Source organism: Triticum aestivum, chromosome 1A (assembly GCF_018294505.1).
Source record: "Triticum aestivum cultivar Chinese Spring chromosome 1A, IWGSC CS RefSeq v2.1, whole genome shotgun sequence".
In the NCBI taxonomy this organism is placed as follows: Eukaryota; Viridiplantae; Streptophyta; class Magnoliopsida; order Poales; family Poaceae; genus Triticum; species Triticum aestivum.
Genome location: NC_057794.1, coordinates 94,789,226 through 94,861,076, shown reverse-complemented (window position 1 = coordinate 94,861,076; position 71,851 = coordinate 94,789,226). Strand labels below are relative to the sequence as shown.

The following is a 71,851-nucleotide window of genomic DNA, read 5'->3' as shown; positions in this document are numbered from 1 at the left end:
CGTACGTTCGGTAATTGATCGGTCGGATCGTGAAGACGTACGACTACATCAACCGCATTGTGCAAACGCTTCCTCTTTCGGTCTACGAGGGTACGTGGACAACACTCTCCCCTCTTGTTGCTATGCATCACCATGATCCTGTGTGTGCGTATGAATTTTTTTGAAATTACTACATTCCCAACAGTGGCATCCGAGCCTGGTTTTATGCGTAGATGTTATATGCACGAGTAGAACACAACTAAGTTGTGGGCGATACAAGTCATACTGCTTACCAGCATGTCATACTTTGGTTCGGCGGTATTGTTGGCTGAAGCGGCCTGGATCGACAATACGCGTACGCTTACGCGAGACTGGTTCTACCGACGTGCTTTGCACATAGGTGGCTGGCGGGTGTCAGTTTCTCCAACTTTAGTTGAACTGAGTGTGGCTACGCCCGGTCCTTGAGAAGGTTAAAACAGCACTAACTTGACGAACTATCGTTGTGGTTTTGATGCGTAGGTAAGAACTGTTCTTTCTTAGCCCATAGCAGCCACGTAAAACTTGCAACAACAAAGTAGAGGACGTCTAACTTGTTTTTGCAGGGCATGTTGTGATGTGATATGGTCAAGACATGATGCTATATTTTATTGTATGAGATGATCCTGTTTTGTAACCGAGTTATCGGCAACTGGCAGGAGCCATATGGTTGTCGCTTTATTGTATGCAATGCAATCGCCCTGTAATTGCTTTACTTTATCACTATGCGGTAGCGATAGTCGTAGAAGCAATAGTTGGCGAGACGACAACGATGCTATGATGGAGATCAAGGTGTCGCGCTGGTGACAATGGTGATCATGACGATGCTTCGAAGATGAAGATCATAAGCACAAGATGATGATGTCCATATCATATCACTTATATTGATTGCATGTGATGATTATCTTTTATGCATCTTATCTTGCTTTGATTGACGGTAGCATTATAAGATGATCTCTCACTAAATTATCAAGGTATAAGTGTTCTCCCTGAGTATGCACCGTTGCGAAAGTTCTTCGTGCTGAGACACCATGTGATGATCGGGTGTGATAGGCTCTACGTTCAAATACAACTGGTGCAAAACATTTGCACACGCGGAATACTCAGGTTAAACTTGACGAGCCTAGCATATGCAGATATGGCCTCGGAACACTGAGACTGAAAGGTCAAGCGTGAATCATATAGTAGATATGATCAACATAGTGATGTTCACCATTGAAACTACTCCATCTCACGTGATAATCGGACATGGTTTGGTTGATTTGGATCTCGTGATCACTTAGAGGATTAGAGAGATGTCTATCTAAGTGGGAGTTCTTAAGTAATATGATTAATTGAACTTAAATGTATCATGAACTTAATACCTGATAGTATTTTTCTTGTCTATGTTGATTGTAGATAGATGGCCCGTGCTGTTGTTCCGTTAAATTTTAATGTGTTCCTTGAGAAAGCAAAGTTGAAAGATGATGGTAGCAATTACACGGACTGGGTCCGTAACTTGAGGATTATCCCCATTGCTGCACAGAAGAATTACGTCCTGGAAGCACCGCTGGGTGCCAGGCCTGCTGCAGATGCTGCTGATAATGTTAAGAACGTCTGGCAGAGTAAGCTGATGACTACTCGATAGTTCAGTGTGCCATGCTTTACGGCTTAGAACCGGGACTTCAATGACATTTTGAACGTCATGGAGCATATGAGATGTTCCAGTAGTTGAAGTTAATATTTCAAGCAAATGCACGGATTGAGATATATGAAGTCTCCAATAAGTTCTATAGCTGCAAGATGGAGGAGAATAGTTCTGTCAGTGAACATATACTCAAACTGTCTGGGTATCATAATCACTTGACTCAACTGGGAGTTAATCTTCCTGTTGATAGTGTCATTGACAAAGTTCTTCAATCACTGCCACCAAGCTATAAAAGCTTCGTGATGAACTATAATATGCAAGGGATGAATAAGACAATTCCCGAGCTCTTCGCGATGCTAAAGGCTGCGGGGGTAGAAATCAAAAAGGAGCATCAAGTGTTGATGGTCAACAAGACCACTAGTTTCAAGAAAAAGGGTAAAGGGAAGAAGAAGGGGAACTTCAAGAAGAACGGCAAAAAAGTTGATGCTCAAGAGAAGAAACCCAAGTCTAGACCTAAGCCTGAAACTGGGTGCTTCTACTGCAAACAGACTGGTCACTGGAAGCGGAACTGCCCCAAGCATTTGGCGGATAAGAAGGATGGCAAGGTGAACAAAGGTATATGTGATATACATGTTATTGATGTGTACCTTACTAATGCTCGCAGTAGCACCTGGGTATTTGATACTGGTTCTGTTGCTAATATTTGCAAATCAAAACAGGGACTACGGATTAAGTGAAGATTGGCTAAGGACGAGGTGACGATGCGTGTGGGAAATGGTTCCAAAGTCGATGTGATGCGGTCGGCATGCTACCTCTACATCTACCTTCGGGTTTAGTTTTAGACCTGAATAATTGTTATTTGGTGCCAGCATTGAGCATGAACATTATATCTGGATCTTGTTTGATGCGAGACGGTTATTCATTTAAATCAGAAAATAATGGTTGTTCTATTTATATGAGTAATATCTTTTATGGTCATGCACCCTTGAAGAGTGGTCTATTCTTATTGAATCTCGATAGTAGTGATACACATATTCATAATATTGAAGCCAAAAGATGCAGAATTGATAATGATAGTGCAACTTATTTGTGGCACTGCCGTTTAGGTCATATTGGTGTAAAGCACATGAAGAAACTCCATACTGATGGACTTTTGGAACCACTTGATTATGAATCACTTGGTACTTGTGAAGCGTGCCTCATGGGCAAGATGACTAAAACGCCGTTCTCCGGAACTATGGAGCGAGCAACATATTTGTTGGAAATGATACATACAGATGTATGTGGTCCGATGAATGTTGAGGCTCGCGGCGGGTATCGTTATTTTCTCACCTTCACAGATGATTTAAGCAGATATGGGTATATCTACTTAATGAAACATAAGTCTGAAACATTTGAAAAGTTCAAAGAATTTTAGAGTGAAGTTGAAAATCATCGTAACAAGAAAATAAAGTTTCTACGATCTGATCGTGGAGGAGAATATTTGAGTTACGAGTTTGGTCTTCATTTGAAACAATGTGGAATAGTTTCGCAACTCACGCCACCCGGAACACCACAGCGTAATGGTGTGTCCGAATGTCGTAATCGTACTTTACTAGATATGGTGTGATCTATGATGTCTGTTACTGATTTACCGCTATCATTTTGGGGTTATGCTTTAGAGACGGCTCCATTCATGTTAAATAGGGCACCATCGAAATCCGTTGAGACGACGCCTTATGAACTGTTGTTTGGCAAGAAACCAAAGTTGTCATTTCTTAAAGTTTGGGGCTGCGATGCTTATGTGAAAAAACTTCAAACTGATAAGCTCGAACCCAAATCGGAGAAATGTGTCTTCATAGGATACCCAAAGGAAACTGTTGGGTACACCTTCTATCACAGATCTGGAGGCAAAACTTTTGTTGCTAAATTTGGATCCTTTCTAGAGAAGGAGTTTCTCTTGAAAGAAGTGAGTGGGAGGAAAGTAGAACTTGATGAGGTAACCGTACCTACTCCCTTATTGGAAAGTAGTTCATCACAGAAACCGGATCCTGTGACACCTACACCAATTAGTGAGGAAGTTAATGATGACGATCATGAAACTTCAGATCAAGTTGTTACTGAACCTCGTATATCAACCAGAGTGAGATCCGCACCAGAGTGGTACAGTAATCTTGTTCCGAAGGTTATGTTGCTAGACCATGACGAACCTACGAACTATGAAGAAGCGATGGTGAGCCCAGATTCTGCAAAATGGCTTGAGGCCATGAAATCTGAGATGGGATCCATGTATGAGAACAAAGTGTGGACTTTGGTTGACTTGCTCGATGATCGGCAAGCCATTGAAAATAAATGGATCTTCAAGATGAAGACTGACGCTGACGGTAATGTTACTATCTATAAAGCTCGACTTGTTGCAAAAGTTTTTCGACAAGTTCAAGGGATTGACTACGATGAGACTTTTTCACCCGTAGCGATGCTTAAGTCTGTCTGAATCATGTTAGCAATTGCTGCATTTTATAATTATGAAATTTGGCAAATGGATGTCAAAACTGCATTCCTGAATGGATTTCTGGAAGAAGAGTTGTATATGATGCAACCAAAAGGTTTTGTCGATCCAAAGGGAGATAAAAAGTGTGCAAGCTCTAGCGATCCATTTATGGACTAGTGCAAGCCTCTCGGAGTTGGAATAAACATTTTGATAGTGTGATCAAAGCATGTGGTTTTATACAGACTTTTGGAGAAACTGTATTTACAAGAAAGTGAGTGGGAGCTATGTAACATTTCTGATATTATATGTGGATGACATATTGCTGATTGGAAATGATATAGAATTTCTGGATATCATAAAGGGATACTTGAATAAGAGTTTTTCAACGAAGGACCTCGGTGAAGATGCTTATATATTGGGCATCAAGATCTATAGAGATAGATCAAGACGCTTAATTGGACTTTCACGAAGCACATACCTTGACAAAGTTTTTTGAAGAAGTTCAAAATGGATCAAGCAAAGAAAGGGTTCTTGCCTGTGTTACAAGACATGAAGTTGAGTAAGACTCAATGCCCGACCACTGCAGAAGACAGAGAGAAGATGAAAGATGTTCCCTATCTATCATGTATGAAATGCTGTGTACCAGACCTGATGTGTGCCTTGCTATAAGTTTAGCAGGGAGGTACCAAAGTAATCCAGGAGTGGATCACTGGATAGTGGTCAAAAACATCCTAAAATACCTAAAAAGGACTAAGGAAATGTTTCTCGTTTATGGAGGTGACAAAGAGCTAGTCGTAAATGGTTACGTCGATGCAAGCTTTGACACGGATCCGGGCGATTCTAAATCACAAACCGGATACGTGTTTACATTGAAGGGTGGAGCTGTCAGTTGGTGCAGTTCTAAACAAAGCGTTGTGGCGGGATCTACGTGTGAAGCGGAGTACATAGCTGCTTCAGAAGCAGCAAATGAAGGAGTCTGGATGAAGGAGTTCATATCCGATCTAGGTGTCATACCTAGTGCATCGGGTCCAATGAAAATCTTTTGTGACAATACTGGTGCAATTGCCTTGGCAAAGGAATCCAGATTTCACAAGAGAACCAAGCACATCAAGAGACGCTTCAACTCCATCCGGGATCAAGTCCAGGTGGGAGACATAGAGATTTGCAAGATACATACGGATCTGAATGTTGCAGACCCGTGGACTAAGCCTCTTCCACGATCAAAACATGATCAACACCAAGGCTCCAAGGGTGTTAGAATCATTATTGTGTGAGGGAGTCTTGGATTAGGGGGTCTTCGGACAGCCATACTATATCCTTTGGCCGGACTGTTGGACTATGAAGATACAAGATTGAAGACCTTGTCTCGTGTCCGGATGGGACTCTACTTGGCGTGGAAGGCAAGCTAGGCAGTACGGATATGGATATCTCCTCCTTTGTAACCGACCTTCTGTAAACCTAACCCTCTCCGGTGTCTATATAAACCGGAGGGTTTTAGTCCGTAGGACGATATACAATCATACCATAGGCTAGCTTCTAGGGTTTAGCCTCTCTGATCTCGTGGTAGATCTACTCTTGTACTACCCATATCATCAATATTAATCAAGCAGGACGTAGGGTTTTACCTCCATCAAGAGGGCCCGAACCTGGGTAAAACATCATGTTCTCTGCCTCCTGTTACCATCCGCCTTAGACGCACAGTTCGGGACCCCCTACCCGAGATCCGCCGGTTTTGACACCGACATTGGTGCTTTCATTGAGAGTTCCTCTGTGTTGTCACCGTTAGGCTTGATGGCTCCTGCAATCATCGATAGCGATGCAGTCCAGGGTGAGACTTTTCTCCCCGGACAGATCTTTGTGTTCGGTGGCTTCGCACTGCGGGCCAACTCGCGTGGCCATCTGGAGCAGATCGGAAGTTACGCCCCTGGCCACCAGGTCGGATTTGGAAGCTTAAACTACACGGCCGATATCCGCGGAGACTTGATCTTCGATGGATTCGAGCCTCTGCCTTGTGCGTCACGCGGTCACGATGAGTATGATTTAGCTCTACCATCAGACAGTGTTCAGGAGATCGCACCGGCAGCCGCTCCGACCCTCAATTCGGAGCCAGTTGCGCCTTCCACGGACGAGTGGATGGACCCTGCCACGGAAGCCTTATCCTCATCGGCGATCGAGCCTGACATTGACCTTACCCTACACGTCAGCCGCATTGTCAAACTGCCGGATCCTTCTACGGCCATGGACTCCGAACCGCCTGCGCTCGTTCCTAGCGAATCTGATTGGGCGCCGATCATGGAGTTTACCTCCGCGGATATTTTTCAGCACTCGCCCTTTGGTGACATACTGAACTCATTAAGGTCTCTCTCCTTGTCAGGAGGATCCTGGCCGAACTATGTCCGGCAGGATTGGGATGCGGACGACGAAGAAATTCGCGGCCCACGCACCACCCACTTAGTAGCCACTGTCGATGACTTAACCGACATGCTCGACTTCGAATCTTAAGACATCGACGGTATGGACGACGATGCGGGAGACGAAGAGGAACCACTGCCCACAAGGCACTGGACAGCCACCTCATCATACGATATATACATAGTGGACACACCCAAAGAAGGCAATGGCGACGAGACAGCGGAGGATGACCCCTCCAAGTAGCAACCCAAGCGCCAATGTCAGCGGCGCCGCTCTAAGTCCCGCCAAAGCAAATGTGGTGATACCGGCACAAGAGATAATAACACTCCGGATAGTGCAGAAGACAACAACAATCCCCTCCAGCAATATTTAGAGCAGGAAGATGGAGGAGCCAGCCCTCCTGAGAGAGCGGCAGATGGAGAGGCGGAGGATGATAATTACATGCCCCCCTCCAAAGACGAGGCAAGCCTCGGCGATGACGAATTCGCCGTGCTAGAGGATCCCGTCGAACAAGAGCGCTTCAAGCGCCGGCTTATGGCCACGGCGAATAGCCTTAAGAAAAAGCAGCAGCAGCTTCAAGCTGATCAAGATCTGCTAGCTGACAGATGGACTGAAGTCCTCGCGGCCAAGGAATATAAACTCGAACGCCCCTCCAAGAGTTACCCAAAATGCAGGTTGTTACCCTGACTGGAGGAAGAAGCGTATGATGCGGCTGATCGGCCACCTCGTGGCCATGATAGAGAGGCATTCCAGCCAAAAACTCAGCCCGCACCCCGACATCATTCAAATAAAAAGGCATGGGGAAATATGCCAGACCTGCGAGACGTATTGGAGGACAAATAAAATCATGCAAGGTCGATCTACGGATCACGAGGGCACGCCACTATGCGAGACGATAAACGTCATGCCGGATACAGTAAAAGTAAATCCGGCCGGGCCGAACACAGTGGGCAAGACCCATTCGAGCTGCGTCACGATATAGCCCAATACAGAGGCACCGCACACCCCTTATGCTTCACAGACGAAGTCATGGATCATCAAATCCTAGAGGGTTTCAAACCCGTAAATATAGAATCATACGACAGCACAACAGATCCTGCGGTATGGATCGAGGATTTTCTCCTCCACATCCACATGGCCCGCGGTGACGACTTACACGCCATCAAATACCTCCCACTAAAGCTCAAAGGACCAGCGCGTCATTGGCTTAACAGCTTGCCAGCAGAGTCCATTAGCTGTTGGGAAGATCTGGAGGCTGCATTCCTCGACAACTTTCAGGGCACTTATGTGCGACCACCAGATGCCGATGACTTGAGACACATAATTCAACAGCCAGAAGAATCGGCCAGGCAATTCTAGACTCGGTTCCTAACAAAGAAAAATCAAATCGTCGACTGTCCAGAAGCTTTCAAACACAACATCCGCGACAAGTGGCTAGCCCGGCACCTTGGTCAGGAAAAGCCAAAATCTATGGCAGTCCTCACGACACTCATGACCCGCTTTTGTGCGGGAGAAGACAGTTGGCTGGCTCGCAGTAATAACATATCAAAGAACCGTGGTACTTTGGATACCAAGGACGGCAATGGCAGGTCACGTCAAAGTAAACATAAGCGCCGCATTAACAGCGACAATACCGAGGATATGGCAGTCAATGCCGGATTCAAAGGCTCTAAACCCGGTCAGCGGAAAAAGCCATTTAAAAGAAGCACTCCAGGCCCGTCCAGTTTGGATCGCATACTCGATCCCTCGTGTCAAATACACGGCACCCCCGACAAGCCAGCCAACCACACCAATAGGGATTGTTGGGTATTCAAGCAGGTCGGCAAGTTAATTGCTGAAAACAAAGATAAGGGGCCACATAGCGATGATGAGGAAGAGCCTCGGCAGCCGAACACCGGAGGACAAAAGAGGTTCCCCCCACAAGTGCGGATGGTGAACATGATATACGCAACCCACATCCCCAAGAGGGAGCGGAAGCGTGCGCTCAGGGACGTATATGCGTTGGAGCCAGTCGCCCCAAAGTTCAACCCATGGTCCTCCTGTCCGATCACCTTCGATCGCAGGGACCACCCCACTAGCATCCATCATGGCAGATTTGCCGCACTAGTCCTAGACCCAATCATTGACGGATTTCACCTCACTCGAGTCTTTATGGATGGAGGCAGCAGCCTGAACTTGCTTTATCAGGACACAGTGTGCAAAATGGGTATAGACCCCTCAAGGATCAAACCCACAAAAACGACCTTTAAAGGCGTCATTCCAGGGGTAGAGGCCCATTGCCCAGGCTCAATTACACTGGAAGTGGTCTTCGGATCCCCGGATAACTTCCGAAGCGAAGAATTAATCTTTGATATAGTCCCGTTCCGCAGTGGCTATCATGCACTACTCGGGCGAACCGCATTTGCGGGATTCAATGTGATATCGCATTATGCATACCTCAAGCTCAAGATGTCAGGACCTCGGGGGGTCATCACAGTTAATGGAAACACAGAGTGCTCTCTCCGCACGGAGGAGCACACTGCGGCCCTCGCAGCAGAAGCGCAAAGCAGCCTCTCAAGGCAATCCACCATTTCGGCGTTTCAAGACCCGGACACCTTCAAGCGCGCTCGGAGTAATCGGCAACTAGACCGCCTGGCACAACCTGAGCTCGCGTAGCAATGCGGCGCCCACCCCAGTCCCAGCCAAACGGCGAAATCCGTGCCATGCGTACATATTTACGCATTAAAAATACCATGGGCACAAGCGGGGAGGGGGGCACAACTATGGCACGCCCCAATACGTGGCTTAAACCGCACTAGGGGCTTCCCGCTTTGTTATTTTTTCAGGACTTTAATCTCTGGAAACCCTGTCCGGCAGCATGATTGCCGAACACATGATGCAGCAACCAAGGAGGCAGAAAGCTATGTCACACCATGGAACTCCCAGGTGGATTACGATAACGAGTGAAATATTTGCTTTGATACTATTCCTCAGCTTGCCCTTGAAAGGGACATAGTCCTACTTTTTGCTTATCACACTATTTGTATCATTCTGCTTTAACGCACCTTTTTGAATAAACAATGCATAGCATTACGACTACTATTGCATTCTTCTTTTTTATATACATGTGTTCATTAATGACGCCTTGTAACCCTACACTTTGGTACGGCCAATACACCAGGGGCTTAAGTACCCCACAATATGGTGTGATAAGTCCGAACACTTTCACAAGTGCGGCACCCCGAACTTATAGCATTATATGCATCAGCTCTGAATCATGTCTTTGGTCAAATGTTGGGTTTGCCCGGCTCCTATGTTTTGGTACCTTACGTTCCACTCTATCGGCTAAGGTAGCACTAGGAGAACTACTGCGATTGTTCCCCAGTTCTGCTGAGCTAAGCACCTCAGTAGAGAAAGCTAAAATTGACTGTCATGATAAGGCGAGAGACTGGTCGCTGTTCGGCGAGGTTTCGAGTCCCTAAAGACTTATGCCGCTTAGAGCGAGGAGCCGGCCCTATCCGGCTTAAAGGCGTTTATCGCGCCCCGAATTCGGCCTTCCGAATACCAAGGGCTTCGCCGAAATTTAAAATTATAGAATTCTATGGCTAAGTGAGAGTGATAAAGCATTATTAGTCTGGTTGCCTTGTTCGCCGTGCTGAGCACCTCCCTCGAAGGACCCAAAAATGGGAACAAAAGTGCTCAGGTTTATCCCGAACACCCAAGCACTCGCGGCATGGGGGCAGAAGCCGAGGACTAGCCATCTCTCAGATTGGATAAACAGCCAAACAGAAGGTAATATTTTAAATTCAAACAAGCGTTGCATAGTGCATATGAAACAAGTTTTCATCATATAGGATCACACGAGCAAGTCTACTCAAATATTACATCCTTTGAACATTCTTCTGCTACAAGACGGGCACCCTTCAGGACACCCTCATAATAAATTTTGGGGGTGCGATGCTCCTTGCCCTGCGGCGGTCCTTCCTTGATCAGCTTCACGACGTCTAGCTTGGCCCATTGCACCTTCACACGGGCGAAAGCCCGGCGTGCACCTTCGATGCAGACGGGCCGCTTGACGACTTCCAGCCGTGGGCAGGCGTCTACAAGATGCCTCACTAAGCCGAAGTAGCTGTTCGGAAGGGCGTCGCCAGGCCACAGCCGGACTATAAAGCCCTTCATGGCCTGTTCGGCCGCCTTGTGTAGCTCGACCAGCTGCTTTAGCTGGTCGCTCATAGGCACCGGGTGTTCGGTCCCAGTATACTGAGACCAGAATAGCTTCTCCGTTGAGCTTCCCTCCTCGGCCTGGTAATACTGTGCGGCATCCGACACGCTGCGGGGCAAATTTGCGAATGCTCCTGGAGAGCTCCGGATTCGGGTAAGTAATAGGTAATTTACTTTCACATGCTTGCTTTGCATACAGAATGCCTTACCCGCCGCTATTTTCTTCATCACGTCAATCTCCTGAAGGGCCTTTTGGGATTCGGCCTTGGCACTCTTTGCGCTCTCGAGGGCCGCGGCAAGCTCAGACTCTCGCGTCTTCGAGTCAAGCTCCAACGCCTCGTGCTTCGTCACAAGAGCCTAGAGCTCTTGCTGCACCTTGCCCACCCGAGCCTCTTGCCTTTCCTGCTCGGTGCGCTCCTTGGCCGCTTTATCTTCGGCCTCGGATAGCGCTTGCTTTAGGGTCGCCACTTCGGTCATGGCCCCTGGCAAATTCATGATGATCCTGTCATTTTGCAATCACATTCTTTTTATACATATCCATAGACTAGGTACTACTTACCTTTGTTCTCCTCGAGCTGCCTCTTGGCAAGGCCGAGCTCGTCCTTGGGCCCTTTAAGGTCCTACTTCAGTGCGGTGACCTCCGCAGTCAGTGCGGCAGATGCCAGCAGCGAAGCCTGCATACGCATAATTGACATACTTATATTAGACTCCTGCGATATTGTTTGATCCTCTGCTCGGTTTTTCTTTGTGAACACCGAACAGAGCATCAGGGGCTACTGTCTATGCGGTAATATTTTTCCTATATTTTAAAACACTTACCTCAAAGCCTGTTAGAAGGCTAGCACAGGCTTCAGTCAATCCGCTTTTTGCGGACTGAACCTTCTGGACCACCGCACTCATAATAGTGTGGTGCTCCTCGTCAATGGAAGCACTGCGAAGCGCTCCCAGCAGATTGTCCGGTGCCTCTAGATGGACAGAGGTCACCGGCGCAGGCATCTTGCCCCTCTTGGAAGGAGGCCGCCTGCCCGAGTCCGGAACCACTGGAGGTTCCGGCGTGGTGTTCGGCTGAGGGCCGAACTCGAAGCCCTCAAGGGCCTTGTTCCCTCTGCTCCCGGAGATCGGAAGGTCTCCTTGAGGCGCCTCCGGGACTATCTCCCCTCGACCCGGTGCCTCTTGAGACAATACCTCGGCGTCGTCCGCAGGGCAAGGGGAGGTGGCGGTCGGAAGTGGATCACTATCCATATCCGGCGAGCCCAGGGAGCCGTCCGACGACACATCGATGCGGGCTCGTGGCGGCCTGCATAATCATATTCGGCGTTAGGGGAAGCAGTGCGACAAAGGAATACTATGAGTTACTCTGGTATCCGAATGCTTACGACTTCGCCAGGGGCTTGGCCCTGAGCAGCCAGTCGTCTTCGCCTTCGGCGGTGGTGGTGGAACTGTCCGAAAGGAGAGTCCTTCCCTTCTTGGACCCTTCGGCCTCCCCAGTTGGGGCGGCCTTCCATTTCTTGTCTCTCCCATCTGAAGGGGGAGCATCTTCTTCTTCCTCCTCCTCTTCGGGGAAGGAGTGTGTCGCGGAGTTATCGGACAATGAGTCCGATGACGCCTGGCGTCGGGAACTCTTTCGGGTTCCCTTGGCCTTCTTGGTCTTCTCCGGCACCTTGTAAGGAGTCGGAGTCAACATCTTCGTCAGGAGAGCATCTGCTGGGCCTTCGGGCAAAGGAGTCGGATAGTCGATCTGTCCGGCCATCTCCTGCCAGTCCTGTCAAAGGTACGGGAGCTTAGATCCCGCATAGAGTCAAACTATGAAAAAACAAGTATCCTGTGAGAGGTAAAACAGCTTACCGTGCTGGCTTGGCGCTTCGCACGGAATCCGCGATCCTCGGTAGTGGGAGGGGGAACCTCAGCACCTTTGAATAGCACCTTCTAGGCATCCTCATGAGTTGTGTCGAAGAGCCTGTTTAAAGTTCGATGCTGGGCCGGGTCAAACTCCCACAAGTTGAAAGCCCGTTGTTGGCACGGAAGGATCCGGCGGATGAGCATGACCTGGACTACGTTGATGAGTTTGAGCTTCTTGTTCACCATGTTTTGAATACATGTTTGGAGTCTGGTCAGCTCTCCCGAACTACCCCAGGACAGGCCCTTCTCTTGCCAGGAGGTGAGCCGTGTGGGGATGCCAGATCGGAACTCAGGGGCCGCTGCCCATTTAGGGTCACGTGGCTCGGTGATGTAGAACCACCCCGATTGCCACCCCTTTACAGTCTCCATGAAGGAGCCCTCGAGCCATGTGACGTTGGGCATCTTGCCCACCATGGCGCCTCCGCACTCCGTCTGGCGGCCGCTCACTACCTTCGGCTTGACATTGAAGGTCTTCAGCCATAAGCCGAAGTGGGGCTTGATGTGGAGGAAGGCCTCGCACACGATGATAAATGCCGAGATGTTGAGGATGAAGTTCGGGGCCTGATCGTGGAAATCCAGGCCGTAGTAGAACATGAGCCCTCGGATGAATGGGTGGAGAGGGAATCCCAGTCCGCGGAGGAAATGGGTAAGGAACACTACCCTCTCATGGGGCCTGGGGGTGGGGATGAGCTGCCCCTCATTTGGGAGCCGGTGCGCGATGTCGTCAGGCAGGTATCCGGCTCTCCTCAACTTCTTGGTGTGTCCCTTCGTGACGGAGGAGACCATCCACCTGCCTCCCGCTCTGGACATGGCTGGAGAAGGTTGAGGTGGGAAATGCAGACTTGGGCGCTGGAGCTCGAGTGTGTGAAAATGGATGAGCACAGGAGGAAGAAGGCGTGGATGGGAAGTTGAATCCTTATCCCTTTATATGGGCGGACGAAACTATGCGTCCCCACTAGCCTGGTAAAACTCACTTATCCCCCAAGCGCCGTAATCGATGGCGCGGTTGGGTTACCCACGCCCGTATTGATGAGAATCCCGTGATAAGGGGACACGATCTCTGCTTTGACAAGATGTGTCAAAAAACTGCCTCGCGTTATGTGCGGGGCTAGTTAAAGGAAACGGTTCGAATAATCACCGGGCCATGACATAATGTCATGTTGCCAAAACAAGTCAGCAAAATTAGATTTGTGGAAATATTATTCTCTCTACGGTGGTATGTGGAACTTATTTTGCAGGGTCGGACACTATCCTTGTATTCAAATTCTTCCGTGATGTGTTCGGAGGAGGAACCCGCCTTGCAATGCCGAAGACAATACTGCGCGCCGGACTCATCGTCATTGAAGCCTAGTTCAGGGGCTACTGAGGGAGTCCTGGATTAGTGGGTCTCCGGACAGCCAGACTATATCCTTTGGCCGGACTGTTGGACTATGAAGATACAAGATTGAAGACCTCGTCTTGTGTCCGGATGGGACTCTACTTGGCGTGGAAGGCAAGCTAGGCAGTACGGATATGGATATCTCCTCCTTTGTAACTGACCTTGTGTAACCCTAACTCTCTCCGGTGTTTATATAAACCAGAGGGTTTTAGTCTGTAGGACGATATACAATCATACCATAGGCTAGCTTCTAGGGTTTAGCCTCTCTGATCTCGTGGTAGATCTACTCTTGTACTACCCATATCATCAATATTAATCAAGCAGGACGTAGGGTTTTACCTCCATCAAGAGGGCCTGAACCTGGGTAAAACATTGTGTTCCCTGCCTCCTGTTACCATCCGCCTTAGACGCACAGTTCGGGACCCCCTACCCAAGATCCGCCGGTTTTGACACCGACACTGTGTAATCAAGATTATTGACTCTAGTGCAAGTGGGAGACTGAAGGAAATATGCCCTAGAGGCAATAATAAAGTTATTATTTATTTCCTTATATCATGATAAATGTTTATTATTCATGCTAGAATTGTATTAACCGGAAACATGATACATGTGTGAATGCATAGACAAACAGAGTGTCACTATTATGCCTCTACTTGACTAGCTCGTTGATCAAAGATGTTTATGTTTCCTAGCCATAGACAAAGAGTTGTCATTTTATTAATGAGACCACATCATTAGGAGAATGATGTGATTGACTTTACCCATTCCATTAGCTTAGCACTTGATCGTTTAGTTTGTTGCTATTGCTTTCTTCATGACTTATACATGTTCCTATGACTATGAGATTATGCAACTCCCGTTTACCGGGGGAACACTTTGTGTGCTACCAAACGTCACAACGTAACTGGGTGATTATAAAGGTGCTCTACAGGTGTCTCCGAAGGTACTTGTTGGGTTGGCGTATTTCGAGATTAGGATTTGTCACTCCGATTGTCGGAGAGGTATCTCTGGGCCCACTCGGTAATACACATCACTTAAGCCTTGCAAGCATTGTAACTAATGAGTTAGTTGCAGGATGATGTGTTATGAAACGAGTAAAGAGACTTGCCGGTAACGATATTGAACTAGGTATTGAGATACCGATGATCGAATCTCGGGCAAGTAACATACCGATGACAAAAGGAACAATGTATGTTGTTATGCGGTTTGACCGATAAAGATCTTCGTAGAATATGTAGGAGCCAATATGAGCATCCAGGTTCCGCTATTGGTTATTGACCGGAGATGTGTCTCGGTCATGTCTACATAGTTCTCGAACCCGTAGGGTCCGCATGCTTAAAGTTCGATGACGGTTATATTATGAGTTTATGTGTTTTGATGTACCGAAGGAAGTTCGGAGTCCCGGATGTGATCATAGACATGACGAGGAGTCTCGAAATGGTCGAGACATAAAGATTGGTATATTGGAAGCCTATATTTGGATATCAGAAATGTTTCGGGTGAAATCGGGATTTTCTCGGAGTATCGGGGGTTACCGGAACCCCCCCCCCCCCCCGGGGGAGGGGGGGTTAATGGGCCAACATGGGCCTTAGTGGAGAAGAGGAGGGGCGGCCAAGGCAGGCCGCGCGCCCCCTCTCCCTCTAGTCCGAATTGGATAAGGAGGGGGGCGGCGCCCCCCTTTCCTTCCTCTCTCCCTCCTCCTTCCCCCTTCTCCTACTCCAACTAGGAAAGGGGGGAGTCCTACTCCTGGTGGGAGTAGGACTCCTCCCTGGCGCGCCTCCTCCTGGCCGGCCGCCTCTCCCCCCTTGCCCCTTTATATACGGGGGCAGGGGCACCTCTAGACACAACAATTGATCTCTTGGATCTCTTAGCCGTGTGCGGTGCCCCCCTCCACCATAGTCCACCTCGATAATATCGTAGCGGTGCTTAGGCGAAGCCCTGCGTCGGTAGAACATCATCATTATCACCACGCCATCGTGCTGATGGAACTCTCCCTCAAAGCTCGGCTAGATCGGAGTTCGAGGGGCGTCATCCAGCTGAACGTGTGCTGAACTCGGAGGTGTCATACATTTGGTACTTGATCGGTCGGATCGTGAAGACGTACGACTACATCAACCGCGTTGTGCAAATGCTTCCAGTTTCGGTCTACGAGGGTACGTGGACAACACTCTCCCCTCTCGTTGTTATGCATCACCTTGATCCTGTGTGTGCGTAGGAATTTTTTTGAAATTACTACGTTCTCAACAACTGGTTCTACCGACGTGCTTCACACACAGATGGCTGGCGGGTGTCTGTTTCTCCAACTTTAGTTGAATTGAGTTTGACTATGGCGGTCCTTGATGAAGGTTAAAACAGCACACTTGACAAAAAATCATTGTGGTTTTGATGTGTAGGCAAGAACGGTTCTTGCTAGGAGCCCGTAGCAGCTACGTAAAACTTGCAACAACAAAGTAGAGGATGTCTAACTTGTTTTTGCAGGGCATGTTGTGATGTGATATGATCAAGACGTGATGAGATATAAATTGTTGTTTGAGATGATCATGTTTTGTAAAAGTTATCGGCAACTAGTAGGAGCCTTATGGTTGTCGCTTTATTGGATGAAATGCAATTGCCATGTAATTGTTTTACATTATCACTAAATGGTAGTGATAGTCGTAGAAGCAATAGTTGGCAAGACGACAATGGTGCTACGATGGAGATCAAGGTGTCAAGCCGGTGATGATGGAGATCATGACTGTGCTTTGGAGATGGAGATCAAAGGCACAAGATGATGATGGCCATATCATGTCACATATTTTGATTGCATGTGATGTTTATCCTTTATGCATCTTATTTTGCTTAGTACGGCGATAGCATTATAAGATGATCCCTCACTAAATTTTACGGTTTAAGTGTTCTCCCTGAGTATGCACCGTTGCTACAGTTCGTCGTGCCGAGACACCACGTGATGATTGGGTGTGATAAGCTCTACGTTCACATACAATGGGTGCAAGCCAGTTTTGCACGTGCAGAATACTCGGGTTAAACTTGACGAGCCTAGCACATGCAGATATGGCCTCGGAATACTAAGACCGAAAGGTCGAACGTGAATCATATAGTAGGTATGATCAACATAGTGATGTTCACCATTGAAAATTACTCCATCTCATGTGATGATCAGACATGGTTCAGTTGATATGGATCATGTGATCATTTAGATGACTAGAGGGATGTCTATCTAAGTGGGAGTTCTTAAGTAATATGATTAAATTGAACTTTAATTTATCGTGAACTTAGTACCTGATAGTATTTGCATGTCTATGTTGTTGTAGATCAATGGCTCGTGCTACCGTTCCCTTGAATTTTAATGTGTTCCTAGAGAAAGCTAAGTTGAAAGATGATGGTAGAAACTACACGGACTGGGTCCGTAACTTGAGGATTATCCCCATTGCTGCACAGAAGAATTACATCCTGGAAGCACCGCTAGGTGTACCACCCGCGCCAACAACTGCAGACATTGTGAATGCCTGGCAGTCGCGTGTTGATGACTACTCAATAGTTCAGTGTGCCATGCTTTATGGCTTAGAATCGGGACTTCAAAGACGTTTTGAACATCATGGAGCATATGAGATGTTCTAGGAATTGAGGTTAATATTTCAAGCAAATGCCCGAGTTGAGAGATATGAAGTCTTCAACAAGTTCTATAGCTGCAAAATGGAGGAGAATAGTTCTGTCAGTGAACACATACTCAGAATGTCTGGGTACCACAACCACTTGACTCAGCTGGGAGTTAATCTTCCTGATGATAGTGTTATTGATAGAGTTCTTCAATCACTGGCACCAAGCTATAAAGGCTTTGTGATGAACTATCATATGCAAGGGATGGAAAAGACAATTCCCGAGCTCTTCGCGATGCTAAAAGCTACGGAGCTAGAAATCAAGAAGGAGCATCAAGTGTTGATGGTTAACAAGACCACTAGTTTCAAGAAAAACGGCAAAGGGAAGAAGGGGAACTTCAAGAAGAAGAACAAGCCAGTTGCTGCTCAAGGGAAGAAGCCCAAATCTGGACCTAAGCCTGAGACTGAGTGCTTCTACTACAAAGGTACTGGTCACTGGAAGCGGAACTGCCCCAAGTATTTGGCGGATAAGAAGGATGGCAAAGTGAAAGGTATATTTGATATACATGCTATTGATGTGTACCTTACTAATGCTCGTAGTAGCCCCTGGGTATTTGATACTGGTTCTGTTGCTCATATTTGCAACTCGAAACAGGGGCTATGGATTAAACGAAGATTGGCTAAGGACAAGGTGACGATGCGCGTGGGAAATGGTTCCAAAGTCGATGTGATCACCGTCGGCACGCTACCTCTACATCTACCGTCGGGATTAGTTTTAGACCTAAATAATTGTTATTTGGTGCCAACATTGAGCATGAACATTATATCTGGATCTTGTTTAATGCGAGACGGTTATTCATTTAAATTAGAGAATAATGGTTGTTCTATTTATATGAGTAATATCTTTTATGGTCATGCACCCTTGATGAGTGATCTATTTTTATTGAATCTCGATTGTAGTGATACACATATTCATAATATTGAAGCCAAAAGATGCAAGGTTAATAATGATAGTGCAACTTATTTGTGGCACTGCCGTTTAGGTCATATTGGTGTAAAGCGCATGAAGAAACTCCATGCTGATGGACTTTTGGAATCACTTGATGCTTGCGAACCATGCCTCATGGGAAAGATGACTAAAACTCCGTTCTTCGGAACAATTGGGCGAGCAACTGACTCATTGGAAAATAATACATACTAATGTATCGGTTTGATTAGTGTTGAGGCTCGCGGCGGGTATCGTTATTTTCTGACCTTCACAGATGATTTGAGCAGATATGGGTATATCTACTTAATGAAACATAAGTCTGAAATATTTGAAAAGTTCAAAGAATTTCAGAGTGAAGTAGAAAATCATTGTAACAAGAAAATAAAGTTTCTACAATCTGACCGTGGAGGTGAATATTTGAGTTATGAGTTTGGTCTTCATTTGAAACAATGTGGAATAGTTTCGCAACTCACGCCACCTGGAACACCACAGTGTAATGGTGTGTCAGAATGTCGTAACCATACTTTATTAGATATGGTGCGATCTATGATGTCTCTTATTGATTTACTGCTATCATTTTGGGGTTATGCTTTAGAGACGACCGCATTCATGTTAAATAGGGCACCATCTAAATCCGTTGAGATGACACCATATGAAATGTGGTTTGGCAAGAAACCTAAGCTATCGTTTCTTAAAGTTTGGGGCTGCGATGCTTATGTGAAAAAGTTTCAACCTGATAAGCTCGAACCCAAATTGGAGAAATGTGTCTTCATAGGATACCCAAAAGAGACTGTTGGGTACACCTTCTATCACAGATCCGAAGGCAAGATATTCGTTGCTAAGAATGGATCCTTTCTATTGAAGGAGTTTTCTCTCGAAAGAAGTTAGTGGGAGGAAAGTAGAACTTGATGAGGAAATTGTACCTTCTCCCGAATTGGAAAGTAGTTCATCACAGAAATTAGTTCTAGTGATTCCTACACCAATGAGTGAAGAAGCTAATGATGATGATCATGAAACTTCTGATCAAGTTACTACCGAACCTCGTAGGTCAACCAGAGTACGATCCGCACCAGAGTGGTACGGTAATCATGTTCTGGAGGTCATGTTACTTGACCATGACGAACCTACAAACTATGAGGAAGCGATGATGAGCCCAGATTCCGCGAAATGGCTTGAGGCCATGAAATCTGAGATGGGATCCATGTATGAGAACAAAGTGTGGACTTTGGTTGACTTGCCCGATGATCGGCAAGCCATAGAGAATAAATGGATCTTCAAGAAGAAGACTGACGCTGACGGTAATGTTACTGTCTACAAAGCTTGACTTGTTGCGAAAGGTTTTCGACAAGTTCAAGGAGTTGACTACGATGAGACCTTCTCACCCGTAGCGATGCTTAAGTCTGTCTGAATCATGTTAGCAATTGTCGCATTTTATGATTATGAAATTTAGCAAATGGATGTCAAAACTGCATTCCTTAATGGATATCTTAAAGAAGAGTTGTATATGATGCAACCAGAAGGTTTTGTCGATCCGAAAGGTGCTAACAAAGTGTGCAAGCTCCAGCGACCCATTTATGGACTGGTGCAAGCCTCTCGGAGTTGGAATATACGCTTTGATAGTGTGATCAAAGCATATGGTTTTATACAGACTTTTGGAGAAGCCTGTATTTACAAGAAAGTGAGTGGGAGCTCTGTAGCATTTCTAATATTATATGTGGATGACATATTGTTGATTGGAAATAATACAGAATTTCTGGATAACATAAAAGGATACTTGAATAAGAATTTTTCAATGAAGGACCTAGGTGAAGCTGCATATATATTGGGCATCAAGATCTATAGAGATAGATCAAGACGTTTAATTGGACTTCCACAAAGCACATGCCTTGATAAAGTTTTGAAGAAGTTCAAAATGGATCAGTCAAAGAAAGGGTTCTTGCTTGTATTACAAGGTGTGAAGTTGAGTCAGACTCAATACCCGACCACTGCAGAAGATAGAGAGAAAATGAAAGTCATTCCCTATGCCTCGGCCATAGGTTCTATCATGTATGCAATGTTGTGTACCAGACCTGATGTGTGCCTTGCTATAAGTTTAGCAGGGAGGTACCAAAGTAATCCAGGAGTGGATCACTGGACAGCGGTCAAGAACATCCTGAAATACTTCAAAAGGACTAAGGATATGTTTCTCGTTTATGAGGTGACAAAGAGCTCGTCGTAAATGGTTACATCAATGCAAGCTTTGACACTGATCCAGATGACTCTAAGTCACAAACCGGATACGTATTTCTATTGAATGGTGGAGCTGTCAGTTGGTGCAGTTCCAAGCTCTAGTGTCGTGGCGGGATCTACGTGTGAATCGGAATACATAGTTGCTTCGGAAGCAGCAAATGGAGGAGTCTGGATGAAGGAGGTCATACCCTATCTAGGTGTAATACCTAGTGCATCGGGTCCAATGAACATCTTTTGTGGCAATACTGGAGCAATTGCCTTGGCGAAGGAATCCAGATTTCACAACAGAACCAAACACATCAAGAGACGCTTCAATTCCATCCGCGATCAAGTCAAGGAGGGAGACATAGAGATTTGCAAGATACACACGGATCTGAATGTTGCAGACCCGTTGACTAAGCCTCTTTCACGAGCAAAACATGATCATCACCAAGACTCCATGTGTGTTAGAATCATTACTATGTAATCTAGATTATTGACTCTAGTGAAAGTGGGAGACTGAAGGAAATATGCCCTAGAGGCAATAATAAAGTTGTTATTTATATTTCCTTATATCATGATAAATGTTTATTATTCATGCTAGAATTGTATTAACCGGAAACTTAGTACATGTGTGAATACATAGACAAACAAAGTGTCCCTAGTATGCCTCTACTTGACTAGCTCGTTAATCAAAGATGGTTAAGTTTCCTGACCATAGACATGTGTTGTCATTTGATGAACGGGATCACATCATTAGAGAATGATGTGATGGACAAGAACCATCCTTTAGCTTAGCATAATGATCCTTTAGTTTTATTGCTATTATTTTCTTCATGACTTATACATGTTCCTCTAACTATGAGATTATGCAACTCCCGAATACCGGAGGAACACCTTGTGTGCTATCAAATGTCATAACGTAACTGGGTGATTATAAAGATGCTCTACAAGTGTCCCCAATGGTGTTTGTTGAGTTGGCATAGATCGAGATTAGGATTTGTCACTCCGTGTATCAGAGGGGTATCTCTGGGCCTTCTCAGTAATGAGTTAGTTACGGGATGATGCATTATGGAATGAGTAAAGAGACTTGCCAGTAACGAGATTGAACTAGGTATGATGATACCGACGATCGAATCCCGGGCAAGTAACATACAAATGACAAAGGGAACGACGTATGTTGTTATGTGGTTTGACCGATAAAGATCTTCGTAGAATATGTAGGATCCAATATGAGCATCCAGGTTCCGCTATTGGTTATTGACCGGATATGTGTCTCGGTCATGTCTACATAGTTCTCGAACCTGTAGGGTCCGCACGCTTAACGTTCGATGACGATTTGTATTATGAGTTATGTGATTTGATGACCGAAGTTTGTTCGGAGTCCTGCATGAGATCACGGACATGACGAGGAGTCTCGAAATGGTCGAGAGGTACAGATTCATATATTGGAAGGTTGCATTTGGACATCGGAACAGTTCCGAGTAGTTCAGGCATTTTTCGGGAGTACCTGGAGGTTATCGGAACCCCTCGGGGAAGTTAATGGGCCTTAGTGGGCTTTAGTGGGGAGAGGGAAGAAGGGCCACGAGGTGGCGCGCGCCTCCCCCCTGCCCAACCCGAATTGGACAAGGGGTGGGGGCGTGTCCCCCTCCTTCCTTCTCCTTCTCCCCTCCTTCCTTTCCCTCTGGTGGAAGAAAGGAAAGGGGGGGGGCGAATCCTACTTGGACTAGGAGTCCAAGTAGGACTCCCTCCTGGCGCACCCCTCCTCTCCGGCCTCCTCTCTCCCTCCCTCCTTTATATACATGGCCAGGGGCACTAGCACAACAGACAATCTCTTAGCCGTGTGTGTTGCCCCCCTCCACAGTTCAACACCTCGGTCATATCGTCGTAGTGCTTAGGTGAAGCCCTGCACCGATAACTTCATCATCACCATCGCCACGCCATCGTGCTAACGGAACTCTCCCTCGTCCTCAACTGGATCAAGAGCTCGAGGGACGTCATCGTGTTGAACGTGTGTTGAACACGGAGGTGTCGTACGTTCGATACTTGGATCGGTTGGATCGTGAAGACGTTCGACTACATCAACCGCGTTACTAAACGCTTCCGCTTTCGGTCTACGAGGGTACATGGACACACTCTCCTCTCGCGTTGCTATGCATCTCCTAGATAGATCTTGAGTGATCGTAGGAATTTTTTTGAAATACTACGTTCCCCAACACCTGGAAGGCCTGGACCTACACTTATAACTCGCACCACTTGTTCGTCGAGAGTCTGACAGCGTGAGGAGGCTTCCAGACCAACCACTGCTTCATCACTGCCCTGAATGTTGGTGGGATGATGAGCAAGGCGATATCCTCCTCGCCCTTGATCTGGACATAGAAGCGTAGTGGCTGTCATGCCCCCTCCTCGTGGGTGATCCTCGGCCTGCGTCCAATGCCCGGCGGCTGGCTCATGGCAACGATCTGCCAGGCAGGTGCATCCTCTTGAGCCACCGGTTTGTCTGGATCAGTTCCTCGGCGTCCTCAGCGCCAGCCATCACCTGCGCTCTATCATCGGCTGCGTCCCACTCCGTCTTCATGATCTTGTCAGGTAAGAGGATGTGTGTTAGTAACAAAGCATGATCAGATCATTGGCATTGATCGGATCATTACACTGATCATTGGCAGTTGCAAACGATTAGTGCTAAAACACGTTGATGATTTTTGTGATTTTTCTGGGATATATAGTATTTATAGGCCAAGGACTCGTCAAATGTGGTGCCCGAGGGGCCCACGCGACCACCTGGCATGGCCAGGGGGACCCGCGCCATCAGGTCGTGTGGCACCCTGGTGGCCCCCTTTGGTCAATCTTTGGTCCGTTGGTCCCATAAAAATTCCTTAAAAATCCTCATTCTATTTGGATCATTTTTATTTCTGCAAAAAAATAACACCATAGCAATTTTGCTGAAAATAGCGTCAGTCTGGATTAGTTTCATTCAAATCATGCAATTAGAGGCCAAAACAATAGCAAAGTTGTTTGAAAAAGTATATACATTTTGAGACGTTTCAACAGGTGAAGTGGTAAAGATGTTGGATCCTCCGTGTGAGGTCATATTATGTTTACTGTCCCAAATGTGGACTCGTAGCAACCTTTGTTTAGTAATACCAAGGATAATATATTAACATAACGGTTACATCACGTTTTTTTTAGTTTAATAATTTTAGTAAAAAAAGACCTTGGCGGATCAAACTTGGTTCATCAAAATTAATTGTTCTACTGTTAAGATGTGCAAATGTATTTGATAATTTCTATCTTAAGCCCACAATCTCTTCCTCTGAGTTGTAATAACCTAAATATAGAATTAAAATGAGAGGATTTATCATGAAATGTAGATCCGAGTGTCAAGCAAGAAATTAAAAACATAGCCAAAGTTTGGGCGGGACTGCCTTTAAATTAGATGCAACATCATTGGCATAAGAAAAGATAAGTTTTATCATCAAATGTGATCCGACTGTCAAGCAAGAAGAAGAAAAAAGAGCCATAAGTTCGCATGGGACTGCCCTTAAATTAGACATGAAATCATTTCTCCTTTTGTTTTATTTCAATATACATTTAATAGAAACTTGGGTGCATCAAGTTCCATTTGATTGACTGGGAATTTTTTTATTAAGCATGAGCCATTTACCATTTAAGAATGATAATTACTTGGATCCCAAATTGTGCAGATAGAATTGTCATTACTCCCAGAGGGGGGTCAATTGTTATCTAAGGTATCAGATTTGATTGATCATGTTTCAAATATTTGGGATGAGGAACTAATTAGACAAACCCTCTGGCCAATTGATGTACAACGAGTCCTCGCAGTCCCAATCTCGCAACATGATATGCCTGACTTTGTAGCCTGGAGTTTCACAAAAAATGGCATGTATTTAGTTTGGTCCGCCTATTTTTTGGAGTGGGAAAATCAACATGGAAGCAAATTGCTTCATACCAATGGAATGGGACGAACCACAGTTAATCCGATTTAGGGTAAGATCTGGCAACTACCATGTCTGGCTAAGGTGGACTTTTTTATCTGGCGCATGCCGCATGGCACGCTCCTATGTCGTGTAATGCTTGCTAATAGACATATGAAGGTCTCTCCCAACTGCCCTTCTTGCTCATCTGGTCCAGAAGATACAAAGCATATTCTATTTCTATGTCACAAAGCAAGGGAAGTTTGGAGAAGACTGGAAATTGATGATATTATTGTTAAAGCTTGTGAAGTAGATTGTGTTGGTGAGGCGGTGTTGGAATACTTACTTCTTATGCCAGAACAGGAATCTCATATTATAGGTAACCAGAATGTGCGTGAAATGATTGCAATCTGAGCTTGGTATCTCTGGTGGGAAAGGCGTAAATTGGTTCACAACGAGACAACTCAGAGTGCACAACAGATCTCTATGGGGATCCACACTCTTACGGCAAACTTTGTTACCGCCACCTCTCCTAAGGTTTCCATGAAAAAAGAGGGTTGGTCATGTCCTCTGGTAGGTTTTGTTAAACTCAATGTTGACGCTTCTTTTGATCATGACCTGCTTAGGGGTATAATGGGGTGGTCCTGAGGGATGATAAAGGAAGATTCATTGTTGGGGAAATGGAAAGATAGATTGGTGCGCAGATGTATTGACGGCGAAAGCTTGGGCCCTAAATTTGGTCTATCATTAGTACAAAGTATGGGATGCAGCTAGTCATTAATTCAAACAACATGGAGGTGATTGATACCATGAAGGAAGGAGGACGGTCGGCGGGGACGACTGCGGCGGTTTTTGATGATTGTTTTTATTCTGCATGTGATTTTACTATTTCTAGATTTGAGCATTATAATAGAGAAGCAAATAAAGTTGCTCACAAACTTGCTAGAATGACTAAATTTTCTTTGATTTTTTATTGGTTGGAGGGGCCTTTAAATGAAATTGTATCGATCCTCATAAACAATGTAATGGTGATATCAAATGAATAAAGTTTAGAATTTTTCCAAAAAATAAAGAATGGTAATTATGCTCTCAATAGTCGGTGCTCGAGGAAAGTGATGACACAACATAAAAATTAAAAGTATAGGACCATCACAGAGGGAAGTAGGGATTGAAATGCGCTTATTTTAATAAAAACTGGCGGACTTATGATGCCAAGGTTTTAGGAATTGTTTTTCGGTTTTGACGAGTTAGAAGGGTAACTTTACCATTCTCTTTTTAATAGCCCCAAACAACTTTTATTTCTTTAGTTTTGGAGTTCCTTTGTAGGATTTTTTTTTCATTTGTTTCCATGGGTAGCCATTACAAAGATTGAGGAAACCCACACTTCACCCACTTTGAAAACTTAGGAAACAAAAGGATGATTTGGTGTGACAATGAAAACTTACTAGGAATGACTCTTATTCATGATAGGAAGGTATAATGGACTCTTATGGCAAACTTGGCTCAAGGACATTGGATGCACAAGCAGAATGCATGCTTAGTGTAGACGAAGGCTAGCAATAGACTAGGAAGTGACCAACTAAAAGCATAACGATCATAAACATGCATTTTGAATAAGTAAGCATTAAGAGGTAACATAAGTAGGATACTAACACTCTAAAGTTATAATAGCTTTGGGGATGAATTGGAATTATAAAAACATGTGACAAGTCAAGTCACTTGACTACTTCAAAGGAAGATACCATACTAACATACCAAATTATGATCTAGTATAATGCATGTTAGTATTCAAGATAGCACATAAGGTACACCTAGATGATTAAGACTTAGCACGAGAAAGCATGAATCACCAAGCTTATATTATGCACAATATTACAAACACAAGATGCTATAAAGAGAGCATGTCAATAGACATATGTACACAAACAAAAAAAATGATGATCGTGCCAGCTTTCTTTGTCACGGTCACTTCATCAAGCAATCATCGTTGTTGATTTTTCACTTGCATGATTGAATAATATAAGTGATAATATATAATGAAGTGCAAGTGTCCTCATGGGCTGAAGCCGAATATGCGACCAAATTATACAAATGAAAATACAGTAGAAATATTTTTGGGTTTTCATTAGTTCAAAAGATAAAACAATAAGTCCCACCCAGAAATCTCTTTGTTGTTTTCTCTTGCTGAAACACCAAGACTCAATAAGACACGAACAAAGGAATCCTTTTGTGGATTTATAAGAAATCATGTGACTTAAATACAAAGAAGAAAAAATAATAAGAAAAGCAATAAAAACAATGAAAGGGGCAAATGAAAACCAAAGTAATAATCAAATAAAACCATAAGAATGAATAAAGAGAAATATTATTAGTATTTTCCTTCAAATGTTTTTTCAAACAAGAGAAGACACTCATGAAACACAACGTGAAATACGTTTAGTTTTAATTTTTCTTAAAGAATGCAATAAGAAAACAAAAAATAAGATAATATTATTGTGATTTTTAAAGTTAAGAAAAGAGGCACAAAATAGACAACCAAATAAAGATTTAAAAAACAAAGAAATATTTTAGTTTTGAACCCTTTTCTTTATAGTAACATAAACAACTTACCGAAGCTCGTACATCGAAGCTAACAAATAGATTATAGATCACACAACGCAATGAGGCAAAAAACAATATGCAAATGCTTTCTAGTGCAAGAAATGTTCTAAGAACAAATATCATAGTGCGCGACAACAACCATAAATGTCCTTGGATTCAAGTGAATTTATAGATTTTTGGAGGATCTGGGTCATCCTTAGGACTATTTTTAAATACATGGGCTATTTGATTCGTAAGATTGGTATCCTCAGGGAAAAAATCCTAAGAATTGCCTTGGATTCTATTTTGAGAGAAATTTCTTACTCACTCAAACATATTTACATCTCCTTTACACAAAAATGATTGGAAGTTTCAAGGTTGTGGAAACTTAGTTTGCACTCTAGCGTAACTCACTCCTTGAAGGCTCAATAGTACATGGTGGTATCGAGGCTTTCGAAAACAGTGGAGTTGAGTTGCTTTAGTGGATTGTTTGAGGACCTCGGTTTAGGATATGTCTTGGAGTTCAAACCAAAGTGCCTTTACTTGTGCCCTCCTGATAGTATGGATGTTCGTACGCGTTGAATCTTGGATTAACTAAAAACCTATAAATTAAATTATAAGAGCTTCAGATAGGCAACCCTAATACAGCCATGAATAAACACATAAAAATTGAATTGATTTGCAAGCAAAAGTCCAGAAGCTAACGCTAGATTATAGACCGCAAAATATAATGATGCAACACCATTTGCAAATATTTTTAATACAAATAATTGAATATGAAAAATATATCATATATGAGAGAACAAATATAGATGTCATATATGAGAGAACAAATATAGATGCTCCCTGGATTCATTGATTTTTGGAGGATCGGGATTTTTGTACATAGGCTATTTGATTTCTAAGATTGTAATTCTTAGGAAATTTTCTAAGAATTGGTGTGGGCTCTATTTAGGAGGAACATTTCCATCCGTCAGACTTCTTTACATTTTCTTTGTTTGTCCTATGGCGTCAAATAATTTCTAATACCAAATTCAATGGATTCCTAATACTGTAGGAATGGATTTGAGAGAACATAGCCACTAAATCGGACGTGGGGTATCTGATCCCGAGCACAAATGGACCTGGATGAACAGCAATTTTGTAAAAAAAAAATTGATCTTTTTTTTTGCAAACATTGTTGAATGATTTGAGTGCTCGCAAAGTTTGATGATGCAATGACATTCTTGAAAGTTGTGGCGAAAAAACAAATTTCCAAAAAAAACTATTTTTAAAGCATTTTGGAGAACTGTTTTTGTTTTTGTTTTCACCACGACTTTCATGAATGCCATTCCATGATGAAACTTTGCACACACTTGAAACATTCAACAATGTTTGCCTAAAAATCATTTTTTTTGAAATATTGTTTACTACTCCCTCTATAAACTAATATAAAATTGTTTATATCACTAAAATAGTGATCTAAAAGATCTTATATTAGTTAACAGAGGAGGTATTTTTTTAATTTACTGTTGACAGCTGGCGCATATGTGCTCATGTGCACAAGAAGACTTTCGCACTAAATCTTTCCTTTTTATGGTTTTATGTTTCAAAAATCCTACGAATTAGAGAGGGCTGACAATATTGTTTGTGGTTTCCCAGGTCATTGATTTTGTACATTTGTAAAGCCATGTTTGTTTAGGTTTTTGCTCCTACTTTTACAGCTTTTTCATTTTGATCAAAAAGCCATAAAAACTTCTAAATAAATGCTTTTGGAGCTTTGATAGCTTTTGATGAATTGATATAACAATATTTGGCTCCAAAAGCCATAAAAACTCCGAAAGCATCTATTCAGAAATTTTTATGGTGTTTTTGATTAAAATAAAAAAGCTATGAAAGCAGAAACAAAAGCTCAAAAAAACAAAGCCTAAGAGCATCTCCATCCGCGCCCCCAACAAGACTCCTCAGACGATTTTTTGGCCGCCGATGCCAAACGGCCCAGCCGCGCCCCCAAAGGCCCTTTTTTGCCGGCTCGGACCAAAATTGGCGCCGGCGGACTCAGGCCGAACCCGGCGCGCTGGGGGGGCGCTTGGGGGCGCCGGCCGAATCGTTTTTGGCGTGAAAATCGGCGGGCCCTCCTTGGCAGTGACTCGGCTCTTCTCGTCGCTTCATCGTCCTCATCGCCTCGGTTCCCGCGGGGGAATCAATGCCAAAGTTGTCGCGCGCTGCCGCGCCGGTCAACCTCCTCCATTGATGCCTCACGGGCGGCGCAGTGAAGACGGGGCGACGCGCGTCACTCGACCGCTACGCGTACGCACGGCGGCCACACGCCCAGGCTGGAGTACCTCGCTCCCCCCCCCACACACCTTCTCCCGCCGGCGTGGGAGCTCATGGACGCCGAGGCACATGGACCCGGCGTCCTCCTCCTCGTCCGGCTCTCCCTCCCTCCTCCTCATCAAGCCGGAGCCCCAGGACGCGCCGATCAGCCAGTGCACCCGTAGCTCCAGCGTCCGCATCGCCGAGTCCTGCCCCACCTCTGCCCAACTCGTCAGGCCGAAGGTGGAGCCCGGCCTTCCCGCAGAGCACGAGGCCATAGCCCAGCGCGGCTTCTCCGACGAGGCCGCCCTAAAGTGGGCGCGGGATGACTACCTCCGCGACGAGATGGCCCGGCAGCGCCGAGCCCTACAGGAGATAGCCGCCCGTCAGCGTGGGCGCGAGGACGAGAACGGCGTGGGGATCCTCGACAGCGACGAGGACGAGAACGCCCTCGGACCGTCCAACCCGTCGCGCGTCGGCGACCCTGGGCAGGGGAGCAACAGGGACGGCGGCCGGGGAGGAGGCGACGACGACGGCGACGGCGGCGACTACACGCAGTTCTACAGGCTTCTCGGCATGTAGAGCTTCAAGGGCGGTGGTCGGCGAGGAACGACGAGGACGGCGGCGGGTCTAGTGGTGTTTTTTTTTCTTTTGTAAAATATTATATATATGTTATGAACTCGCTGAAGTTTGATTGAATTTACGTCTTGTTTGGGCGAATGTGGGGCTGAATTTTGTTTTTAAAAAAAACGTAAGCATGAAGACTGAAAAGCATCACGCTCCTAGCATGTGGTTAGTGCGAGTACGCCCCCCAGGCAGCGATTTTTAGCATCTCCTGGGGCCACGGCTGAAGATGCTACGTCTGCACAAACACAAAAGAGAGCATGGGAAAGGCCGGTGATGGGCAGGTGCAACCCATCACACATCAGCATGCCGTACATCCTACAGCAAAGCATCTCTCTCTGTGGTCAAGTCTGACTCCAAACGTCTGCCTCACATGTCCATGCATCCAGCCCAGCAGGTGCAATGCATCCAGCCTCCCCTGTCGCTTTCACCACGGATTTTTTTTCCCTTAAGAATTAGTAGTGGCAGTATTATGCAAATTAGTAGTGGTCTTCATCCTTCAGATGCACGGTTGGATTCCAGTGTTGCTGAACTGAGAAAGGCACTAGTAATGCATTTTAGTGGAGTATGAAATTATCAGTGTTGGCGATTTCAGAGACATTGATCTTTAATTAGTTGATGATACTAGTATATTTTTGCCTAGAGGAGCACCTAATCACGCCACAAAATCATCATGTGCAACTTGGCTGCTAAAAAAAGCATCAGAACGGCACGAAAGTCTTTCGCCGATTTTCTCTAATGCTAAACAAAGAAAGCCAAACTCCCTTGGAAAAATGTGCAACTTGAAACAGAATTTATGCATAAATTCGTGATAATCTTGCACAAAATCATAGTAGTATATGTTTTAAAATACGCACAAAATCCTGCATAAATCGTAGTTATATTAAACAAAGAACTCAAGAGGAAAGGCTCGATCAGTACTCCATTTTTTTACCTGCAAAGTGTGGCGAAGTTCCAAGTTGCTGCCATTAACGGCGGGGTGTCGCGTCTTCGCTTTCACATCCAACAGAAACCAAAAGGGCGCTTTTTCTCTAGTCACTTGCAGCTCCGGGACATCCCCTCCAGCCCAGCCCCCCTCTCTCTCTCCTCATTCCCAAGAATCCATCCATCCCGACAATCGTGGGCAGCTCCGGCACGGGAGCGCCGGGCAGCAGATCGAGTCGCCGCCCGTCTCTCCTCCCGTGTCTCAGGTCAACACGCGAGCAGCTGCTGCTTCGATTTAGAGCGAGGAGACCTCGTCGTTTTCCACCGGCGGTTGTTGGTGCGGTTCTTGGTTCCGGCGCGCTGCCGTGCTGAGATCGGCGCGGTGTCCCTGGAGTTCCTTGTGCGGCTGGGAGAGTGGCTACAAGAGCTGCCTCCGGTTTCTTGCATTTCCTGCTGCTGTTGCGGTGGGATTCTTCCTCTTACCTGCCGTGCTCGAGCTTGCCGCGTCGTCTTGGTCTGGTCAAGACAAGGCGTGCGGCGGCAGAGGAGAGCAGACAGAGAAAAGAGAGAAGCTTAAGCTGAGGTATCTTGCTGAAGTAATTTCTCAGCCTCAAGCAGTCAAGCTATTTCGTGAATTGCAAATAAAAATCTCAAGCAGTTTGATGATAACATGCTGTAAATTGTAATACTGAATCGATTTCAATTTTGGGTTTGGTCAAGGTAGGGTTGTGTGCCATGGACTGTCAATATAATTTCTCAGCTTCACAGACCTCAGTTTAGGTTCACACAAGTAATTTAACCTTTATTTAGGCGTTCCATTCCATGTATGATGGTTCAGAGTTGGATTCAGGGTCGAAGTGCGGTGTTTAGTTTCACGGCGCCTTTGGAGCTTGTGGCTTTTAGTTTTATAGGGACTGGTAATCTTTTTCACTGGTGTCTTTGTTGGGAGGTGTAAGTTAGTGTTATTCGTTTGATGGCATTAGTTGTTTATTGGCGTAGCGCGTAGCACTGCGTTTTTATGTAAATGTGATTGCTAATCTTACAGATGCGTTCTGTCTTCTGCATGTCCTCTTGATCTTGACTGTATTTTTCATAGCTTAACCCAACTAGAGCCTGTCATATGCAAATTTGGCTGATGGATATATGGTTTGGACCACCACTACCACTCCATGCTATTAACATATTATTATAGCTGCCCTATGGAAGTTGCTCTCTTTCATGGTTTTTTGTGGAATTGTTTTACAAATCAAGTCAAGTAAAAGTTTGATGTTATGTTTTCACAGGTCAAGTAGGAGTGCAGCTCTCCGGTAACACCTTTTGCTGTTAGCAGATGGATGCATGTGATTGCATCGAACCACTTTGGCAGGCCGATGATCTCCTTGTGAAGTATCAGTACATATCTGACTTTTTCATCGCACTTGCATACTTCTCGATCCCTTTGGAGCTCATATACTTTGTCAAGAAGTCATCATTCTTCCCTTACCGATGGGTGCTCATACAGTTTGGCGCCTTCATTGTGCTTTGTGGGGCAACTCACCTGATAAACTTGTGGACTTTCGCCACTTATAGCAAGACTATAGCGGTGGTAATGACAATGGCGAAAGCTGCGACAGCAGTGGTTTCATGCATAACGGCATTGATGCTTGTGCACATAATTCCTGATTTGTTGAGCGTGAAGTTGCGAGAGAGGTATCTGAAGGATAAGGCTGAAGAGCTTGACAAAGAGATGGGGATTATAAGAACACAGGAGGAGACAGGCAGACATGTCCACATGCTCACACATGAGATAAGGAGCACGCTTGACAGGCACACTATTTTGAGAACTACGCTTGTTGAGTTGGGAAGGACTCTTGGGTTAGCTGAATGTGCCCTGTGGATGCCATCCCGCTCTGGAACAGCCCTTCACCTGTCCCATACAATCCATAACAGCGCTCCTATTGGCTTAGTTGTTCCTATAAATCTTCCGGTTGTTTCAAAGGTTTTTAATAGTAATCGTGCAGAAAGCATTCCACATACTTCCCCATTGGCTTCAATAAAGGCAGACACAAGCAGGTACGCGCCACCAGAGGTCGTAGCTGTCCGAGTTCCACTGCTGCACCTTACAAATTTCGAAATAAATGATTGGCCTGAGCTATCTGCAAAAAGCTTCGCAGTAATGGTTTTGATGCTGCCTCCAGACAGTGCAAGAAAATGGCGTACCCATGAACTAGAGCTTGTTGAAGTTGTTGCTGATCAGGTAGTTGTTGATTTTATTTCTGTTCATTTTTTTATATATGTAATCTGTAATCACTGGTGTGGTTGTCTGGTAACCTATGTCTGGCCTCTGATATTATCAGCTTTAGAATCCTACTATAGGGCTGCATTTGTATATTTCTTTGGCCTGCTCTGTGCGAGTTTTCTTATTAGTCAAGTCAATGGATAAATCATAAATGTGTATGCTTTGTGTGTGAATAAGAGTTTTGAAGAGAATTGAGTTAACCTAGTAAATCATTTTATTATGGTTTGAAGTGTGAAACTATTTTTTCTTGAAAATCATATTTTTTTTAGTTTCCCTTCTGCCCTATCTATCTTCCTTTTCCCTAATATGATATTGCTTGCGAGTAATTGGTTTATATCCTGACAAGCTCTGTGAAAGTCATTCAGCACTTGTATGCATCCTTGATTTAATTATTGGAAGTATGCATGCCGTCATCATTGATACTTTTGTTTCCTTGTTAAAGAAATGTTTCAGGTTAACCAGCTAAGTGTTGTTCCTGATTGTGTATCATGCTACACTTCCTATATGCCCTCCTCCAAGTTTAGTTATTAGTTTCTTCCTGGCACTAATGCTTTTTTCTTCTGATTCCATTGTGTTTGTGACTTTGTGTGGTATGTCGTTGAGTTGTTCTCAGCGTTTTGTCAGTTTACTTGGGCTACAACTATTATAAAGTCTTATTATCAATGCTTAATGTTTAGCATTTTCTGTTAGCATTTAGCCTATAATGCTGCTCTTAGATGGATAATTTTGCATTTAATTATTTCTTTATGAAGTAGACTGCACTACACTTCATGCCTGCAGATATTGTAAAAAAAACATGACCACGTTCGCTCATTTTTCTTATTTTAGGTGGCAGTTGCACTGTCTCATGCTGCCATTTTGGAAGAGTCCATGAGGGCCCGTGATCTACTAATGGAGCAGAATATTGCCCTTGATGCAGCACGTCGAGAGGCAGAAATGGCTATATGTGCTCGTAATGATTTTCTTGCTGTGATGAACCATGAAATGCGTACTCCTATGAAAGCCATTGTTTCTTTATCCTCCCTCCTTCTGGAAACAACTCTTACGGCTGAACAACGCCTGATGATTGAGACTATACTAAAGAGTAGCGATTTTCTAGTCACTTTGACCAACGATGTTTTAGATATTTCCAAGCTTGGGAATGGGAGTCTTGAGCTGGACATTGCACCTTTCAACCTGCATGCTGCCTTTACGGATGTAAGTGCCCTGACAGCAGTTTTAATATTTCGACTTTGCTACTATGTTGCCTAAAAGGAGGGGAAAATATACAGTTGGATTTGAGGTCAACTCACTAGTTCATCTTGTAGGTGGTTAATTTGATTAAGCCAGTGGCTGCATGCAAAAGGCTCTCGGTAATGGTTTCCTTGGCTCCAGAGTTGCCTTCCTGTGCAATTGGTGATCGCAAGCGATTGATGCAGATAATGCTAAATGTTGCTGGCAACTCCATTAAGTTCACAAAGGAGGGTCACATTTCAATTGCAGCTTCCATAGCCAGGCCAGATTCATTGAGGGACCCATATGCTTCTAACTTACATCCAGTTCCCTCTGATGGGTCTTTCTACTTGGTTGTTCAGGTTTGCCTATGAACATACACTCCTTTTCTCTTAACTCCTCAATATGCCGAAAGTTGCCACAAACGCATAATACATAACACCATAACTTTCTAATGATGCTTGCCAATGCTCGCCAAGTTAATGCAGTGGTACTCGTAAATGTAGACATTAGCATTCCAAAGAGACCTCGATTGAGGTCTTCAAAGTGATAGATAACCTGAAGAGAAAAAGAATGATTTGCATTTTCTACAGTAATTGGTAAACATACCATAAAGATTATTTTAGATCGCTTGTGGCTGCCCATAGAAGACGTACAAACTAATTAAGGAGCAAAAACAGGGGACAAGTGGTAGGGCTAATAACTTAATGTTAGCAGAAGTTCTGATGTCATATTCTCCTGTAGGTAAAAGACACCGGCTGTGGAATCGGACCAGAGGATATGGCTCACACCTTCAGAAAATTCGCACACGGTGAGAATGCAACAACGAAATTGCACAACGGCAACGGGTTGGGTCTGGCCCTCTCCAGAAGGTATATCAAGAGGGCATTTCTGCACATTCCTTTTTCCCCCCTGAAACTCTCTGATCTCTGTGCTGACCGATGTCTCTACACTCTCTGGTTCCATCAGATTTGTTGGCCTGATGCAAGGGAACATCTGGCTCGACAGTGAAGGTGTAGGGAAGGGATGTAGCGCCACGTTCTTTGTGAAACTCGGCACGCCCAAGAAACCAAATGCAAATGCAAATCCCCGAAGAATGATGGCGCCTCTACAACCAAGCAAAGGTGCTGGAGGCCCCGGCGCTGATGCTCTTAGTATATCCATACGAGATGGCGATTCACGGATTCCTAGGGCCCGCTACCAGTCGATCGCGTGAGAAGCAGAAACGTCGCCGAACGCATGCAGGCGGGCAAAGCTCGACTGATGGGAGGCGGGTCGCAGGCCCGATTTTGTGACCGAAATCGGTACGCTCCATTTGAAGAGCGGGTGTCGTTAACGTGTTATGCTGGTGTAGGATAGTTTTCCTACTGAGTTGAGTTGTGGGGGCGATTGGGTCAGTCTGAGATAGTGACTCGGCCTTATTGGCGGCATGGTGGCGAGGAGAGCAGTGTTTGTGCTGTGCATGAGGGTATTGTTAGGGAGGCAAAAGCTGATACAGTACTAGTACATACAGACAATAGGCACTGCGGCGAGATCCTGTGAAGAGTCGGTGAGCTGCAGGTGTAATTCATGAACATGAACTTGAAAGCATTCATCGGATGAATGTGGCGTATTGGCGTGTTTACACAGATGGTTGCAGTTTGTGCCGGTTGCATTTTCACGATTAATTCAACGGGGACGCTAGGGGTCGGTCGTGCAGAGGATGTGCTAGTTTTTTCATTAAATAGTTTTCATTGCCAGGAAGCTGCTTTTTTAGAGTGAAAACCACCCGGCCATCCTCCTAAGTTTTTTAACTCACTCTCTAAAAAAGGATTTTAACTCCCTAAATTTTGAGTTCACTCTCAAATTGAGCATTTTCTGCTAAAAAAATACTACTCGCTTCAATCCATATTAAGTTGCTAATTTAGGGCATGCGTGTACTAAATCGGCGACATTAATATGGATTGGAGTGAGTGGTATATTTTTTAGGGTGTTGACATCACTTAGCCCTTCCACTATTCTGCTGCCCAAAGAGCAAAATTTTGGCGCCTAGACATTTCCCACTCAACCGCCTCCAGTTGCCGCCGCTCAATGTTCACTCTCCCTCCCCCCACCCCCCAGCTTCGATGTTCAATTATAGGTGATGAGATTTCGCACGTCTCTATTGTAGTGGGGAACCGAACCCAATGGCTTGTGGGCCTTCATGTCAACGTTGGATGATTCAAAACACATTATAAGGCTCGATGGAGGATGAATGCCGCGAAGTGTCAAGTGCAAGTGAGTGGAGGAGATCGGTCCATATCAGCAACAAGAGGCTAACATGATCAGTGAACTGGTGTCAATGAAGATGAAGCTTTCTTATATTCTTGGTTGAACATAGCTCTTGACACCACGGTCGGTGCTGATCAAACTAAGGAAACCTTTTGGAAGAGAGTTGAGGAATACTATGTACGCCATGTCCCACTCACTCGAACCGGACAAAATACTCTCTCGCCCACAATATTCTCCCTTTTGGAAGTGAATGTCATCCAAGATTGTTGCAAACGGTGGTTAGGTTGAGTCAAACAAGTGCCACTTAATGAGTATGACATCTACACCCAAAAGCTATACAAGCATATGAACAAAAGAAATAGGAACAAGGCATTCACTCTGCCCATTGTTTCATAAAGCTCAAGGCAAAATGAGAAGTGGGCGAGAAAACTGAAACAACATCAAGGAGGTCAAGATTGAGCATCTCCGACTCCATAGATATTGAAGATGAAGGTGATGTGTTTTTTTTTGAGGAGAAGCCTCACTCCTAGATCTCGCACGGATGAGAGAGAGCAAGAAAAATGGTGGAGCGTGTGCATATACTCCCTCTATAACATTTTATAAGACATTTTTAGAGTCCATGCCGGTGTAAAAAACGTTTTATATTACGTTATGGAGGGAGTAATAAAGAACTCAATGCAATAATCGGGACAAAGGAGAAATTATCAGCTGAGCACAAATCATGAGAAGACGTTGAGGTGGATGGAACTCAAAAAGATTGAGGGTGCAGTGAACATGGAAGACACGCGCGGCTTGATGAAGGTTGAGAGGAACGCATGTGCAGAGGAGCATAGGCTTGCCTCTGAATAGTCGACTCTCTTCATTTAACTTTTTCGTGGAAATATGGCTTTCAAATTAAGTAGGCCTCCCAAAAGGGAACAGAGGCATTCAAACGTTTCCTCATGCCTGACACACATTGGTCCTCGAGTGCAAAGGTGGAAAGGGGCTTGACTGCTATGCTAGACTCATCAGTCGAGCAGACACAAAAGTCAGGTCGCTTCCCTCTGCTAGGATCCTGAGGGTTGGCCCTATCAAGGCCGAAGTGGAAATGGAAAGAGCAAGAGCAAAGGATATACTCCCTCCATTCCACAATATAGTACTTCCTCTATCCTCGTGCTTCAATTTTGACCGCAAATTTAACTACCAGGACCGATTGCGGCGGGAGTAAAAATTATATCAGTGAATTCGTATTCAAAAGAAGTTTTCAATTATATCGTTTTTTCTCCCGCCGCAGTTGGTCTCGTTGGTTAAATTTATGGTCAAAGTTGGACCTCGGGAAGCGTGGGCGCACTATATTTTGGAATGGAGGGAGTATTGAAGATCACTCATGGACAAGATGTTGGATCGCCGGTTGCCACCCTCTGTGTACCCTGGTTGTAGTGGCGGTGAGGTGCTATGTGGGATCGGGTGGCTTTTGATGAACGCACGTGGTGACTTTTGACGCTAGCTGATGATTTTCTTTGAACTGGCAGGTGGTTTGTATTTGAATGTTATTCAATTTTATGTATTTAAAATGTCAGCCCAATGATTTACATGTCATTCAAAAGTTTAAATTGTTTGTAAAACATACGAGACAAGCTTCATGTATGGAAATGGTTAGGAGAAATAGCAAAGAGAACAGCACAAGTTTAATGAAAGGAATCGGCACATAGAAACTTAAATCCACAAATTTGAAGTGAAGTTTGAGAGGGCGGTCTAGTTCATCACAGTTCATTATGAAGTTTGAGAGGGCGGTCTAGTTCATCACAGTTCATTAGCATTTCTCAGAATCAAGTTGCATTTAACAAGTTTAAATGCCCTACAGAATTATATGTTGCTAAGCAACAGATGGGTACAAAGTTAACACAATGATACTGCAAACTGGAGCGCACATAGACACATTCACCAGTGGACATTGTCAACAGAAAAGCAACAAAACATGGTCTTCAAGCTCAAAAATTCAAAACAGATGACAGCGATAAGGATCTTCCAAAATATCATCCGAACACGGGGGCGATAGATTGTGCTACTCTCAGTACAAAGTACTTTACTAATTACTGTCAATTGCTCAAACAGAACACCAGTCGCTCCCCGCAAACAGCGACTACACAGAAAGGGCGACTTAAACCTTGAAGCCACGGCTGTTCCTCCTACCACGAGCCTTCTCAAACTTCCTACCCTTGGAGCGCACATAGGGCTTGGTGTGGCTGTGCGGCACACCAGGCGCCTTGCCGAAGTGCCTCACCGCCTCACGGGCATTCTTGGGTCCCCTCAACAGGATCTGCAGATGCACACATTTGCAAACATAAGACTGAATTCCCCACAACTGGAAGCACTAACAAGAAAAATAGCTGAATGGAGGTGATGTGTTCATATCACAAATTCCCCACAACTCCAGTTATTAAATAGCGGGGGTGATCATGTTCTCAAACTAGTCTGCTCAGATATAACTATAACGCTTGATTCATATCACAAAGGACCAACAGAGGGAAGTTTTCATAGAGCTGGGATTATAGTGTATCATCCCTGCAGTAGTAACAATCTAGCTGTGCTTATTTTGCCAAAGATAATAGGTTGTAATGAAATAATAATTAGAAAAATGTGAGTGGGCTCAGATACAAAAGAGAAGTTCATATCATGACTCCCCACAAAGGGAAGTTTCATAATGAGCTGGGTAATAGTATCATCATTGCAAAAATAATCAAGACAAAATGCTAGCACTAAACATTTGCATAAGAAAGAATACAAAAAGAATTCGATGCCCTTTTCAAGTAAAGCAGAAAATAGCAGATAGTATGCTCAGATAGAACTATAACGTTTAATTGAGATGAGATCAAACAACCCACAGAGGGAAGTATTCATAGAGCTGGGATTATAGTGTATCATCATTGCAAGTCAAAACAATAGGCAATAATGAAATGCAATGAAGAGATCATAAAAAAGAATTTTGAGAATGCTCAGATACAAAAGAGAAGTTCATATCACGACTACCCACAAAGGGAGGTCTCATAATGAGCTGGGTAATAGTATCATCATTGCAAAAATAATCAAGACAAAATGCTAGCACTAAACATTTGCATAAGCAAAAATAATAGAAACAAATTAGTTACTGTTCTGAAGTAAAAAGGTAAACAACAGGTAGTTTGCTCAGATAGAACTATAACGTTTAGTTGAGATCAGACAACCCACAGAGGGAAGTACTCATAGAGCTGGGATTATAGTGTATCATCATTGAAAGTCAAAAAACATTTACAATGAGAGTAATACCTTATGCCAACATGTCAAGAGCTCAGATACAATGGAAAAAAGTACATATCACGACAACCCACAGAGGGAAGTCTCATAATGAGCTGGGTAAAGTGTATCATCATCGCAAAATTCAGAACAGGATGCAATTGCACAAATTTGAAAAGGGAACAAATAAAATGAAAAATTCAATGTTTCTGGAAGTCAAAACAGCAGAACTAGGTAAATGGTTCCCTCAGTAAAAATATATTGCTCGTCAGATAATTTCAGTATTAGCATGGTTAAAGCATCACTGGGAACCTCAAAAAGATCAAAACCAAAAGAATACATTCAAATACAAATGAAGTTCCAGGAATGGCAGACAAGTTCACTATCACCATCACACTCAATCGTAAACATCAGTGTAACAATTTAGCCTCTCTGAAGAAAATTGATAACTGATGAGCAGGGTAATAATATAATGGTACTCTACAGAACACTTGATCAATACAGCCACAGCAAATCCATAAACATAATATAATGGCATCACTTCCTAAGAGCTTATAATATAGTTAAAAGAGCTAACCATAGCAATGGCAAGTGCATATACAAATCAAAAGATCAGGGAGACTAAAAGATTACCGTGTTCTCCCCAGTTGGAGCACGGAGTGCAAGCTGGTCAAAAGTGAGGCACTCCCCACCAGCATTGACAATCCTTGCCCTCGCTGTCTCTGTGAACCTCAGAGCGGTAACCTTCATTGCTGGGACCTCTTGGATCCGCATGTCATCTGTGATTGTACCAACAACCACAGCAATGTTCTTCTCCTCCTGTCAATATACAGTTTAAATATGAGCAACAGTAGGTTGGGTTACCAAAAGCAGAACACTATATAGACCTAGACTGATGGGCATTAAGTTGGTTTCATAGACTAGATGGTTTGCATCATACCCACCATGTGAGAAACTAAATTTGTGCATTAAGTTGGAGGAAATGCACAAATTTAAACAGGGGGGAAATAAAATTAAGAATTGTGTTTTTGGAAGTCAAAAAAGCAGCACTAAGTAGATGGTTCCCTCATTAATAATATATTGCTCGTCAGATGGTATAAGTATTAGCATGGTTAATGCATCATTGGGAACCTTACCACTAGATTACAAGCAAAAGACGGTAATGTCTCTAGGCAAAGTATGGGTGCGCATACCTTTCCCTTCATGAAGTTGGAGAGGCGGCGCATGGAGAGCGGCGGGCGGTTGGTCTTGCTCATGAAGAGCCTCTTGAGGATGACGGCGTTGAACTTGCTCTTGGTCCTCCTCACCAGGAAACGGTAGAGCTGCACTCCAGAGAGCAACAATACAATCACAATCCAGAAGCACACGACACATACAAAAAAGCCGATCTGGTCTTATGGAACACTAGACTATACAGCGCTGCATCCAACGAGAAATGGCGGCCAGCCTAGGTAGATGGAAATACAGCTAAACTAACAATCACAGACGCGTCTAGAGCTAATCGAATCACGAAACATGCCGTGCGGATGACATCTTAAACAGGGAAGTGGATCATCGGATGACGTAAGCGTGGGGTTCGCGCGTGGATACCTTGACGAGGAGCTTGAGGTAGACATCGTCGGACTTGGGCGCGACGCGCTTGGTCCTCTTGTTCCTCCCGCCGGCAACGAGGTCGATACCCTGAGCAGCGCAGCAGCGTTAGCGCACGCGGCCTAGAGAAAACACTGAAGGATCTGGATGGGGAGCGGTGGCTGGGAGGCTCACCATGGCTGCTTCTGCGGCGGCGGCGGTAGGGTTTCTCGCGGGGTCGCGCTGCGGCTGCTGCTTCTTACCTCGTCCGCCTCCGGCTCGGGAAGGAGAGTGGCGGCGCGTGGATGGGACGCTATATAGGGAGCGGAGGGAGAGGCGTGGAGATGGTGTTTAGGGTTTTGATGGCTCGTTTGGGCTTTTGGGCTAAGCTGTGGGCCTGGTGATCCCGACGAATGAGGCACTGCTGTTGTGTGGTGGGCTTTTTTCTGTTGGGTGACTCATCATGTCCGGGCCTTCTCGAAAAACTCTGTACTCATGTCTGGGCTTTCCGGCGAATTCAATGTCCTTCTCTATTTATTTTTACTTTGCCTAAAAAGAATAGTCTTTACTATTGCTAATTGTAGGTGCGTTGCAACGGTGCATACATATTCTAGGCATTCTAGACCGTGTTTGGTTACATGCACTGTTTTTTGGCACCTTACATGCACTAAGCTAATGCAGGACAAATCATGTTATTCATATGGTTTGGTAGCCTGCATTGCATTAGTGGACTTAGGAATGTTGTTTGGTGGCCTGTATTCATGTTTCAGGGGGTGAGCACATGTGAACCACGGCTGTTTGATTTTGTGTACACGTAATTACTCTGCTCACCGCTTTTAAATATGATGACCTTATCACCCAAATGCAACACACTTCACAGCAAACATCGCATATTTAGATACATTAAAACTGAACACTAATCGAGCCTTCTCAGGCCATCAGCGTGTTGACCATCGGATCTACAATTCTCAGCATTTCTAGCAGTTGGATGCAACTTCAATCCTACTGAGAGCGCTACACATGCTGGGCAGATGCTCCCTAAACAAAATTGGAGGTCGTCCAATACTCATGCGTGGGCTGCTCCTGGGCTTAATATGCACGGGCCGCTATTCCCAAAACAAAATCAAAGTCCTCTCGTTTCTTTACGACGACCTCGACCTCTCGCCTCTCTCGTTAGACTCCCACTCCCGATCTCTCCTCTCTCGCCCACGACACACGTTCCGCTGCCACCGCTATCCTTCCCTTTGGCTCGCAGCTCCTCGTGCCTCAGTCCTCGGTCGCCCTCTCCTTTTCCTGTCTTCTCTCATGACGACGACGAGCTCTACCTCAGGCTGGTTGTGGCACCACACCACGGGAGCCAGTACCTGATTTTTCCTACACAGCATCTGGAGTCCTTGGGAGTGCTGCTGTCAGATCCAACCTCGCTCGAGCACCCGGTGAGAGGTATGCTGCTGGACAGGTTCCTTTGTTTGCACCAAGTTTAATCTACATCTAATAACTTGTTTATATGTGGATGGCAATAGAAGATGATCAATAGCTTTCAAGAAATCTGAACCTGAAGTTGTCAAACTTGAGTGCAATCTTATTCTTGTTTCCTTTTGTAGTTTAGGACTGAAAATGACTAGGAGGCAACTGAATGTGCTTACATTTTCAGAGCAGCCGTTGTCAGGTCTTATCATAGTGTCAATCGACAGTGAGCACTTGAGCGTGGGAAATCTTCAAGTTCTGTTGAGTTCATGTGATTTCTTACCCAACTCACCCCTGCAGAAACGCCCTGGACTAATTGCATAACTGTTTTTGTTTTAGAGGTGGCACCAGACAAGAGGTTGTTCATCTTATCATAAAGTGCCACAAGAATTACAGCCCAACAGAAACTGAATTTGTTTCCCATTTACCCAAATTGAAATTATACTGCAGCAGCTTCTCCGAGGTATACAAATAATTTCCCCTCACAAAAACCTTGCTTAATCTATCAATCTCAGGTTGTCAACGTGTTCAGCCATTCTATCTAAACTTCTATATGTTGCTAACCCTTGGATATACTCCCTCCATCCCATAATATAGGTCTTTTTAGAGATTCTGTGACGCCCCCGATTCAATCGTACACTAATCATGCACGCAAATGTGTACGATCAAGATCAGGGACTCACGGGAAGATATCACAACACAACTCTACAAATAAAATAAGTCATACAAGCATCATAATACAAGCCAGGGGCCTCGAGGGCTCGAATACAAGTGCTCGATCATAGACGAGTCAGCGGAAGCAACAATATCTGAGTACAGACATAAGTTAAACAAGTTTGCCTTAAGAAGGCTAGCACAAACTGGGATACAGATCGAAAGAGGCGCAGGCCTCCTGCCTGGGATCCTCCTAAACTACTCCAGGTCGTCATCAGCGGGCAACACGTAGTAGTAGGCACCTCCAGTGAAGTAGGGGTCGTCGTCGACGGTGGCGTCTGGCTCCTGGACTCCAACATCTGGTTGCGACAACCAGAAAGAAGGGAAAGGGGAAAAAGGGGGGAGAAAGCAACCGTGAGTACTCATCCAAAGTACTCGCAAGCAAGGAACTACACTACATATGCATGGGTATATGTGTAAGGAGGCCATATCAGTGGACTGAACTGCAGAATGCCAGAATAAGAGGGGGGATAGCTAATCCTGTCGAAGACTACGCTTCTCGCAGCCACCGTCTTGCATCAAGTAAAAGAGAGTAGATTGAAGTCCTCCAAGTAGCATCTCCAAATAGCATCTCATAGCATAATCCTACCCGGCGATCCCCTCCTCATAACCCTGAGGTAGAGCGACCACCGGTTGTATCTGGCACTTGGAAGGGTGTGTTTTATTAAGTATCCGGTTCTAGTTGTCATAAGGTCAAGGTACAACTCCAAGTCGTCCTGTTACCAAAGATCACGGCTATTCGAATAGATTAACTTCCCTGCAGGGGTGCACCACATAACCCAACACGCTTGATCCCATTTGGCCGGACACACTTTCCTGGGTCATGCCTGGCCTCGGAAGATCAACACGTCGCAGCCCCACCTAGGCAAAACAGAGAGGCCAGCACGCCGGTCTAAACCTAAGCGCGCAGGGGTCTGGGCCCATCGCCCTGAGCACACCTGCACGTTGCGTGGGCGGCCGAAAGCAGACCTAGCCTAGTGGCGTTCCAGTCCAATTCGGCGCGCGCCGCTCCGTCGCTGACGTCTGAAGTGCTTCGGCTGATACCACGACGTCGGGATACCCATAACTACTCCCACGTAGATGGTTAGTGCGTATAGGCTCATAGCCAACTCAGATCAAATACCAAGATCTCGTTAAGTGTGTTAAGTGTCCGTGAACGCCGAACAGGGCCAGGCCCACCTCTCTCCTAGGCGGTCTCAACCTGCCCTGTCGCTCCGCCACAAAGATCCACACAGAGGGCCGTCGGGACAAAGGTCCTTTCAGCCCCCAATCCGTGAATCACTCGCGGGTACTCTTCGAGCTGACCCGACTTTAGTCACCATCTGTATAGTATGTATGTATGTACAGTATATACCCGTGATCACCTTCGAGTGATCACGGCCCAATAGTATAGCAAGGCAGACTGACAAGAATGTAGGGCCAATGATGATAAACTAGCATCCTATACTAAGCATTTAGGATTGCAGGTAAGGTATCAACAGGTGTAGCAACAATGTCAGGCTATGCATCAGAATAGGATCAACGGAAAGCAGTAACATGCTACACTACTCTAATGCAAGCAGTATAGAAAAGAATAGGCGATATCTGGTGATCAAGGTGGGGGGGGCTTGCCTGGTTGCTCTGGCAAGAGAGAGGGGTCGTCAACTCCGTAGTCGAACTGGGCAGCAGCAGCGTCGGTCTCGTAGTCTACCGGAGAGAAGAGGGGGAAGAAACAATGAATACCAAGTAAACAGATGCATATCGATGCATGACATGTCAAGAAGCGATGCTAGGCGTGCCCTAACGTGGTATGAGGTGGTACTGGTTAAGGGGGGAATCATCCGGGAAAGTATTCCCGGTGTTTCGTGTTTTCGGGCAAAGGAGCCGGAGGGGGAAAGTTCCGGGTTCGATAGGTTAGGGGGGTGTGGCGGACGAACAGACTGCGTATCCGAATTCGTCCCGTCGTTCTGAGCAACTTTCATGTTGAAAATATTTTAATCCGAGTTACGGATTAAAAGATATGATTTTCTAAAGATTTTATTAATTTCTGGAATTTATTTAATTATTTAATTAATTCGGAAAATGGATTTATGACGTCAGCATGATGTCATGCTAACGTCAGCAGTCAGCAGGGTTGACTTGGTCAACCTGACATGTGGGTCCCGTGGGACCCACCTGTCATACTCTATTTAGGTAACTAGGGTTTAGGCTAAACTAATTACTGTTTAATTAGACTAACAGGTTAATTAGATTAATTAAGTAGGATTAATTAACTTAATTAATTTAGTCAATTAATTAATTAATTAATTAATTATTATTTTAATTCTTTTTTTTAATTCTTTTTCTTTTTTTTAACAGGGGCATGGGGGCCACTGGGCAGTGGCCCAAGGGCCAAACCGGGTGCGGTCGTGCGGTTACCGGGCACAGGGGCTCGCGGGTGCGAGCGTTCATGCCCGAGGCCCCATCCAGGCGCGACAGGGAGAAGGCCCCTGGGGCGCGGCGAGGTCGCCGGCGACGGGGAAGCCGGCGAGCGCTTGCGGGGTGGCAGACGACGCGGGGGCGAGGTGCGAGCGGGTGCGGCCTCGCGCGAGCGTGCGGGACGCGTAGGCGCGACGAGCAGGGGCTGCCGGGGGTAAGCAACGGCACGCAGGCGCGGCCAAGGGCGGGACGAGAGGGAGGCGCGGGGTGCGGCAGCGCACAACCCGGCGTGGCGGCGACGGCGGCCCGCGGGCGCGGGCGTGCTCGCCGGGGCCATGGCTCGGTGGTGGCGATAAGGGGCACGGCCGGCACGGGGCTACCCGAGCGGTGCCGAGGCGAGGAGGAGCTCCGTGTGGGAGGTCCGGTGAGGGAGGGGAGGCCTCCGAGCGGCGGGCCGGCGTGCGCGGCCACGGCGGGGCTCGCGCGGTCGCGGGCGAGGAAGAGAGAGGGAGGGCCGGGGGCGGAACGGCCTGGCGCGGCGGGGGGAGGGGGGAAGAGGCCCCGGCCAAGCGGAGGAGGCGCGAGGGGAGGGGGGTACGCGGGCGCGGCCGGATCCGGCGACGGGAGCAGAGGGGGAGGAGCGGGGCGATGCTCACGGTGGGGGGAGGCGCGTAGGGTCTAGGCAGCGTGCTCGGGGGTGGCCGGGGACGACCGGCGAGGAGGAGGGCGGGGAGGCGTTCGGCGGCGACGGGGCGGTCCGGCGGGTGGCGGCGATCTCCTCCCGATCCAGATCGGGGGGAGGGAGGATATTTCGGGGGGAGTGGGGGAGGCTGTCTGTGGGGAGTGGGGGGGTGGATAAGGGACAGGAGTGGGGGGGGCCGACCTGGGCCGGCCTGGTTGGCCCGATGGCCAGCTGGGCCGCGGTCCAGCAGGGGGGGCTTCCCTCTTTTTTTTCCTTTTGGTTTTCTGTTTTTCTTTCCTTTTGTATTTTCTTTTATTTTTTTTCTTTTCTGCTTAAATCATTTAATCCATTTAGCCATTTTATAAAAATATGTCTGTTGCACTATAATTACCTTTGTAATATTCGTCAACCACCGAACAATTTTATTTTAAATTTTGAAAACTTTTATTGTTTTCATCAATTTGAATTTTGAATTTGAACGGTTTCGAATTATTGCGAGGATAGCAACAGTAATCGGGATGACGTGCCATGATTAGCGTGGGATTACTGTAGCAAGATTATCGGGGCGTTACAAATCTCCTCCACTACAAGAAATCTCGTCCCGAGATTTTAGGAGGTAGAAGGAAACAGTGCGGGGTATTCATCACGCAGGCGATCCTCGCGTTCCCAGGTGGCTTCGTCTTCAGAGTGATTCGACCACTGGACCTTGAAGAACTTGATCGCCTTCTGACGTGTGCGGCGTTCAGCTTGGTCAGAGAGTAGCAGGTCCGTTATGTCGGCAACAATGTTGGTACCAAGGGCGAGGGACGAAGAGAACCATTTTCCTGCTCGTTGAAACGAGGCGGACCAATAGGCAAAGTTCTCGTCCATCGGTGGTTACTGAAATGCCATCAACAATAGTAACAGGGTCTTACTGACAGAGTTGTACACCGAGGTGTTTACATAAGCAGGAGAATAATACTGCTTAGATTATATAGACCTCAAGAAAGGTTAAACCAACCAATGGAAAGGAAAAGTGATTATTATGTTTAAACAGAACAATGGAAAGGAAAAATGTGTTTAAACACATATTTCGGGGGTATATCCTTCCCAAGGGCAAGCAACGCATGATATTCATGACGGGATATAGCGTAGAAAACCCCTTTAGGAAAGGGAAGAGAAATTTTCATGACATTACCCATTCAACGGTGTTTGGATAATTGGGCAGGAAACATTTAACATTGGGTTTCAAATGTTCTTGTTGAAAATTGGAGTACCATAGACATGCTTCGAGATAGCATTGACATGGTCTTCAAGTGAAGATCAGACTCTGGAAACACGAAGGATCCATCAGGAATAACTTGTAGAATAAGTCTTACAATTTCCTCATGGGTGAATGGATAGCCTTGCTGAGAAGGAATCTATAATGATAGGTCCTCCAGCCGGGGGGGGGGGGGTACTAGGCATGACATCATGTTACCGGGTCATCAAAGGATCAATGTCATAACTCTTGGAAAGTTGTCTCAACCATCATATCTGACCGAGATTCAGATCCGATTGGTGTCAGGATACCTGAGACTCAGGATGTCCGAGAAGAAAAGGCGCAACACAAATCGTTGAAATGGCATTGCAAGCTTCTCGGGAAATGAACTATGGGAGCGGGTTTCTGAAGCAATAGTTCACCATTAAACTAGGGAGAGGACAAGGAGGTGTCTGGTGAACTCAACGGCAATTCACCGAGATTCCCAAAAGATGGATTTCCACCATTAAGTGAACAAGGAGATAACATTTGTCAGATCAACTGATATAAGGAAGTATGCTCGAGGAAAACATACACAAATAAACATTGGTTGAAGGGTGCGCCCGAAGTACGGGTTGGGTTGCACGACCAATGTTAGAATGGTGATTCAATTAGCGAAGGACTTAGAATGAACTATCGCCCATTCACTTCAAAGCAATAGGGTTGCTAGAAGTTTTGAATTCACACGTCATAGCTCCATTGTCGGTATTCCGGTTGAAAACAATACGGGGACCAAGGAATGAACGAAGATGGCAAGAAGTATTAAGATATCAAGAATTATTAAGAGGTGGTGAAATTCTCACCACATTCTTGACAAAAAGTGATGGTAATACTTCCGAGGTAAGGAAGATCAACTGCTGGGTAGCAGTGATCTCAAGGTTTACACAAAACGCGAACAAGTTGTGTTGAACGGAAGGCAATAAAGTGGTCGATGAGAACAGGAATCATCGAGGGGCAAGGATGGTATTTCTCATCATGAATTCAATTGAAATAGTTATATTTACAAGAAGCTTCTATGACAGGATCTACATCGTGTCCATGGGCATGAACACAAAGTTCAAGGTCGACTCCCACTTCTCCAATGCACAACCTTTCATTCACTTCTCGCGCTCAATGAAGTTGTAGTTTTGAAATTTTATTTGGCAAAATACCAGAAGAGTACGACTCGTGAAAACTTTCGGGTTCACACGGTTTAGAGAAGGCATATGTTCAACCCACAGGGGCTTCTTAGAAACGTATACCACAAGTTTCAAGAGTAAATAACACAAGCTCGAAAGTAGAGCAAGGTTGAGAAAGTAGATGATACAATTACCAAGGGCATTATGTATCCAAGGGAAGGCTCACAAGGTTATTGAATATGAAGGATGCTGACGGATAAAATCCAACAATGGGCCTGATGGTCCACAATGGATCTGACGTGAGCATCGGTACTCAACTAGAGGAAGAAGAGTGCAAGGAGATCAAATTATAGAAACAACTAACTAACTCAATTGTCAATTGCAAAGGAATTATGATTTCCAAATCAAGGGATCAGAAGCAATGCTCTGATTAGGGATGGATAAGTTGAATAGCCTTAGGGTACAATCAACGACAATTGGATTGGTCGAGAACCAATTCCAGTTAAAAGAATGGCAGCTCAGCCGGAAAGGTAATTTATAAGGATCAATGATGTTTGCGGGTATTCGCAAACATATTGAGTCAACATGCTCAAAATGATAATGACAAGGAATGTCATTAAGACTACGAGACTTATGGGATTAACCATAATGCAAGCAAGCAAGAATTTCAAGAGCCAAAGGCTCCAGAGGATTTTCGGAAGATCGAATATTATTTTGAAGACTTTTGTGAAACACATGAACAACTGGGGATAAGCGGATACTCGACAAGTGCGAGAATTATCCATAGGGGTATTCAGGTGACAAGGAATTGCAAGACAGTAGGCACAAGATATTCTCGGATCAATAGAGAGAATTTCGGGGTATCTTGTAATAACAAGATCAACTGGGAATAAAAGTAAGAACGTCAAGTGTATGTATTTATCCATAGGGATATTTCGATGGTAGGGAATTGCAAAGGCAACGGGCACAAAGTCTCAAAAGAGTTTCGGCGAGTAACTTCGAAATCTTCTGGTGTAGCCGGCGATCACCTGGATTGAAGGGGCTCTCCGGGAGAAAGTATTTTCGAGAACCTAAAGTCAGATTTTAGTAAAAATCGTTTAACCCGAATAGAAGAGATGTCAGAGTCCCAGAGCATAGGCCGAGGAATAAAAGATCCTACTACCACCCAATGGCGACGTGGGCCCGTAAGGCACACAGCCAAGTTAGTAAAAGTTTTGTAATGACTAGACTCGACTTCGGCCAAGGAGTTGGAAGGGGGATTCCTACAGGCAGTCGGCTCTGATACCAACTTGTGACGCCCCCGATTCAATCGTACACTAATCATGCACGCAAATGTGTACGATCAAGATCAGGGACTCACGGGAAGATATCACAACACAACTCTACAAATAAAATAAGTCATACAAGCATCATAATACAAGCCAGGGGCCTCGAGGGCTCGAATACAAATGCTCGATCATAGACGAGTCAGCGGAAGCAACAATATCTGAGTACAGACATAAGTTAAACAAGTTGCCTTAAGAAGGCTAGCACAAACTGGGATACAGATCGAAAGAGGCGCAGGCCTCCTGCCTGGGATCCTCCTAAACTTCTCCAGGTCGTCATCAGCGGGCAGCACGTAGTAGTAGGCACCTCCGGGATAGTAGTCGTCGTCGACGTTGGTGTCTGGCTCCAGGGCTCCAGCATCTGGTTGCGACAACCAGAAAGAAAGGAAAGGGGGAAAAAGGGGGGAGAAAGCAACCGTGAGTACTCATCCAAAGTACTCGCAAGCAAGGAACTAAACTACATATGCATGGGTGTATGTGTAAGGGGGCCATATCAGTGGACTGAACTGCAGAATGCCAGAATAAGAGGGGGATAGCTAGTCTTATCGAAGACTACGCTTCTGGCAGCCTCCGTCTCGCAGCACATAGAAGAGAGTAGATTGAACTCCTCCAAGTAGTATCTCCAAGTAGCATCTCCAGTAGCATCGCATAGCATAAACCTACCCGGCGATCCTCCTCTCGTCGCCCTGTAGAAAAGCGATCACCGGGTTGTCTGTGGAACTTGGAAGGGTGTGTTTTATTAAGTATCCGGTTCTAGTTGTCATATGGTCAAGGTACAACTCCAAGTCGTCCTGTTACCGAAGATCACGGCTATTCGAATAGATTAACTTCCCTGCAGGGGTGCACCACATAGCCCAACACGCTCGATCCCATTTGGCCGGACACACTTTCCTGGGTCATGCCCGGCCTCGGAAGATCAACACGTCGCAGCCCCACCTAGGCAAAACAGAGAGGCCAGCACGCCGGTCTAAACCTAAGCGCGCAGGGGTCTGGGCCCATCGCCCTGAGCACACCTGCACGTTGCGTGGGCGGCCGAAAGCAGACCTAGCCTAGTGGCGTTCCAGTCCAATTCGGCGCGCGCCGCTCCGTCGCTGACGTCTGAAGTGCTTCGGCTGATACCACGACGTCGGGATACCCATAACTACTCCCACGTAGATGGTTAGTGCGTATAGGCTCGTAGCCAGACTCGGATCAAATACCAAGATCTCGTTAAGCGTGTTAAGTGTCCGCGAACGCCGAACAGGGCCAGGCCCACCTGTCTCCTAGGTGGTCTCAACCTGCCCTGTCGCTCCGCCACAAAGTAACAGTCGGGGGCCGTCGGGAACTCAGGCCCACCACTACCTGGATGGAGCCACCTGTCCTTTCAGCCCCCTCGTCAGAATCGCTTGCGGGTACTCAATGAGCTGACCCGTCTTTAGTCACCATCTGTATAGTATGTATGTATGTATAGTATATACCCGTGATCACCTCCCAAGTGATCACGGCCCGATAGTATAGCAAGGCAGACTGACAAGAATGTAGGGCCAATGATGATAAACTAGCATCCTATACTAAGCATTTAGGATTGCAGGTAAGGTATCAACAGATGTAGCGACAATGTCAGGCTATGCATCAGAATAGGATTAACGAAAGCAGTAACATGCTACACTACTCTAATGCAAGCAGTATAGAGGAGAATAGGCGATATCTGGTGATCAAGGGGGGGGGGGGGCTTACCTGGTTGCTCAGACAAGGAGGGGTCGTCGATGACGTAGTCGTACTCGGTGGCATCAGCGTCGGTCTCGTAGTCTACCGGAGAGAAGAGGGGGAAGAAATAATGAATACAGAGCAAACAAAGCATCACAAAATATAACAAGGCAATACGCGGTGTTCGGTGTGCCCTAACGCGGTAGTAGGTGATACCGGTGAAGGGGGGAAAACATCCGGGAAAGTATTCCCGGTGTTTCGTGTTTTCGGGCAGAGGAGCCGGAGGGGGAAAGTTGCGGGTTCGATAGGTTAGAGGGGTGTGGCGGACGAACGGACTGCGTATCCGGACTCGTCTCGTCGTTCTGAGCAACTTTCATGTTGAAAATATTTTAATCCGAGTTACGGATTAAAAGATATGATTTTCTAAAGATTTTATTAATTTCTGAAATTTAATTATTTATTTAATTAATTCGAAAAAAGTATTAATGACGTCAGCATGATGTCATGCTGACGTCAGCAGTCAACAGGGGTTGACTGAGTCAACCCTGACATGTGGGTCCCGCTGGTCAGTGACACATTTTTAATTAAACATTTTAATTAACCTAATTAGTGTTAATAGGGGGTGGGCCCCACTGTCATACTCTGTTAGCTAATTAACAGTAGTTAATTAGGTTAATTAGTCATTAGATTAATTAATCTTAATTAGCTAGGTTAATCAGAATTAATTAAGTTAATTAATTAGTTAATTAATTAATTATTTTTATTATTTATTATTATTTTATATATATATATTTTTTTTAACTCCTCTTTTTTCTTTGGTGCGGGTCCACGTGGCAGTGGCCCGAACCGGCCGCAGCTGGGCACCCGTGGCTGCATAGGGCGCCGACGGCCACTGCGGTCGTGCACGCCGTGGGCAGCAGGGGGAGGCCGGGGTAGGGGCGGAGCAGAGCAGCACGGCGGCAGGTGGGGCACGGCAGGGGGCGCGCGAGTACGCGGGAGCAAGCAGCAGCAGCAGAGCGGGGCCGCCAACGTGGGGCGCCGTCAAGCGCGGCGGCCAGCCGCAGCAGCGGGGACCGAGGCGGGGCGAGGGGCATGGCCGCGGCCGCAGGCAACGGCGGGCGTCGCCAGGGCGTGCGACGAGGAGGCCAGGAGCACCGGCGACAGGAGGCGAGGTGGGGCTTGCGTCGCCCGGAACTCGGGCGTACGGGGGCGAAAGGGAGGAGGCGAGGCTCACAAGGGGTCCGCGGGGTCTAGGAGGCGGGCGCGACGGAGCTTGGAGGCGACCGGCGAGGAGGGAGTCGGGGAGGCGGCCGCCGGCGTCGGGGAGGGGGTCCGGTGAGGCGGGGGGGGAGGAGGTCGGGGACGATCCCGCGGCGGCGGGTGCCCCGCGCGTGGAGCGACGGTGTGGAGGGGGGGTCCAGACGGCGGCGAGGGGCGCAGGGGCCTGTGCGGCAGGCGACGGAGAGCGTCGGGGGAGCGATCCGGCGAGGGTCGCCGGCGTGGTGTCGATCCGGGCGGCGCTCGCGTCGGGGGCGATGTCGTCGGGGGGGGGGGGGGCGTTCCCCTCGATCCGATCTGGATCGGGGAGGAGGGGGGAGAGCGACTGGGGGGAGGGGGCGAGTGGGTGACGGGGTGGGGTTAGGGTTTGGGTCGTGGGGGATATGGGGGAGGGGAGTGGGGCGCCGGTTGGGCCGGCCTGGCGGCCCGATGGCCAGCTGGGCCATTCGGCCCAGGGGGAGGGGGTTCTTCCTTTTTGTTTTAGTTTAGTTATTGTTTTCTATTTTCTCTTTTCTTTTATTTCTTCTTTTCTGTTTTATTAAATTTTTAATTTATTTCAACTTTATAGAATGTGAGAACAACACCTAAATGTAGTATGTTAAATATACCACTGCCACATTAATTTGGACAGCTAAATAAAATAGTTTAGTATTTTACAAAATACAAAGGCATTTAATTAATTAATTTTGCTGTTGTTTTATTCATTTTTGAGTATTTACGCATTTTATACAAGTGTGGTTTCTCCACCATTATTACCTAGGATTTAGTTGTCCCATTTTTAACAATTTTAGTTTTAACGTTTGAAAATTTTTATTGTTTCCCTGATTTTGAATTTTGAATTCGAACCGGTTTCGATCTAACGCGAGATTAACAACAGTAACAGTGGTGACAAGGCATCATTACTAGAGGGTTACTGTAGCTTGATTATCCGGGCGTCACACCAGGTTGATAGACCATGTCTTTATGATGACGGTCATACTGACTCTTCTGACGTGACTGAGCAGTCTTGAGATTCTCGCGAATAATGCGGACTTGATCTTCGGCATGTTGGATAATATCCGGACCAAAGAGTGGACGTTCCCCAGTTTCTGACCAGTTCAGAGGGGTTCGGCACTTTCGTCCATATAACACTTCGAAGGGGGCCATCTTCAGACTAGCTTGATAGCTATTATTATAAGAGAACTCAGCATACGGAAGAGATTCCTCCCATTTCTTGCCGAAGGAAATAACACAAGCTCGAAGCATGTCTTCGAGAACTTGGTTGACGCGTTCAACTTGCCCTTGTGACTGAGGATGAAAAGCAGTGCTGAAAGACAGATGAGTGCCCATAGCTTCTTGGAAACTCGCCCAGAATCTTGAAGTGAATAAACTGCCACGGTCTGAACTGATAACCAGTGGAATACCGTGAAGCGAAACAATTCTGGACATGTAGAGAGTTGCAAGCTGACTAGCAGTGATCGTTTCTTTGACCGCCAGAAAATGTGCAACCTTAGAAAGTCGGTCAATGACGACAAGAATAGCATCATTAGCTTTCTGCGATTTGGGGAATCCAGTAATGAAGTCCATCTCGACATGGTCCCATTTCCATTCAGGAATAGATATAGGTTGCAGAGTTCCAGCAGGCCTTTGATGTTCTGCTTTGATACAACGGCAAACGTCACATTCAGCAACATAACAAGCAATGTCTTGCTTCATGTTAGACCACCAGAATCTCTGACGAATGTCTTGATACATCTTCGTACTACCAGGATGGATACATAGAGGCGTATCATGAGTTTCTTTCATAACCTCCTGAGTCATATTCAGGTTTTCCTTCTTACACGGCACCACTAGGCGGCCTTTGAAGTACAAGGCGCCATCATCAGCAATAGTGAAGGATGAGGAACTTCCTTCTTTGAGGTCTTGCTTAATCTTGTAGACTTCAGAGTCAAATCCCTGCATTGTCTTTATGGTGCCCACGAGATCGGGTTCAACAGCCAGGGTATAGAGGGAACCCTGGGAAACAACACGGAGATTCATCTTGCGGAACTCCGGAGGAGGGGGAGCGAGTGCACCCGGAGGAACAATATGGAGGTTTAGCTTTCTGAATTCTTCAACAAGTGAGGGCTGGACTTTGTGAACCTGGAGGTGGTTGCAGTAAGACTTGCGGCTCAAGGCATCAGCCATTACATTAGCCTTGCCTGGTGTATAGGAAATACCCAAATCAAAGTCTGCAACAGTCTCCATCCATCTTTGCTGACGGAGGTTCAGGTCTGGCTGAGTAAACAGATACTTCAGACTTTGGTGGTCAGTGAAGATCTCGCAGCGATTACCGAGTAGGTAATGTCGCCACTGTTTTAGCGCATGAATGACAGCAGCAAGTTCGAGGTCGTGAACTGGGTAGTTCTCTTCGTGAGGGCGCAATTGCCGAGAGGCATAAGCAACCACTTTGCGCTCTTGCATTAGGACACAGCCTAGTCCTTGACGGGAAGCGTCGCAGTAAATGACGAAGTCCTTCTTAGTATCAGGAGGAGCTAGTACTGGGGCAGAAGTTAACTTGTCCTTGAGTGCCTGGAAACTTTCCTGACATTTATCTGTCCATTGGAACTTGACGCCCTTACGCAATAGGTTAGTCAGAGGCCTGGCAATCTTGGAGAAGTTCTCGACGAATCGACGGCAGTAGCTGGCGAGACCGAGAAAACTTCTGACTTGCTTAACGTTCTTCGGAGGAGTCCAATCGAGAATAGCCTGAACTCGTTCAGGGTTGACGGCAATACCATCCTTAGAGATGACATGCCCAAGATAGGTTACTTCGGGAAGCCAGAATTCACATTTGGAGAACTTGGCATAAAGTTGATACTCTCGTAGCTTTTCCAGCACGAGGCGAAGATGTTCAGCATGTTCCTCTTCGTTCTTGGAAAATACCAGAATATCATCCAGATAAACCACGACGAACTTGTCGAGGTAATCCATGAATATATAGTTCATCAGGCGAGAGAAGGTGGCTGGAGCATTGGTTAAGCCGAAAGACATGACGGTGTACTCGTATGAACCATAACGAGTCACAAAGGCGGTCTTGGGGATATCTTCCTCACGAACACGGATCTGGTGGTAACCCAACCTCAAGTCGAGTTTAGAGAACACTGATGATCCAGCCAATTGATCATACAGATCATTGATCCGAGGAAGAGGATACTTATTCTGAATGGTAGCTTGATTTATAGGACGGTAGTCTTGGACCAATCGGTTTGTCCCATCTTTCTTCTTGACAAAGAGAGAAGGTGCTCCCCAAGGAGAGCAACTTGGGCGAATGAAACCACTTCGAAGAGATTTATCGATTTCCTCCTTAAGCTCAAGGAGTTCATGCGGCGGCATCTTGTAGGGTCGCTTGGCTATAGGAGTGGTGCCTGGTTTCAAGTCGATGATGAATTCGACAGCTCTAGCAGGGGGAATCCCTGGGAGTTCTTCAGGAAAGACGTCTAAGAATTCACGCACGACGGGAATGTTTTCAATGCCCTCGAGAGGTGTAGCGTTCAATGCGTTTAAGGCATAAAGCCTGGCCTCGACATTCCGAACCAGATGAGCATCGTAGCTAATTATTTCATCAGAAGGGTGTAGCAGATGGACGGTCTTGGTGGCGCAAACGATAGAAGCAGTATGCGCCTTTAACCAATCCATTCCCAGAATGAGATCAATGCTACAGGACTTCAGTACGATGGGAGAGACAAGGAATTCCAGTCCTTCGATTTCTACAGGGACGTCGTTGCAAATCATGGAGGTTCGACATTGGCCCGCAGGGGTGTGCACTAATAGTGAAGCATTCATGTCCTCACATTTAATGTCGTGCAAGCATGCAAAATCTTCTGACATGAATGAATGCGATGCACCTGTATCGAATAAAACAGATGCTGGTACTGAATTTACGAGGAGTGTACCCATCACAGTAGCAGGCTGGTCTTGAGCTTCATTCAGATCAATGTGGTTGGCATGAACACGGCCATAAGACTTGGCATTGTTGTTGCGGGCCTGGTTGTTCCCACGGCCAGTTGCTGGAAGGGCCAGTTGATTCTGTTTCTGGTTGCATTCCCTAGCACGGTGCCCTGGTTGTCCGCACCTGAAGCACAACCCATTCTCGGGGGTAGGAACAGGAGCTTGGGGTGGTGGAGCTGGAAGCCTCGGCTGCCTAGTTGGAGCAGCCGGCAGACGAGGTGCAGCATAAGACTGCCTTGGGGCAGGTGCAGTTGGACGGTACATGCTGTTCGGGATCCATATCTTACGCTTCTGCGAGGGCGGGCCCGAAGATGAGCCCGTGTCACGGTTGCGCCTTTGAGAGCTCTGGTGTTCTTGCAGACCAGTCTCGACATTGATGGCCTTGTTCACCAAGGTGGCGAAATCGGCAAAGTCATGCACTAGAAGTGTGAGCTTGATGTCAGCTTGAAGGCCTTCACGGAACTTCTCCTGTCTGCGAGCATCAGTTGCAATGTCTTCTTCAGCATAGCGGGATAAGTCCAGAAACTCCCGCTGATAAGCTTCAACAGTCTTGTTGCCTTGGGTGAGGTTGCGAAACTCACGCTTCTTCCTGTCCATGATTCCCTGAGGAATGAAGCGGGCACGGAAGGCAGCCTGAAAGTCTGGCCAGGAGATGATTGTCCCAACTGGCAGAGTACGCCTGTGGCTGTCCCACCATTGCGCTGCGGGTCCCTTCAGGAAGAAGGAAGCAAAAGTGACATAGCTGGCAGGGGCTACATCAGCAGACTCCATCTCATAGGTGATGTCACGGAGCCAGTCATCAGCATCCAGCGGCTGGGTTGAGCTGCGGTACACACTTGGGTTGAGGCGTATGAAATCCTGCAGAGTTGTTGTGTTTGGATGCTGGTTCATATTGGGGCGAGGAAACTGAGCCATCATGTTTTCCATGAACTGGCGATTCATCTCAAGCTGTTGGATCATACCAGCCATGTACTCAGGCGGTGGTGGGAAGTTGCCACCACGACCACGACCAGCTGGTCTAACCATCCTGCTAATATATAACAGGGGTAGTTCAGTATTGAGAAATTTGCATAGACAAGAGTCATTCATGATGAAACATGCATAATGAAAGGAGCACGACAGATACCACATAGATAGTCGGCATAACTTACAAAAGGGGTCGGACATAGAGTTCAGTACACAGAGTTCCGTACATAGACTAAGTCATCATAGGCGGCACGCAGGCTCGCGAGTGCATCTAAGACTAATGAGCAAGACTACATCAGTCCCAGGAGGTACTGTGAAGGTAGCTGTAACCTGACAGCTGGTAGTGAGGCAACGGATAGTCCTCCACGTCAGTGGCCTGGGGGCCGCGGATACTCTGGTGTAGAACCCGACGCTCAGGTGGCAGAAGAGGACCAAGTGCGGGAGAGTAGCCTCCCACCTCTGGCCATCCGACACCGTGGGGCATCACGGTCCTGGCTGGGTAGATCGCAGAACGCGGCAGCTGTCCAGACCGGACAAAGGGGTGCAACCGCGTCAGAGCCCTGTAAAGGTGCTGACGAGTGGTGTACAACTCGTGGCGAAGAGCTCTGTTAGCTCGGTCCAGCCCATCAGCATGCAGAACCAGGCGCTGATGGTGGAAAGGCTCTCGGGTGACGGTGGAGTAGGCGGCAGTGTAGTATCCCTCCGCACCAACGTCAGATGCGATAGGAATGTGCCTGAAAGGGGAAGTGTCCAATGCCTGATACTCTCCACGAAGACGTGTCAGAGCAGCATGAGCCGCATCGTGGACTGCCATCTCGATGGTCACTCCAACACCATGAGCGGTGTGCAGCACGGTAGTGGACTCATACTCCCGAGAGTAGAGGTGGACGATGGCACGGTACTGCTCCTGGTTAAAGTCCTGGTACTCCTCGTAGACGGTGTACTCAGGGTGCCAGCGATAACCCAGATAGGTCATCATATCAGCTAGCACAGCAGGTGATCCTGAGGCACCAATGGCCGCAGTGTGGCGCACGACCTGCCTCGTGGGTTCCATCTGAAAACAAAGATGTTTCAATGGAGTCAAATGACAACATGGGCACTATTCAAAATGCTATCCTACAGAATAACTATGGCTTATCCAACTTCGGGGTGAACGTGGTAATGGGATCCTAATGTTAGAGTTAGTAAATTCGTTTAACCCGAGTAGAAAAGAGTTCAGAGTCCCAGAGTAAAGGTCGAGGAGTAAAAGATCCTAGTACCACCCAATGGCGACGTGGGCCCATGGGCCACACAGCCAAGTTAGTAAAAGTTTTTCAACGACTAGACTCGACTTCGGCCAAGGAGTGTGGAAGGGGGATTCCTACAGGCAGTCGGCTCTGATACCAACTTGTGACGCCCCCGATTCAATCGTACACTAATCATGCACGCAAATGTGTACGATCAAGATCAGGGACTCACGGGAAGATATCACAACACAACTCTACAAATAAAATAAGTCATACAAGCATCATAATACAAGCCAGGGGCCTCGAGGGCTCGAATACAAGTGCTCGATCATAGACGAGTCAGCGGAAGCAACAATATCTGAGTACAGACATAAGTTAAACAAGTTTGCCTTAAGAAGGCTAGCACAAACTGGGATACAGATCGAAAGAGGCGCAGGCCTCCTGCCTGGGATCCTCCTAAACTACTCCAGGTCGTCATCAGCGGGCAGCACGTAGTAGTAGGCACCTCCAGTGAAGTAGGGGTCGTCGTCGACGGTGGCGTCTGGCTCCTGGACTCCAACATCTGGTTGCGACAACCAGAAAGAAGGGAAAGGGGAAAAAGGGGGGAGAAAGCAACCGTGAGTACTCATCCAAAGTACTCGCAAGCAAGGAACTACACTACATATGCATGGGTATATGTGTAAGGAGGCCATATCAGTGGACTGAACTGCAGAATGCCAGAATAAGAGGGGGATAGCTAATCCTGTCGAAGACTACGCTTCTCGCAGCCACCGTCTTGCATCAAGTAAAAGAGAGTAGATTGAAGTCCTCCAAGTAGCATCTCCAAATAGCATCTCATAGCATAATCCTACCCGGCGATCCCCTCCTCATATCCCTGAGGTAGAGCGACCACCGGTTGTATCTGGCACTTGGAAGGGTGTGTTTTATTAAGTATCCGGTTCTAGTTGTCATAAGGTCAAGGTACAACTCCAAGTCGTCCTGTTACCGAAGATCACGGCTATTCGAATAGATTAACTTCCCTGCAGGGGTGCACCACATAACCCAACACGCTTGATCCCATTTGGCCGGACACACTTTCCTGGGTCATGCCCGGCCTCGGAAGATCAACACGTCGCAGCCCCACCTAGGCAAAACAGAGAGGCCAGCACGCCGGTCTAAACCTAAGCGCGCAGGGGTCTGGGCCCATCGCCCTGAGCACACCTGCACGTTGCGTGGGCGGCCGAAAGCAGACCTAGCCTAGTGGCGTTCCAGTCCAATTCGGCGCGCGCCGCTCCGTCGCTGACGTCTGAAGTGCTTCGGCTGATACCACGACGTCGGGATACCCATAACTACTCCCACGTAGATGGTTAGTGCGTATAGGCTCGTAGCCAACTCAGATCAAATACCAAGATCTCGTTAAGCGTGTTAAGTGTCCGCGAACGCCGAACAGGGCCAGGCCCACCTCTCTCCTAGGCGGTCTCAACCTGCCCTGTCGCTCCGCCACAAAGATCCACACAGAGGGCCGTCGGGACAAAGGTCCTTTCAGCCCCCAATCCGTGAATCACTCGCGGGTACTCTTCGAGCTGACCCGACTTTAGTCACCATCTGTATAGTATGTATGTATGTATAGTATATACCCGTGATCACCTCCGAGTGATCACGGCCCAATAGTATAGCAAGGCAGACTGACAAGAATGTAGGGCCAATGATGATAAACTAGCATCCTATACTAAGCATTTAGGATTGCAGGTAAGGTATCAACAGGTGTAGCAACAATGTCAGGCTATGCATCAGAATAGGATCAACGGAAAGCAGTAACATGCTACACTACTCTAATGCAAGCAGTATAGAAAAGAATAGGCGATATCTGGTGATCAAGGGGGGGGGGCTTGCCTGGTTGCTCTGGCAAGAGAGAGGGGTCGTCAACTCCGTAGTCGAACTGGGCAGCAGCAGCGTCGGTCTCGTAGTCTACCGGAGAGAAGAGGGGGAAGAAACAATGAATACCAAGTAAACAGATGCATATCGATGCATGACATGTCAAGAAGCGATGCTAGGCGTGCCCTAACGTGGTATGAGGTGGTACTGGTTAAGGGGGGAATCATCCGGGAAAGTATTCCCGGTGTTTCGTGTTTTCGGGCAGAGGAGCCGGAGGGGGAAAGTTGCGGGTTCGATAGGTTAGGGGGGTGTGGCGGACGAATGGACTTGCGTATCCGAATTCGTCCCGTCGTTCTGAGCAACTTTCATGTTGAAAATATTTTAATCCGAGTTACGGATTAAAAGATATGATTTTCTAAAGATTTTATTAATTTCTGGAATTTATTTAATTATTTAATTAATTCGGAAAATGGATTTATGACGTCAGCATGATGTCATGCTGACGTCAGCAGTCAGCAGGGTTGACTTGGTCAACCTGACATGTGGGTCCCGTGGGACCCACCTGTCATACTCTATTTTGGTAACTAGGGTTTAGGCTAAACTAATTACTGTTTAATTAGACTAACAGGTTAATTAGATTAATTAAGTAGGATTAATTAACTTAATTAATTTAGTCAATTAATTAATTAATTATTATTTTTTTAATTCTTTTTTTTAACAGGGGCATGGGGGCCACTGGGCAGTGGCCCAAGGGCCAAACCGGGTGCGGGCGTGCGGTTACCGGGCACAGGGGCTCGCGGGTGCGAGCGTTCATGCCCGAGGCCCCATCCAGGCGCGACAGGGAGAAGGCCCCTGGGGCGCGGTGAGGTCGCCGGCGACGGGGAAGCCGGCGAGCGCTTGCGGGGTGGCAGACGACGCGGGGGCGAGGTGCGAGCGGGTGCGGCCTCGCGCGAGCGTGCGGGACGCGTAGGCGCGACGAGCAGGGGCTGCCGGGGGTAAGCAACGGCACGCAGGCGCGGCCAGGGGCGGGATGAGAGGGAGGCGCGGGGTGCGGCAGCGCGCAACCCGGCGTGGCGGCGACGGCGGCCCGCGGGCGCGGGCGTGCTCGCCGGGGCCGTGGCTCGGTGGTGGCGATAAGGGGCGCGGCCGGCACGGGGCTACCCGAGCGGTGCCGAGGCGAGGAGGAGCTCCGTGTGGGAGGTCCGGCGAGGGAGGGGAGGCCTCCGAGCGGCGGGCCGGCATGCGCGGCCACGGCGGGGCTCGCGCGGTCGCGGGCGAGGAAGAGAGAGGGAGGGCCGGGGGCGGAACGGCCTGGCGCGGCGGGGGGGGGGGAGAGGCCCCGGCTGAGCGGAGGAGGCGCGAGGGGAGGGGGGTACGCGGGCGCGGCCGGATCCGGCGACGGGAGCAGAGGGGGAGGAGCGGGGCGATGCTCACGGTGGGGGGAGGCGCGTAGGGTCTAGGCAGCGTGCTCGGGGGCGGCCGGGGACGACCGGCGAGGAGGAGGGCGGGGAGGCGTTCGGCGGCGACGGGGCGGTCCGGCGGGTGGCGGCGATCTCCTCCCGATCCAGATCGGGGGGGAGGGAGGATATTTCGGGGGGAGTGGGGGAGGCTGTCTGTGGGGAGTGGGGGGGGTGGATAAGGGAGAGGAGTGGGGGGGGGGGGCGACCTGGGCCGGCCTGGTTGGCCCGATGGCCACCTGGGCCGCGGTCCAGCAGGGGGGGGCTTCCCTCCTTTTGTTTTGGTTTTTTTTTCCTTTTGGTTTTCTGTTTTTCTTTCCTTTTGTATTTTCTTTTATTTTTTTTCTTTTCTGCTTAAATCATTTAATCCATTTAGCCATTTTATAAAAATATGTCTGTTGCACTATAATTACCTTTGTAATATTCGTCAACCACCGAACAATTTTATTTTAAATTTTGAAAACTTTTATTGTTTTCATCAATTTGAATTTTGAATTTGAACGGTTTCGAATTATTGCAAGGATAGCAACAGTAATCGGGATGACGTGCCATGATTAGCGTGGGATTACTGTAGCAAGATTATCCGGGCGTTACAGATTCCAATATGGACTACATATGGAGTAAATGAATGAATGTATGCTCTACCATACATCTATATACATTCGCATCCAATCCTTATTGAAATATCTAAAAAGACTTATATTTAGAAATGGAGAGAGTACTTCCAATCCCGTGTGGGCTTTGGTGCTGAACACCAAGTGCTATACAAGTTGGGTCGATGCTCACATAACAAAATCTGTAGTCTGTTATTTAGGCGTATGAGTCGACTGTTCCATGTATGCCTCGCTGGCCTGGTGATTCTATGTCTTTTCCATTCGATACAGGCGAGAGGGTCACCGCATGAGCAGCGATTAGTCACCGGAAATCAAGGAGGTAAATAACCGATGTTAAAAGATTTTAATGGCAACTGATCGACGTGAGCCACTTGCTGGCGACGGATAATTGCAGGCACATCCATTGGTGCTCTTTATTTACTCCACACGCGTCCATATAGTCTCATCTGACCTATTGTCCCTTCTCATGCAGAGCTCTTAGATCGACAGGTGAAGGTACAAGATGGTGTCCATTCAACAAGGGTGGTAGTTCGATCCATGGCGCCACTGCACATTCAGCTCCATCTCCATCCATCTTGGCTGGCGATTGATAACCCACAAGTATAGGAGATCAATTGTAGGCTCTTTCGATAAGTAAGAGTGTCGAACCCAACGAGGAGCTAAAGGTAGAACAAATATTCCCTCAAGTTCTATCGACCACCGATACAACTCTAAGCACACTTAACGTTCACTTTACCTAGAACAAGTAACTAGAAGTACTTTGTAGGTGTAACGGGATAGGTTTGCAAGAATATAAAGAGCACGTAAATAAAAACTAGGGGCTGCTTTAGGTAAAGAAGCAATAAAGTTAGTATAGCGAGTGTGAAAAAGTGGTGGTAGACATTGCGAAATTGTCCCTAAGCAATTGACTACTTTACTAGACCGATAGCAAGTTTTATGTGGGAGAGGCCACTACTAGCATGTCATCCCTGACTTGGAATTCTATGCACTTATGATTGGAACTATTAGCAAGCATCCGCAACTACTAACGTTCATTAAGGTAGAACCCAACCATAGAATTAAGATATATTGGTCCCCCTTCAATCACGTATGCATCAATTTCTATGCTAGGTTGAAGCTTCTGTCACTCTTGCCATCCAATACATAGTCCTATCAACATACAACTAACCCTATGGTGTGATCCACACGCGCGCTCATATGATGGGCACCAAAGGACAGCAACATAACCACAAGCAAATTAAACCAATCATAGCAATTCACCAATTACCGATAGGACAACGAAAATCTACTCAGACATCATAGGATGGCAACACATCATTGGATAATAATATGAAGCATAAAGCACCATGTTCAAGTAGAGGGTACAACAGGTTGCGGGAGAGTGGGCCACTATAGATAGATGGGGGAGGTGATGAAGATGTTGGTGAAGATGACGGAGGTGTTGGTGTAGATCGCCGTCACACGATGATGGCCCCGACGGTGTTTCGGCGCCACCGGGAGAGAGGGGGAGAGGGCCCCCCTTCTTCTTCTTCCTTGACCTTCTCCCTAGATGGGAGAAGGGTTTACCCCCTGGTCCATGTCTTCCATGGTGGCGAAGGGGCGAGAGCCCCTCCGAGATTCGATCTGTCCCTGTCTCTGTCTGTTTCTGCGTTCCAGATTCTAGCCTTTCACCGTTTCTTATATTCCCAGAGATCCGTAACTCCGATTGGGCTGAAATTTTAACACGATTTGTATCCGGATATTGGATTTCCTGCGGCGAAAGGAGGGCACCAACCGCCTTATGGGGTGGCCACAAGGGTTAGGGGCGCCCCCTGGGGCGCGCCCCCTGCCTCATGGCCCCCTCGGGTATCGTCTCGCGTTGATTCTTCTTCCCAAAAATCACATATATTCCAAAAAAATCTTCATAAGTTTTTATCCTGTTTGGACTTTGTTTGATATGGATTTTCTGCGAAACAAAAAACATACAACAAACAGGAACTGACACTGGGCACTAGATCGATATGTTAGTCCCAAAAATAGTATAAAAAGTTGCCAAAATTATATGAAAGTTGTATAATATTGTCATGGAACAATCAAAAATTATAGATACGACGGAGACGTATCAGCATCCCCAAGATTAATTCTTGCTCGTCCTCGAGTAGGTAAATGATAAAAAAGATACTTTTTCATGTGGAATGCTACCTAGCATAATCTTGATCATGTAATCTAATCATGGCATGAACATTAAGACACGAGTGATCAAAGCAATAGTCTACCATTTGACATTAAGACAATAGTACTTCAAGCATACTAATAAAGCAATCATGTCTTTTCAAAATAACATGGCCAAAGAAAGTTATCCCTACAAAATAATATGGTTTGGCTATGCTCCATCTTCATCACACAAAATACTCAAATCATGCACAACCCCAATGACAAGCCAGTCAATTGTTTCATACTTTTGATGTTCTCAAACCTTTTCAACTTTCACGCAATACATGAGCGTGAGCCATGGATATAGCACTATAGGTAGAATAGAATATGATGATGGAGGTTGTGTGGAGAAGACAAAAAGGAAGAAAGTCTCACATCGACGCGGCTAATCAATGGGCTATGGAGATGCCCATCAATTGATGTCAATGTGAGGAGTAGGGATTGCCATGCAACGGATGCACTAAGGCTATAAGTGTATGAAAGTTCAAACTGAAAACTAAGTGGGTGTGCATCCAACTTGCTTGCTCATGAAGACCCCGGGCATTTGAGGAAGCCCATCATCAGAATATACAAGCCAAGTTCTATAATGAAAAATTCCCACTTGTATATGAAAGTGATAACTCAAGAGACTCTCTATATGAAGAACATGGTGCTACTCTGAAGCACAAGTGTGGTAAAAGGATAGTAACATTGTCCCTTCTCTCTTTTCTCTCATTTTTTCTTTTTTTGTTTGGTGGGCTTCTTCGGCCTCTTTTATTTTTTTGTGGGCTTCTTTGGCTTCTTTTTTTTTTGTAAAGTCCGAAGACTCATCCCAACTTGTGAGGGAATCATGGGACAATGCTCTAATAATGATGATCATCACACTTTTATTTACTTACAACTCAATATTACAACTCGATGCTAGAACAAAATATGACTCTATATGAATGCCTCCGGCGGCATACCAGGATGTGCAATGATCTAGCATAGCAAAGATATCAAAAAATGGACGAGCCATGAAAACATCATGCTAGCTATCTTACAATCATGCAAAGCAATATGACAATGAATGCTCAAGTCATGTATATGATGATGATGAAAGTTGCATGGCAATATTGAAGGAAATATGCCCTAGAGGCAATAATAAAGTTATTATTTATTTCCTTATATCATGATAAATGTTTATTATTCATGCTAGAATTGTATTAACCGGAAACATAATACATGTGTGAATACATAGACAAACAGAGTGTCACTAGTATGCCTCTACTTGACTAGCTCGTTAATCGAAGATGGTTATGTTTCCTAACCATAAACAAAAGAGTTGTTATTTGATTAACGGGATCACATCATTAGGAGAATGATGTGATTGACATGACCCATTCCATTAGCTTAGCACCCGATCGTTTAGTATGTTGCTATTGCTTTCTTCATGACTTATACATGTTCCTATGACTATGAGATTATGCAACTCCCGTTTGCCGGAGGAACACTTTGTGTGCTACCAAACGTCACAACGTAACTGGGTGATTATAAAGGTGCTCTACAGGTGTCTCCAAAGGTACATGTTGGGTTGGCATATTTCGAGATTAGGATTTGTCACTCCAATTGTCGGAGAGGTATCTCTGGGCCCTCTCGGTAATGCACATCACATAAGCCTTGAAAGCATTGCAACTAATGAGTTAGTTGTGAGATGATGTATTACGGAACGAGTAAAGAGACTTGCCGGTAACGAGATTGAACTAGGTATTGAGATACCGACGATCGAATCTCGGGCAAGTAACATATCGATGACAAAGGGAACAACGTATGTTGTTATGCGGTCTGACCGATAAAAGATCTTCGTAGAATATGTAGGAGCCAATATGAGCATCCAGGTTCCGCTATTGGTTATTGACCGGAGACGTGTCTCGGTCATGTCTACATTGTTCTCGAACCCGTAGGGTCCGCACGCTTAAGGTTTCGATGACAGTTATATTATGAGTTTATGCATTTTGATGTACCGAAGATTGTTCAGAGTCCCAGATGTGATCACGGACATGACGAGGAGTCTCGAAATGGTCGAGACATAAAGATTGATATATTGGAAGCCTATATTTGGATATCGGAAGTGTTCCGGGTGAAATCGGGATTTTACCAGAGTACCGGGAGGTTACCGGAACCCCCGGGAGGTATATGGGCCTTAGTGGGCTTTAGTGGAAGAGAGGAGAGGTGGCCAGGGCTGGGCCGCGCCCTCCCCCCTAGTCCGAATAGGATAAGGAGAAGGGGGCGGCGCCCCCCTTCCTTCTCTTTCTCCTCTTTCCCCTTCCCGAATCCTATTCCAACTAGGAAAGGGGGGAATCCTACTCCCGGTGGGAGTAGGACTCCTCCTGGCGCGCCCTCCTCTTGGCCGGCTGCACCCCCCTTTGATCCTTTATATACGGGGGCAGGGGCCACCCCTAGACACACAAGTTGATCCACGTGATCATATTCTTAGCCGTGTGCGGTGCCCCCTTCCACCATAATCCTCGATAATATTGTAGCGGTGCTTAGGCGAAGCCCTGCGACGGTAGTACATCAAGATCGTCACCACGCCGTCGTGCTAACGGAACTCTTTCCCAACACTTTGCTGGATCGGAGTCCGGGGATCATCATCAAGCTAAACGTGTGCTAGAACTCGGAGGTGTCGTAGTTTCGGTGCTTGATCGGTTGGGCCGTGAAGACGTACGACTACATCAACCGCGTTGTGCTAACGCTTCCGCTGTCGGTCTACAAGGGTACGTAGATCACACTCTCCCCTCTCGTTGCTATGCATCACCATGATCTTGCATGTGCGTAGGATTTTTTTTGAAATTACTACGTTCCCCAATAGCGGTATCAGAGCCTAGGTTTTATATGTTGATGTTATATGCACGAGTAGAACACAAGTGAGTTGTGGGCGATATAAGTCATATTGCTTACCAGCATGTCATACTTTGGTTCGGCGGTATTGTTGGACGAAGTGGCCCGGACCGACATTATGCGTACGCTTACGCGAGACCGGTTCTCCCGACGTGCTTTGCACAAAGGTGGCTAGCGGGTGACAGTTTCTCCAACTTTAGTTGAACCGAGTGTGGCTACGCCCGGTCCTTGCGAAGGTTAAAACAACACCAACTTGACAAACTATCGTTGTGGTTTTGATGTGTAGGTAAGATTGGTTCTTGCTTAAGCTCGTAGCAGCCACGTAAAACTTGCAACAACAAAGTAAAGGACGTCTAACTTGTTTTTGCAGGGCATGTTGTGATGTGATATGGTCAAGACATGATGCTAAATTTTATTGTATGAGATGATCATGTTTTGTAACCGAGTTATCGGCAACTGGCAGGAGCCATATGGTTGTCGCTTTATTGTATGCAATGCAATCGCGTTGTAATGCTTTACTTTATCACTAAGCGGTAGCGATAGTCGTGGAAGCATAAGATTGGCAAGACGACAATGATGCTACGATGGAGATCAAGGTGCCGCGCCGGTGACGATGGTGATCACGATGGTGCTTCGAAGATGGAAATCACAAGCACAAGATGATGATGGCCATATCATATCACTTATATTGATTGCATGTGATGTTTATCTTTTATGCATCTTATCTTGCTTTGATTGACGGTAGCATTATAAGATGATCTCTCACTAATTATCAAGAAGTGTTCTCCCTGAGTATGCACCGTTGCGAAAGTTCTTCGTGCTGAGACACCACGTGACGATCGGGTGTGATAGGCTCTACGTTCAAATACAACGGGTGCAAAACAGTTGCACACGCAGAATACTCAGGTTATACTTGACGAGCCAAGCATATACAGATATGGCCTCGGAACACGGAGACCGAAGGTCGAGCGTGAATCATATAGCAGATATGATCAACATAGCGATGTTCACCAATGAAACTACTCCATCTCACGTGATGATCGGACATGGTTTAGTTGATTTGGATCATGTAATCACTTAGAGGATTAGAGGGATGTCTATCTAAGTGGGAATTCTTAAGTAATATGATTAATTGAACTTAAATTTATCATGAACTTAGTCCTGGTAGTATTTTGCAAATCATGTTGTAGATCAATAGCTCGCGTTGTTGCTTCCCTATGTTTATTTTGATATGTTCCTAGAGAAAATTGTGTTGAAAGATGTTAGTAGCAATGATGCGGATTGGATCCGTGATCTGAGGTTTATCCTCATTGCTGCATAGAAGAATTATGTCCTTGATGCACCGCTAGGTGACGGACCTATTGCAGGAGCAGATGCAGACGTTATGAACGTTTGGCTAGCTCAATATGATGACTACATGATAGTTTAGTGCACCATGCTTAATGGCTTAGAATCGGGACTTCAAAGAAGTTTTGAACGTCATGGAGCATATGAGATGTTCCAGGAGTTGAAGTTAATATTTCAAGCAAATACCCGAGTTGAGAGATATGAAGTCTCCAACAAGTTCTATAGCTAAAAGATGGAGGAGAATCGCTCAACTAGTGAGCATGTGCTCAGATTGTCTGAGTACTACAATCGCTTGAATCAAGTGGGAGTTAATCTTCCAGATAAGATAGTGATTGACAGAATTCTCTAGTCACCATCATCAAGTTAGTAGAACTTCGTGATGAACTATGGTATGCAAGGGATAACGGAAACGATTCCCAAGCTCTTCGTAATGCGGAAATTGACGAAGGTAGAAATCGAGAAAAACATCAAGTGTTGATGGTAGACAAGACCACTAGTTTCAAGAAAAGGGCAGAGGGAAGAAGGGGAACTTCAAGAAGAACAGCAAGCAAGTTGCTGCTCAAGTGAAGAAGCCCAAGTCTGGTCCTAAGCCTGAGACTAAGTGTTTCTACTGCAAAGGGACTGGTCACTGGAAGCGAAACTACCCCAAGTGATTGGCAGATAAGAAGGATGGCAAAGTGAACATAAGTATATTTGATATACATGTTATTGATGTGTACTTTACTAGTGTTTATAGCAACCCCTCAGTATTTGATACTAGTTCAGTTGCTAAGATTAGTAACTCGAAACGGGAGTTGCAGAATAAACAGAGACTAGTTAAGGGTGAAGTGACGATGTGTGTTGGAAGTGGTTCCAAGATTGATATGATCATCATCGCACACTCCCTATACTTTCGGGATTAGTGTTGAACCTGAATAAGTGTTATTTGGTGTTTGCGTTGAGCATGAATATGATTTGATCATGTTTATTGTAATACGGTTATTCATTTAAGTAAGAGAATAAATTGTTATTCTATTTACATGAATAAAACCTTATATGGTTACAGACCCAATGAAAATAGTTCATTGGATCTCGATCGTAATGATACACATAATCATAATATTGAAACCAAAAGATGAAAGTTAATAATGATAGTGCAACTTATTTGTGGCACTGCCGTTTAGGTCATATTGGTGTAAAGCGCATGAAGAAACTCCATGCTAATGGGTTTTTGGAATCACTTGATTATGAATCAGTTGATGCTTGCGAACCATGCCTCATGGGCAAGATGACTAAAACGCCGTTCTCCGGAACTATGGAGTGAGCAACTGACTTATTGGAAATAATACATACTGATGTATGAGATCCGATGAGTGTTAAGGCTCGTGGCGGGTATCATTATTTTCTGACCTTCACAGATGATTTGAGCAGATATGGGTATATCTACTTAATGAAACACAAGTCTGAAATATTTGAAAAGTTCAAAGAATTTCAGAGTGAAGTGGAGAATCATCGTAACAAGAAAATAAAAGTTTCTACGATATGATCGCAGAGGTAAAATATTTGAGTTGCGAGTCTGGCCTTCAGTTAAAACAATGTGAAATAGTTTCACTACTCACGCCACCTGGAACACCACAGCAGAATGGTGTGTCCAAACATCATAACCGTACTTTATTAGATATGGTGCGATCTATGATGTCTCTTACCGATCTACCACTATCGTTTTGGG

The 71,851-nt window shown here is 46.2% G+C and overlaps 2 protein-coding genes and 4 non-coding genes across 7 annotated transcripts; 1 reads left to right on the top strand and 5 right to left on the bottom strand.

Moving 5' to 3' along the window:
- Positions 1 to 31,214: 31,214 nt before the first annotated feature.
- LOC123191724 (probable ethylene response sensor 2) lies at positions 31,215 to 36,265 on the top strand. 2 transcript variants are annotated; one of them, XM_044604361.1, is made up of 6 exons: positions 31,215 to 31,747; positions 32,435 to 33,387; positions 34,258 to 34,626; positions 34,737 to 35,003; positions 35,386 to 35,513; positions 35,611 to 36,265. In XM_044604361.1, exons 2-6 carry the CDS (start codon positions 32,482 to 32,484, stop codon positions 35,855 to 35,857), a joined length of 1,917 nt encoding a protein of 638 aa, XP_044460296.1. In that variant the 5' UTR covers positions 31,215 to 31,747; positions 32,435 to 32,481; the 3' UTR covers positions 35,858 to 36,265. The 2 variants fall into 2 exon arrangements, with proteins under 2 accessions (XP_044460296.1, XP_044460289.1); XM_044604354.1 differs by having other exon boundaries at positions 31,216 to 31,734.
- A 2,568-nt stretch (positions 36,266 to 38,833) lies between these two features.
- Positions 38,834 to 42,066, bottom strand: LOC123191740 (60S ribosomal protein L18-2). Its single transcript, XM_044604367.1, has 5 exons — positions 41,908 to 42,066; positions 41,734 to 41,823; positions 41,337 to 41,465; positions 40,777 to 40,962; positions 38,834 to 39,190 (listed from the first exon to the last, which is right to left on the bottom strand). The coding sequence occupies exons 1-5, from the start codon at positions 41,908 to 41,910 to the stop codon at positions 39,032 to 39,034; spliced, it is 567 nt and encodes a 188-aa protein (XP_044460302.1). The 5' UTR covers positions 41,911 to 42,066; the 3' UTR covers positions 38,834 to 39,031.
- LOC123072360 (small nucleolar RNA SNORD29) lies at positions 39,516 to 39,604 on the bottom strand. The gene has a single exon (XR_006435064.1). It is a non-coding gene; the product is annotated as a small nucleolar RNA SNORD29 (small nucleolar RNA).
- On the bottom strand, positions 39,862 to 39,950 carry LOC123072354 (small nucleolar RNA SNORD29). Its single transcript, XR_006435058.1, has one exon. It is a non-coding gene; the product is annotated as a small nucleolar RNA SNORD29 (small nucleolar RNA).
- Positions 40,384 to 40,455, bottom strand: LOC123073309 (small nucleolar RNA snoR53Y). Its single transcript, XR_006435659.1, has one exon. It is a non-coding gene; the product is annotated as a small nucleolar RNA snoR53Y (small nucleolar RNA).
- Positions 41,203 to 41,274, bottom strand: LOC123073331 (small nucleolar RNA snoR53Y). The gene has a single exon (XR_006435661.1). It is a non-coding gene; the product is annotated as a small nucleolar RNA snoR53Y (small nucleolar RNA).
- Positions 42,067 to 71,851: the final 29,785 nt, after the last annotated feature.

Coding starts and splice junctions, on each gene's coding strand:
- LOC123191724 (XM_044604361.1), top strand. CDS start 32,482: ATGGATGCATGTGATTGCATCGAACCACTTTGGCAGGCCGATGATCTC. Junction 34,627..34,736: donor TGCATGCTGCCTTTACGGAT/GTAAGTGCCCTG, acceptor TTCATCTTGTAG/GTGGTTAATTTGATTAAGCC. Junction 35,004..35,385: donor CTTTCTACTTGGTTGTTCAG/GTTTGCCTATGA, acceptor ATTCTCCTGTAG/GTAAAAGACACCGGCTGTGG.
- LOC123191740 (XM_044604367.1), bottom strand. Junction 41,466..41,733: donor ACCTCAAGCTCCTCGTCAAG/GTATCCACGCGC, acceptor TCTGGAGTGCAG/CTCTACCGTTTCCTGGTGAG. Junction 40,963..41,336: donor CCAACTTCATGAAGGGAAAG/GTATGCGCACCC, acceptor GTATATTGACAG/GAGGAGAAGAACATTGCTGT.